Here is a 72,089-nt window from a genome sequence, read left to right on the forward strand (position 1 = left end):
AAAGGAGCCAGTAGCCATGGGAAGATACAAATGACAACATGGCTGTACTAAGGAGGGAGTAACAAGCCTCGTAATGAATCAGAAGACAGCATTTTTAAAAGGACAAACAGACAAGCCAATGAAAAATAAGGGCAGGGGTGTGGGCAAAGCTTCTCTCAGTACTCAAGTACCACAGCTCTTCGCAGAGCAGCTCTTGCGCTGGCTCACGCTCGACCTAAAAATGACTTGTAAGGGATGTGCATTCTGGACAGGTCTGCTATCCCTCGAAGGCCCCATTTCTGCAGACACCATCATTGGATTCTGAGGCATTCGCAGGGTGTCGCAAATGACCCTCATGCCTTATTAATAATATTGAGGCAGGAGATTTTGCGACCTCCCTCAAATGTACATTTTTAGATTTCACTATTAGAGACATAAGCCTAGTGGCACAATGAAGCCCCTGTCACGAACCACTTGGAGTAAGATCTGGGTGTGAGGCAGAAGATCCCCTGCTCCCCCTCCTCGCAGTCACCCTGTCAACCTGACCCAAACAGACTCCCATTATACCAACCATTCTTCCCCTACCTTTCCACACATCAGCCGGAAAAACAAGATGGATGGCAGGAGCAACACCTTCCCTTCAAAAGAAAGGTGGAACGCAGCGTCAAAGAAGGGGGCGGAGCCCTCACGCCAGACAACCAATCACCACAAGAACACGGAGGCTAGTGGCAGACAAAAGGATCAGACGAAGGAGGAAGGGGGCGGCACCCGGAAGACGCAGAGAGGAGCAGCGTGGATTCCGACAACGGAGGATCAAGACTGACCACAGCTGAGAGGAGTGCCAAAGGAGCCGAAGGAGAGACAAGTCGACTTCCAGAAGACAACACCCCCCCAGAGATTTAGAGCAAAGAGTGGTGGTCACCCCGGGATGCCTGTCCTCCTGCCGCAACTCAGGAGAGTTGCGGCTTGCAAGGTACATATCGGTGCAGGGGGGGATCTACGGGCACAGGAGGGAAGGAGAGAGGTATATAAGGGAGGGGCTTTGATGGAAAATGGACTGGCCGCACGGGTACTAAGTCAAGTACACAGAACCTGAGGATATAGGTTCTTGGGGAGGTTACCCCACAACGGTTCAGGTTTTTTTCTTTCTTTTTTTCTGACACATTTGTTCTTTCTTTTCCGTTTGAGTGTGAAACAGGGATAAGAAGGAAGTAAAGGGGAAGGGGGATAAACGCCTCGTATAACAACGAACACCAAGAACCTGGAAGTTATCCTGTAGCAAGGGCATAATGTAAAATAATTGTTGGGGCTCTGTTTTGGCCTCTTCTCTGGTTTTCCCAGAACAGCATTCCTCCTCTCTATGTGGCGATAGAAGAATAATACTCTGCATCTAGTGGTGTGGTGATGGTGCCTATCCTTCTTCAGTGAACCTCTCCACATATGACTTACCACCCTGTTATTGTTTTCTTCTTGGAGCTATCAGGGATGACCAACCGCAGAGGGCACACCTGAAAGAAAGCAGAGATCGGGAAGAAGACGGCCATCAGAAGAAGAACCCAACAATATTAAGAGAACAACCAAAGACTTTATATTCAGGATACCCAGCTATTTGTTTTTTGTGTATTGTCCACCAAAAATAAACACCGATACAAACAAACATATCAGGCCTCCTAGATTTGTGTTCCCCCCAACCCTCTCACACTGGGTTTTCATATCAGGCCCACAATTCCATTTTGGAGAAATTAATTTTTTGTCTATTTCATACTAAGGTATTGTGTAGAGAGAACTATTCCAAGCTTGGTTCTTTCCCTTACCCTTCTTTCTTTTTCGAGGTAGATGGTTTGTAGCCCCAGCTGAATCTACTCATAACTTATATATTTAGATTTGCTGAAGTGTTATCTTGTTTTTGTGCCTTTATTTAGTAGTTTGTGCACCCTATGGATTTGTCTGCTGGGCGTTTGCTTGTTTCATGTTTGAGTCTGCTCTTGTTGCTCTAAGTTCACAGGGGCTGGCAGTTTATGTAAGCTCCAATCTCATAGTCCCCAAACATGAAAAATGCATTAAACCATCAGAGGTTTTCTACATGTCCAAATATGTCTCAAGGTGGGCCCAGGTGCTTTGGTGCATTGCGGTTATACCGTTAAAGGGGTGCATGTGGTATCCCATGTTTGAGGACCAGACTGAATGGTTTCTCTGGAATATTGTTGATATCAGCGGTCTTAGTGTGTATGTGTGTGCATGCATATAATGGGCTGTGGGTCATGTAACTTTCTTGTCCATCGTGTGTTAGGGCGCACATGTGTTGTACATGGGTATTAGATGCGCCAACACCTATATTCACTATAAAAACATTTGAACGCAGCTCAAAACAATGCATATGATTGTAAATAAAACATCAGCAGTTTGACAGCAGCAACATCCTCAGGTCTGGCAATTATCCCAGAGAGACAATGTCTACCTCCCTCACCAAATTCAGGAGTGGTCTCAAGACCTAGCTGTTTGAGTGGCCCCCCAACGCAGCATCTGGATACTTCTCGAGGTGATTAGTATGCTCCACAAATACTGATTGATTGATTGGTCCTAGCTGAAGCGAAAAGTGTAAGGTAATTGAACCATCGCGATTGGGCCAATTATTTAGTAATTTACCCAGCAAAAAAAAGTCACCATTGAGCGGCAATGCTGGGAGATTCACTGGCAAGATACTTTTTGAACGCAGTAAGAGGCATGTGCGAGTACAGCTTCATGGTGATAATTGAATAAGCATTGTGTATGTACAGTCTTGAAAAAAACGCAAAGTGATGGTTGGAATGATTGGCTTTATCTAAGCCACTGGTAAGTACTCATGGCCTCATTCCAGTCAATCTTTGTTTGCTCGGTATGTCACTCCAAACAGACCTCAGCCATATGCTACTCAGATTTGGTCCTTCTGCAACATGCACAGTTCAGCCAAAACTGAAAGGCCGAGTCCTCTCTAAACACCAGAACCCACAGACAGGGTTCTGCCTTACTGGACCTTATCAAAGAGTTGCAGCATGAGTCTAATGGCACAGGAAGCACAGGATCCACATATGGAGAGACAATCCATATTTAGGACGTCTCACTTAAAAACACAAACAAATCAGGCCAGAATGCTTAAATTATTAAAAGCTTGGACTGGTATGTGACCTAAGTAATTAAAAGTGGCTGAAAATTAATTGAACCATATTTGTGAATTGCCGTCAGTGCCTTTATTTAATCTATTTTAGTGAAGGAGAGCCCATGATCCTGTGGAACAGGTCTATGCACCTCAAATCCCTCAAAATATTGAGGTGAAAGAGTGGATCTTGGTAAAAGGGATTGGTGCCCTTTAGGTTCTGGGTTGCACTGACTAACTATGCTGTTACTCAAACCCCTCTTAATATCAGTGCTTTCCTTGAAACGTCACATTTAAGCACTGCACATGCACCATCTACAATAGGTATCAATATCCAGGCAATGGACATCCTCAGATTGGAGGCCTTGAGGAGGCATATCTTCTAATCACAATATGGAGTCCTAAAGGAGAGATTCAGGCATCCCAAAATGGCAGCATTGTGCAGAGTGGGGTATATTCCAGAAGGGTCTGGACAGAGAGAGATGGTATATCCTTTCTATGGGGGTGCCACTAGGTCGAGGTGGCATCAGCCAGAAATGTTGCAAACATTACAGGTGGAACATTCTGTAGCGGCAGTAGTAAAGCAAGAATGGGTGGACAGGGAAATGCGACTCTCCATTTCCATGACATAATTTGCTTGAAACAATACTTACTGATGGCCACGGAATTATGGGACAGAGTAGGACCAAATAATGAGGCAGGGTTGACCAAATTATGCGGCAAGAATAGGCCATAATGCAACACTTTTATGATAGCATTACTTAATTATTTTGTCATTTGTACACAATAGTACCACTTAAACAGTCAAATGCAGCAAAAACCCAAATAAAAGATGACCCGTCAACCTAAGTGCACAGCAGCAACAAATGTTCCAGCGTTCCTAATACACTTTGATCCATTTGAGTTCAAAATATTTTTTATTGATTGAAATCTGCAAATTATGCAGCAGACAGTGAAATATGTGTCAAATGCGGCAAAGCCGTAATTATGTAGAAAATGTTGCAGAATTGCAGTGTTATAGTCGTACTCCAGTTCGCATTGGGATGTGCACGGTACACTTTGTGACTTGCCTCAAAGAGCTGTGTAGCTTTCTCTTTCTACTGTAAGGAAGCTATACTGCTGATGATCTTCAACAAAAATGGTCAACACAATAGAAGTGGATCAATGCTATTCTTACCCATCTGTTTGTAGACTGAGGCGAGCAATGGGTTAAATGATCCTCAACATCATTTTTAGCTTCAAACATATGTTGAATAAAAGACCATCTGCCATATATTTTAAGAAGATGGTAAGTCACTGAGGAGTTGTGTGATCATATCAAGAAATGAAGCTGAAGGCCATATTCCTTTAGGAGGTCATGGAACTCTGAGGTGACTTTCACTATCCTTTTAAAGAACTCCAGAGTGTAGTTTGTACCTTAATATATAGGGTGACACTATTTCCCTTCTCCCAAAAAGCTTACATTTTTAGTTTATTTGAATGAAAAAGTATATAGTTAAACTCAATGTGAAACAGATAATTTGTCACAACAATTTAAAAGCTTTTTATGTCAAGGTACTTTATCAGAACTTGTGATAACTTTCTTTCAAAAGTAGATCTTTCATGCCTTTCCAATAATGGAAGGGCTTTTCTTGAGGGAGAAATTAGCAGGGAAGAAATTGCGCAAGCAATGTCAAAATTGCCATACCATAAAGCTCCTGGAAAAGATGTTTTTCCGGCTGAATTCTATCGTTGGGCTGGACATAATATAATTGATTCCCTATATGCTGCTTTTCAAGAAGCAGAGTGAGATGACTCCTTAAATCCTCTTTCTAACAAGGCAATAATTGCAGTACTCCCTAAACCTGGAAAGGACCCTTTGCTTTGCACCAGTTACCATCCCATTTCACTCCTGAATTGCGATATTACAACATGTGCTAGCATTTTGGCTTCTCGTCTTAAAAAGGTATTACCTTCCTTATTTCACGCAACTCAAGTAGGATTCATTCCAGGGCGTTCCTCTAGGAATCACTTACGTACATTGGCACATACCCTATGTTACGCTAAAAATCTCCCACAAGACGCATTGGTTTTATCACTAGATGCTGAAAAGGCATTTGACCGCATAGAATGGGTCTATCTTTTTAAAGTGCTCGAGCGTTTCAGACTTGGAAACCAGTTTATTCAGAAAGTACGACTATTATATGATAATCCTTCGGCACAAGTTAATTGTGGAGGCTTCATATCAGAATCCTTTCCGATCCGAAGAGGAACATGTCAGGGATGTCGTCTATCCCCATTTCTTTTTCTTATAGCAACGGAGCCTTTAGCAGCCATGATTCGTCAATCAGAAGCAGTTACAGGCATATCCCTCCCTATAAGCGAATCAAAATTTTATCTATACGCAGATGACATACTACTCACCTTAACAGACCTCCCTAATTCATTGCCATCTTTGCTTCAAATTATAGACACTGTTTCTTCATTCTCAGGTTATAAAATAAATTGGGATAAAAGTGAAGCCTTACCTATTTCTGATGGAACCACTAAAGCGGCTATACACAACTTCCCCTTTCATTGGCAACCCTCAGGTCTTAAATATTTGGGGATTTTCAGTGAATAAGGGTATGGAAGGTATGATTACAGATAACCAAAACCCACTGATTATTCAATTGCAACGTGACTTTGATAAGTGAAAAATGTTTAATCTTTCCATGTGGGGTAGAGTTCAAGCTGTTAAAATGGTTATACTTCCTCGTTTTCTATATACCTTAGTTATGCTCCCTCTTCATATTCCCTTGTCTACTTTGAGACTTATAGACTCCAAAATGAAAACTTTTGTTTGGGGCTCAATGAAACCTCGTTTGGCCATGACGAAATTAAAGGCTCACCATTCTTCTGGAGGTATGAGTCTTCCATCCATTGAACATTATAACCTAGCATTGCAGATTTCTCAATTATCATATATGTTACCGGGAGTCTCTGATGTTCCACAATGGGTCCATTTAGAACACCATCTTTTATCTTCAAGTTCTGATATTCCTGCACTTTATGGCACTAAAATTGCACATCAAAAACCCACAAACACAATCCTATCAGCCTTGTCCAAATCGTGGAAAGAGCACATTGTTTATTAGTTTTAAACTCCCATATTAATGAAAAGGCACCCATATGGAATAATTCCGGTGTTCGTATTAGTAAGAAGGTATTATCATGGCCATTATGGGAAGCAGCAGGTATTCTAACATTAGATCATTTTTTTTATAATGGTGACTTTAAACCATTCACACAAATACAAGAGGAATTCGGTCTTCCATCGCATCAAGCCCTACAATATAACCAGCGTAAGCAATGTTTGGAAAAACAATTAGGTTCACACTCTCCGGTGCTGTTAAACTCAAAGAGAGTATCATACCTAAATACTTGGGGTAAACATAAAGGAGTGATATCTGGTTTATACAGAGTTTTTACATCACATCTTTTTTCTCAACCTCTAACACAGACACTACAATTTAAATAGCAGTCATGACTTTCAATTTCTTACACTTCTGATGCAGGGGAGACAATAATGGAGAATCTAGATAAAGGAACCCGTGAGGCTCGACTGAAATGTTGCCTATTTAAGAATCTTCATGATTGGCATTGGTCTCCTGCAAGGTTAAAAAAAGCTGGTTTTATTTTCCATGCGAATTGCTGGAGATGTGATAACACTAACTGTGACTCAGCACACATTATATGTGACTGTCCGTTGATCCAATCCTTCTGGGCATATGTGGGAAAAATCTTATCTTCTACTATGCCCTTACACCTTCCATTCACTCCTGCTGTTATTATTCTTCATGACCTTCAGTTATCTCCAAAACTCACCAAACCCCGATGTCGTCTTTTTCACACAGCAATTGCCACAGCAAAAATATGTATTTTACGCCATTGGAAATCTCCATCTCCTCCGTCGCAAGAAGAATGGTTGACAACTATGTTCCAAACAGCATCACATGAGAGATTAATCTATAATCTATAATCTTCAAAATCAAACTGACATATTTCTTCGTGTTTGGTCACCTTTCCTGAACCCGATCCTGAACCTGAATAGTGGCATGGATATTGATGATAACATTTCAGGAGTGGATATTAATACCCCTCGATCTGATATTTGATAAAATAACCCCCTTTTATTTATTGATCTATTTTTATTTATTTATTTTTCTTTCTTTCTTTCTATTTCCCCTCCCTACATTCACCCGTGGTTTTCATGCTTTTCTATTATTGTATTAACTTGTAGTTGTATTGGTATTTTATTATTCTATTATCTTATTATTCTATCTTTTCTAATTTTCTTCTATTCTTTTCTTCGTAATATATTTTATTGACATCACGTTTCTCATTTATTTTCACATAACTTCTATTGATGCGCTTTGTTCTTATATCAACTATTTTTCTATATTCCATTCAATACTCCTATCTTATTTCACAATTTTAGATTTTACAGATGAATTACTCCTCAAGGACTGAGATTTGTCATGTTACTATTTCATATATTTGTAGTCATATAATGTTTAATTTTTATACTCAATTGATATATCTATTGAGTTAACATATGATTCATTCTTTAAGATTTTTATATTTATTATATATGTTGCTTGCATTATTTAAATATTTAACGTCTTTCACACCATATTTATTCCACTGTATACCTTACTATTTATCCTTATAGTTGTAAGTGTAAATTATTGGTGCATAATAATTATCAAATATGCATTTTTCTTTTTTATATATTCCGTATATTTATTCATATCATTCAAATTGTAAGTTATTATTAACTTTATTGTACTTATGATGTAATTTTCTCAAATTGTCAATAAAAATTATAACACAAAAAAAAAAGAACTTGTGAGAACAAGCGACGGGAATTCCAACGGGTTTTTATACAAAGATGGCAGACTTTCCTGTAATATAAGTAAACAAAACCTACAAGGTGTTAAAGGTGACAATGAAGAATATAAAGGTGGAAGTTCGTGTTTGTACCCTAGAGATAATAAAACCTTTTACAGTTTAAGTCAAACTCCAGTAGATCCACAGAACCATGAAAGTAAAATGGTTTAAAATTTGAAATCTTTACAAGAATAAAAACACCTGATAATAATATGTGATTTACGAAATGTTGAGAATGTGATAGCTAGGGAAACTGATGGACGAAGAGAAATGTTTCTGCTAAATAGAATACACTTTTTATTATCAAAAAGTGTACAATAACCAAACTGTGAAAATGAACTGTAACTACATTCATATCTGGGCAAGGCTAGGCGCTGCATAGCGCGGACCGCCAGTATTGCGGTCAAGCGGGTCCCAGGGGTTCGGAGGTTGTGGGGGGGGGTCACGCCCTCTGATGATGCGGTGCCTCACCTCCCCTGAGCAATCAATGGGGGTGCCCCATGGGGGCGCGAACCGGAAGCACTTTAGTGATTCCGGTTCAGCGCGTTCTGGAGCTGTTGGGGCAGGCCAGTTTAGACCGGTCTGCCTTGTCCCCCTTTAAAGGGGAAGAGGGGAGCAGGAACAGTCCCTGGTTCTCTCGCTCCCCCCCAGTCAGCAAACGGTAAATAGTGAAAATTAACTGCTGTAAGCAACACATACAATAGTTATTACATTTAGAAATAGATAAATGATACAAAAACCTTCAAAACAAAGGTATGTTATGCTATTTTATCTATTTCAGAATATTTGCAAAAGTGTCATTAATAGCTTTAGAGCACACCGATTGTGGCCAGAGCAGGTTCCATTTTCAGACAAGCCAACTCACTCAGTGCCATTGTATGTCATATGATGTAAGCTCCCTTCGCATGGTCACTGATATCACATAGTGGAAGGAAAGCAAGCCTGTGTTTGGAGGCTCTAAGCAGCCATTGTCCATTAAGGATTTTGACCCCTTGACATCTGCAGCAGCCTCAGCAAGCCACAATGGATGGCCTTTAGAAGAAAATGTTCATATGCAGAAGGAAAAGGGGCCTCCTAGAGGCAACAACACAGGCTGTTGATGTTGTAGAGTGATGCATTTTTTAACAAAGAGACCGCTTCAAAGGGGATATGGTCTAGGGGTTCAGCTGATGGAAGTGGCTTGGTGGAGGGGAGTGTGATAGAGTCAGAAGATAGGAGTGGGGAGGTGTGGGGCAGGAAGAAGAATATGAAGTGCAAAAGAGGAAGAAGATATACATGGAGGACTGTGCTGCTGCCGGGAGGAGTAGAAGGCAGTAAGAGGACGAATGCAGGTTTCGCGGGCATGAGGTGCATGAACTGGTGCAAAGAGTGATATGATAGAGAGAAATGAGAAGGCAGGGTTAAAGGCAGTTGGCAAGAGAGAGTGTAAGAGAAGGAGACCATTGTGTGTAAGGTAGGGTGGAGAATGGGCATTTAAACCTTTAATATGAGGTAAGTGTTTTAATAGACAGGGTGCCAGGCAGTAACGGGTGAAGGAAAGAAGAGTAGATAGAAGCAGAGGAGGGAGACAAGTGTAAAGACATGGGTGTGTGGAAGGGGATGTAGAGCCTGAAAAAGGAGAAAGTGTTTCTGGATGGACGGGGAGCAGGAAGTCGGAATAGATGTAAGAGCAGGGAGGGGGTGTAGGAGCGGAGTAACAGGCATGGACTGGATAAACAGACAGTGGAAGAGAGTAGTAGAGGATTACCCCTGAGCCTGACCCTCTTCAATGTTTGCATGATTCCTCTGGCCACCATTATCTGCTCTCATGACATCAACGTTCTATCCTACATCGACAACCTGCAACCTATCCTCTCCCAATGGTCAAAGCATTTAGCACCTGGAACAAGTTCATGGCAAGATTGAACAAAATCGCAGAACTTGATGAAGTCCACTGTCAGAGGCTGAACATCAAAGCGACTGAAGATCTTAGGGAAGAGCTCCTCACTGTGGAACTCCACCTTGAGGCTGACAGAGCTAAGATTGGGCACCCAGCCCACCAGCCATGCCAAGAATCTGAGGATCATCATCAACTACAAACTCGACATGACCACCCAAGTCAACGCCATCACTGCCTCATGCTTCCATCCCAGAAAATGCTAAGGAAGATATTCAAATAGCTCCCAACCAACACCTGGAAAACCATCACCCATGCTCTTTTCACAAGCAAGCTGGTCTATAGGAACATCCTCTATGTCAGGATCAACAAAAAACTCACATTGAGGCTGCAGACTATTCAGAACTTGGCAGCCAGAATCACTCTCAACCTCCCATGCCACCTACATATCCTATCTGACCTTAAGGAGCCGCACTCGTTACCCATATACAAATGCCTCACATACACTTTCAAAGCACCACATACCTCTGGCTAAGAATACCTCAACAATCCCACCTGCTTTCACAAACCATCCAGACACCTCTGCTCAGCTGCACATATCCCATGCATTTGAAAAAACAGATCTGTCAGTAGAATCTTCTCGTAGATAGCTCCTAAAGCATGAAACAACACATCTCAGCCTCTCCCTCACTTCTTTAATTCTACAAAAAGCTAAAGACCTGAATTTTGAGAAAGTTCCTTAGACCCTAGGCTTGTCTAGATTCACACTGCTAGTCTCCAGCATACCCTCCAGGGTAAAAGTGTGCTTTACAAATTTACATAACAATTATAGAAGGGGAGATGTGAAGGGGAGCGAAAGGCATGCAAGAAGGGGAGGAGTGACAGTAAAAAGAGAAAACTGTGTAGATGTTGAGGAAAGTGGATAGGTGAAATTGAGAAGCATGAGAGATGAGTGAGTTGTAAAGGTGGGTGCAAAGGGGAATATGGTAGAGGGGGCTCACAGGTGCGAAAAAAAGGGCGAATGTTCTACGCCATCGAAAACTACCTTAAATTATATCTCAGGACACCCTCCCTTATGATCAAATCTGGTTTGTGATTTACAAATACTCATATACACATAGAGGGGTCAAAAGGCAGTAAGGAGAAGAGAATGAAGTTGTAGGGATAGGTGGAACAGCCTATGAATGAATGAATGACAGGAGCAGTGAACTGGTCCATAACACTGACGTTGCAGGAAGGAGTGGACAGAGCAGCAAATGAAGGGCTGGCAGTAGAAGTCAACTTTTGTGGAAAAAGGAGCATAAGGTGGTTCATGATAAAGAGTCTGACGAAGAATATGTTGGAAAAGATATTCAGTCACAAATTTGGCGGACATTCCATCCATCATATTACAAGTTCATTATAGCCTACGGCACTTGTATCACAGAGGACGGGATATCTGTTATGTTTTGATGGAGTAGCCGATCCTCCAAACTCTAAATAAGGCCCAAAGCCATGATCCAACATGACAGTTAAAGCAAAAAAGAGCTAGGGATACACACGGAGAGGAGAAACTGAGCTATTTAACCACGGAAGAACGTGCCCAGGGAATAAAGTTTATTAGAAATCAAAGCAGTAAATGGCCGGAGGGCCTGTTACTGGACCCTGTGAAAGCTGTTGGTCAAAACTACAAAATAAAAGCAGACACAACCTATGGTCTGGAAGCCAACACGCCTATTGGAACACTGAGATAGGTTTAGACAGACTTGCGCTTCTGACAGCCAGCTAGCACTATCCACCTTTTAGGGGCCCAGGCGCGTCACTTCCTAAGCGCTTTGCACAACAAACAGGATTGGTAAAATGGTTTTGTGGGATGGTACTGAGAAAATGTGTGCCAGAAACGTCTAACTCCCCATGTATATCATAGCCCCACCTTTCTCCCAGAATGCATCACTGTGTTTGATAACTTTCAGAAAACAATGAGATCACACTTTAAATGACTAGATAGCTCCATGTCACCATGACATCGCTTTTTCAGTAGTAAGATTTCCTTGAAAACACTTTATCAGGTTCCCCCTTAAATATAGCCAGAAATATAAATATTAAATATATTCATATTTGAACAAGAGTCTAACTTCTTGTATATATTTACTGTGCAGTGTTATCTAATCCTTAATTATAGTTCTTCATCATCCCATTCATTATTATTACTATTTTATGTATGATGTCATTTGAAGAGATGATGCAGTGATAGTTTATTCACATTTTCCCTTTCCTATTTTTTCTGCCTCTTTTCTACCTATCATTTTCTTCTTGACGTTCTATTCTTTAGCTTCTGATCTATCCATATAATATATATTGATATTTAACAACTTGTGTTGATTTTGTTGTAATTATATCATAACATTATTTTATATGGCTAAATTGTATATGTTGTTCATGCCCTTTTCATCGCAATCCATCCATTGTATGCTGATTAATTTTATTGAATATCGTAAAAGATCAAATGTTTAATATTAATCAGTAGCTCTTTCAATAGCACATACAAATTAATTGACTTTATTTCCTATTGTGCATGTCCTAAACAAGTAATCTACCATAATGAATTGGTGCTTTGGTCAAAGTGGTTTACTAATAGTGAAACAGACTACAAATCCCAGAATACACGTTTAATGGAAAATTCAGGACTAGAACTATGCGGGCCTGGTGACATAGGGTCACTTGCTCAGCAAAAACACGTTGTCATCGCTCAGCACATTTTCACCAGGAGCAGGAAGTTTTGATAAGTTCTATGCCTAAGTCAGGGGACTGGTGCTAGCCCAAGATTGAATTCCTACAATGTTAAAAACAAGCATTTGTAATGCAATCGATCTCGCCTTTAGGACCTTATTTGTATTTAGCTATGCAGCACATTAGCCTGGGCGTTGAAGCATCTACCTTTCTTTAACATGGAGGGAAAGTAAGCACCAAACTGCATGACACCCCAGGTATGGGAACACATGGAGAAAAATATTGCCTTTCAGCGGAAAAGGTATAGTTCAAAGCTCTGTTTCTAATGTAAAATCAGGGCCCTTGGTGGTCATATCACTGAAAATATAATATTTGAAGAGAAAAATGATTGTCTACGGGTGCTCGTGGAAGACAATTTCTATGAACTGGAATCTAGAGAATGCTAAAGTATTTCTGGTATTTTATTGACTTCTGCTGGTCGTCTTTTATCAAGGCAGTTAAATAGAGGCAGTTGCCAGAAAAATAAAATAAAAAAGTCCCTCAGCAAAAAGCAATTCTGTTATTTTACTGACCTCTACTGGTCCTTTTTTATTACGACAGTTAAATAGAGACAGTTGAACAGAAAAAAGTCCCTAAGCGGAAGCAGACAAGTCGTAGGGCTGATCTCCAGATATGTACATATACATATAAGTATATACTAATATAATAAGTATATACTAAAGTCTTGAATGCTTGACCTAAAAACACGAGTTGCCAACTGTATTTTGGCCCAAGATCAGTTTTGATCTCAGCCCAACAAAATTTCTGTTTTTTTATTTCATCAGCACTTAAAATGATAAACAGGTTCATAGATTTTGCACCCCACAAACGGAATCACAGTTTTTTTTAATTAATTTGAGCAAAAATATAATTTAACGGTGGACTAAATGCCCTGGCAGTGAAGTTTAAGGCGCAGGGCTAACAGATGTGGCTGAGGACATCTTTTTCCAGACCAGACTGTCTTGACGGTCAAGGGTCAGGGGTCATGTGTGATCTCCCTTGCTCTTTTCGTTCTGCATTGCTTTGAAAACGTTCAAGCTATGACCACCCAAACACATTGGCATTTGTTGGAACATGGACATTTTTAGGACATCATACCAACTGAAATCAATTACTGTTTTCTGAGGAGGACATGTGAAACCTTTTTCTGGATCTAATTCCAAACGCAAACTGAAAGTGGAAGTCCGAGGAGAACTTTTTATAATAACAGGGTAGTGGTGTAGCAACTGACAGGTGTGCCAGTCTCCTCAAAAAAGTCGTTTTCAACACAAAGTAGTCTGTGTCCATAACACTTTCTAAGATATATGCAGCATCTCTGGGCATGTCCTCAATGGAAAAGTTCCTAGCCACCCTGCGGTGAATGAGGCTGAGCCAATGTAATTCTAACGGGGAGTTGTTCAAGAGAAGCAGACACTCAGGGCATGGTGTGAGCAAGATCCAGGAGTCAGAGGATGGAGTTCTAGAGAAAGACTGTGATGTATCCCTAACCCATCCCCTCATATATTCCCCCAGGGACACAGACTCTAATTGCACGCCCCTAGACCATGCTGCCTGCATCGTCTGCGTCCGACGCAGATGGCGGTGCTGGGAAGTCTGTTTGTGGAGGGGGTGATGGAGGTGGTGGCAGGGCATCTGGATCCACAAAGGGAGCTGGTAGAGTCTCATGAACAGTAGCTATTTGGCCGGTGGCCTGAAGCTGTACAGTAGCTTCCTGGTTGCAAGCGGTGGATGTGGGCTCCTGCACGGACGTTGGAATAGCAATGCTGGCTTGTGGTTGACTGGTACCTCCGTTGATTTGCCCATTGGTACTCGGGGACAAGAGTGGTGCTTCCTCCTCCTTGGCTGGCTTCTCAGACTGGACATTAACACTTTCCATGGCAACCGAGCACTGTCGAGACTTTCTCCTGTTAAAGAAAGTAGTTAGTGTCAAGCCTTTACCAGACTGGTCTGACTCATCCACCAACAGGTCCACCGGTATGGCATTATCCTCTGGCATATGGACTGGTCCAGCCCAGGCATCCTCGCCTGCTTTTTTTTTCTTCTTGTTTGTGGTCTGGAAACTGGTGGACCCAGTGCTTCTTCTTCTATGTACATTCCACACTAAGCAGACAGCAAGGAGCAGCAAGGCTAGAGCCACAACTGCAATGACAATATACCAGTGGTTGGTCATACCGCCTGAAGAAGGTGTATGTATTGGCGTGGAATGTGAAGTAGTACCGCTCGCTCCTGTTCTGTTACTTGTGGTTAGATGAGGCTGTGTAGTCATTATGGTGGTGCTATGTGTTTCAGCCTCTGAAACCTGGGTTGAACCAAGCGAGCCCGTATTGGTTGTAAATGACATTGTCTTAAATGTTAATGGGAGCTTATGGGTACTGAGAGAGAGCGAGGCAGTGGTTGCCATATCCCCAGGGGCACCTTCATCAGGGAGATTACTGCCACTGGTCTTCGCCTGGGTTGGTGAGGTCAGAAGGACTGAAGAGGAGCTTGAGTATGTAGCGGCATCTGTTGTCTTATCAACCACACTGGTGAGGCTACTGTCATTGGTTATCAATTTCAAAATGAGGCTTGTCGCTGGTGGGAGACTGGTTGCCAAGACGTCATTGTTTGCAAAAGTTAAAGGTTCATGCTTTGGAAGCGGGGAGGTTAAGAGTGGTGTAGACATTTCTTGTACGGTGCTCAGAGAGCTCTGAACTGGTGTACCCTCCTCAATTTTCTCGATGGTAGTTAAGGAATCAGCCACAATCTGAGGTTTTGCCGGTGGCTTGGATGCCATTTCCAGAGTCACTGGCCCAGAGTTAGGAATTTCATGATCAGTGACCATAGTGGAGAGGAATATTGTACTTCTCAACCTGATTTCAGCTCCTCCATCAAAAGAATCTAGGATAGTGGGTGAAGTGGTTAGCTCCTCTGCTTCTGTATTTTCTTCTATTGGAGACATTGATGCAGCTTCATTACTATCCTCCCCAAGCGACGACCATGGGGCCAAGGTGGCCAGCAAAAGCTGCAGCATGAACATTGTTCCAGAATGCCTCTTACTGCTTATCAGAACCATCCTTTCAGCTGTTGATTTCAACACTTGTGTCTGTCACTGATCTAAGCGCCTAAGAGAGTGAGGCTGGCAAGCGATGGCAGCTTCAGAGCAAGTCAATCACTAGTGGTTCCAGGCATGGCTTTGACGGTTGTCATAGGAAGTTAAGCCCCAGTACCTAGGGAACCTGTTCTCCACAATACCGAGCAAGGTACAAGTATGTGTGCACAAGATGTGGACTGAAAGCACCAACAGTTAGTGAGTGATCTTCAGAAAGAGAGGGCAGAGAACATTGTTGTATGAACAGGATGTGAGCCAGAAATACCAAGAGGTAGATGTCTCCAGATTACAAGACACGTGAGCCAAAAAAGGCCTACAGGAAGTGATCTTGAGACTTCACAGGAAGCAAAGGCTGCATTTCCACAGAAAGTGATTGCCAACAATAACCAGGTTGTGAACGTTCTTCTGCTGTTTCGCCCAAACTTTGTAGCTCTTGGTGGTGCATCGAATACTTCAAATGGCCTGAAACAGAAAAGAAATAATAAGTATGGGATAACAGCCTCTGGTATCAAACACCAATATTTAAAGTGTTATGGAAGAGGGGTAACCAAAGTGGGAAATGCAATTCTAATAAAAGACATCATGGAAGAGACATAATCTAAGATAATGAAACAACACATCTTCAATAATGCACATTCCCTACCAATTTTTCATTGTGCCCACTGTGCTTTACTTCCATTATCGTCTCTATTTTGATATCTTTGTGGCATGAGACACCCAGTGACCAGTCTGAATATGGCATTGGCTGGGGGGCTGAAGGCAACAGACAGAGCTAGTGCAGGAGCGATCCCTAGTGGCCAGTCACAGAATGACATTAGCTGAGGTCTTGGAGAGAGCAGGTAGACAGACGTTCAGGGAGCAATCGCACCCAATGATAATTCAAAGCTTTACAATGACTCTATGAAACTAGTGGCAGGAGACATACCCTGGTTGGAGCAGTGGTCAGTGCCAGGATAGCGCTGCCTGAGGGAGAACAGCGTCACTGCGGTAGTAGTACGCAAGAACGGGCTACCAGCAACAATAACACCCATTGGACTTCAAGTATATAGCATTGTCTGGTGTCCTAGGTGGAGCATATAGTCAATTTAAGCTTATATGAAACTCTGAAGGACTGTATTGCGGAAATGTTGTGCAGTGCCAGATTTGGTAAGAGACCAAAAAAAGTGACACACTTTGTGCTGCACAGAGACATACCTCTGCAAATGTTAACAAGTACCCTTTAAGTTGCTGGTTGTCGTGTTTTAAACTGGTGGTGGTGAAGTGCAACCTTTGCACAGACAGTATTAATTTCTGTTATAATGCCAAAATAGAGAATGTGTAACTTTTTGCCAGACACATTGCCTTTCTTGCCGCATAGTGTTTTTAAGCCAGTCACATACTTCAGTCCTGAACTGATTCATAAATCCAACAACCCTGGGTAGGAGCCGGAAGATATACAGCCAGATTCATCAAGCAAAATGCGCTCGCAAAAGGGCCAGATTCTGAGAATCTGGCCCTTTGCGAGTGCAATTTTTGCATTTGGGATTCATCATCCCAAATGCAAAAATCGCTAATAAGGAATTCGCAAATTTGCGAGGATTAGCATTTAAGGAATCTCTATTAAAGATTCCTTAAATGCTATTCATGAAACATTTAAAAATTGCGAATTCGCAATTTAGGAGCGCTATTTACCACAAAGTCAAACCTCGTGGTAAATAGCGAAAACTTAGAAAAATGCATTTAAATGAATTTTTCTAAGTTGCATGTTACACACACACATGTCCTTTGGACATGTGTGTGCACAACATCAGTGTAAATTCACATTTCAGGGGTGCTACAGGGTGTCCTTTGGACACCCCTGGCACCCTTGAAATCGCAACCTTATTTGCGATTAGCAATTTGCTAATCGCAAATAAGGAGGCTGTACGAATCGCAATTTATTTTGCGATTTCTACATGAATCCCGATTTGCAAATCCTTAATAGCGATACCTTAATAATCGCTATTAAGGACTCGCAAATCGGGACTTTGATGAATCTAGCTGTAAGTGTACAGAGTAGAAAGGAAAGTCTGATGGAAAAGAGGCATTGAGGTCACTACTGCGGAAATGAAACCCGCAGGAGAGAAGAAGGTGCCATGGTCAAGGCAACCATCAAACATCCTCTGGAGAGATGGAAATGTCAAAGTTGGGCTTGGTTACAGAGGAGTGCCTCTGGTCTTGCCAATGAGACCAAACATGTACGGACTCATGTTGCTTCCTCACTTCAGAAAAGGAACTTCTCATCTCAAGTAAGGAAGGAAGTGTGGTCCAAGCACAGGAAGTAGAGCATTTGGGGTTGGCAGAGGCCTCAGCAGCGGTTATTCTTCCACCCTGAATACAGGATGCATCTGTGAGCTACCAAATAATCAGTTTTTACATTGAATTGCACCTATATCGACTCCGCCATATAAACTACCAACATATCGTCAGGGGCAGTTGATGCGGTGTTAAGATTAGTAGAAATGTAAATTTAGATATGTCTATATCTGCTACCTTGGCAATACATTTGTTGCCAATATTTCTAATAGATATATTTGCAAGTCAATATTATTGACCTCAACACTGTGACATCTAGCCCAGTGGCAATCTTGAGGCACTTCAAGAGGCACAATCTACCTCTCGCTGGTCCCTATTGCTCAGAGCTGCTAGAATTACATGGCATGGGAGAAATTATGCTGAAGGGTTGACTGAATTGTGCAGCAAGAAAACAAAAATCATGCAGTGTAGTGTGGCGCATTTTGTGACAGGATTCATTATTTTGTCAACGGTATACATGTTAATAGTGTATGGGCAAAGGCTTTACCTCATTAGTTACAATTTAACACCAAAATACAACACCAAGCAACTGAAAGGTGAACAGGAAACTTTGGAAAAGTGTTGCTGAGTTTTTGCCAACATTCAATCCTTTGAAGAAAAAAAATATTTATGTTGTTGAAAACTGCAGCTTATGCAGCAGATGATGGATTATGTGGTAAATGCAGCAAATCCATAAATATGCAGAAAACGCAACCGTAAAAGAATGGTATAGTTCCAGTGGCCCAGCTAATACTGTATGACCAGCACTGGAATCATGACACTGCACTGGAGACCCACCAGCCCCGTTGTTCCCCTGTTTCAGCAGCGTGAGGCACCCTCTCGGCGAACCACTTGTTCGGTTTTACCATTTACCAGGTTCACTTTTTTAGATTTGAACCTATTGGTGATTAAATGCCATTCAGATAAAAACTATTGTCCTATAGGTATGTGGTTGCTATCTAGCCATCTGCATATCTGTTGCGAACATGCTGCCTCTCTGCACATAAGTCTTCCTTAAACTGTAGACATAATCACAAACACCATCACAACACTATAGTAACTTTATAACTATAGGGGAACACTTTTGCAAATGCAGCAAGTCTACAAATCCACAAATGCACAACTTTATAGTTGTACTCTCTTACAACTGTATAACAACAATACTACAACTCCACACCTACACCACAAAACTTCAGTTGTACATCTAAAACTGCACAAGTCTATGAGTAAATGCTTGACAAATGCACAGGCCTACTTTCTGCACACTCACTGCACTATTATAATTCTGATATTGTACACCTGCAGCACTACAATTCTACAAAGGAACCTCTTAAACAGTATCCTTGTACTCAATTGAATATTCATTTGTTAAATACTACATGTTCATTCTTTTTGATCAAGCCAGTTTACTTTTTTTTCTAAGTTTTTATTGTATAGTCTGAGCTGTTTTGCTTTTTTATGTGTATGATCATAAATTGATCCAATAAATTACTAATACCTCTGAAACAGTATAACTGCATGATTCTCCAAATAAGCATCCATACAGCACTGCAGATCTACAACTCTACAACTGCAAATCTACAATATGTATACTCGTATATATTATTGCATCCAGTATTCTCATAGCGTGAACCTAATCAAAAGGCAGCGGCCCATAGACGAATCAGGCAGTGCCAGAGGGGCTTGTCTGACGGGTCAGTGTATGCAAACCATTTTTTGGGCTGTTTGTGGTCCTGTTTTTTGGTCTGATGTGTGCGTTTTTAGGTCGAGGTAATATCCGGTCTGCCGAAGGAAGAACCGGAAGTACCGAGATTTAATGTTTCTTAGTGTGGACTATTTGTCCCGCCTCTGTTTTTGCCTCTCTCCCATTGGCTGGCTTCCTAAACGGAGGCCAGCCATTGGAGGAGAGAGCTGTCCCTCCGAACAGGCTCCGTCCTTTTCGGATTTGGAGGTGTGTTCGGTGTTCTTCTTTCCTTTTTTAGGCCACGCCCATTCTGAGAACACCCAACACGCCCCTGAATTCGAAAAATTTCGGAAGCTTGAGGCCGCCATTTTGTTTTCACCCGCAGTGAAGGTGAGCCGTTCCTCGCTGTCCTCTTGCCTTCTTCCCCCTGATTGCACTCGTGTTTTTCTTGTTTCACTTGTCCTGTCAATACTTCTTTTCCCTCTTCTGTCCCTGTTCCTTTTACTTTGCCGATCTGTACATTTAAATGATATGATGATGCTTTTAATAAGATTTCATGATGAGGAAGGTTTCTTCATAATTTTGCAGGACTCTAGGATATCACTAATGTGGTCAACTATTACTTACTACCTTCTATTTAGGGGTTTTAACTCTGGGACTAATGGCGATTTGCATGCATTGCCATACATTTTATTTTATATGAAGATGAACTGAAGTACTCCTTTTGGAGTGGAATTTAATGTTATTTGGCTTACTGGAATAATACATTATTGTGGCCATGCTGGCCATTGGACCCGCCACTTGGATCGCTATTGGAACGATAGCCAGCACAGATGGCAAGGCGTTTCAAAATATTTCTGACTATAACAGATTACTTAGAGGAATCCCCATGACTATGGGTCTCCGGTATCGTCATTAGTATTCGTGTAGGTTTGTTTAATTGATTTCATCTGGACGATGAGTTGTTGGTTTAAATTAATTATATAATGAAGGAACGGATTTCGAGTTCTTACTTTGATTTACGGTAATAAATACGTTATGGTGATCTATCTGTATGGTATCACCGTATGGATTGCGATCTGAACTAACTCCACTTTAAGATGGCTGCTCGTTTGAGCCTACTGTTGACTGGAACAGAATAGCAGCAACGCTCGCGTGGTCACATGATTCGTGACACGCTCAGCTACCCCTTCTTTCCTTTAAACATGGCGGGACCCATCACCTGTCGCTCTCGCCGGACTTTGGTGAATGTTGCGGCTGCGCCATATCACAGGTACGATACCAATGCCGTGTAGGCTGCGAGGGTTCTTTGTCTTTCTGGGGGCTTCACACAACCGGAGAGCGGGCGTAACAACTCTGGTTTCCTCTACCTATAGGTGCCGCGCTATTCATTCATCCTTATCGTGGAAGACACACCTGGTGGATTTCAGGTATGATGGTGACGCCGAATACTTGCCGGCTGCAGCTCGCTTCCCCCCTCTTGAAGGCAGAGCCACAGCCCGACGCCTGCACCCTTTCATGCACCCTATGCAGCCTGTTTCATTCTGCTTTGGGGGATAAGTGGTCTTTTGCTTATAGCCAGGCGAGTGTGCATCTTCCTGGGGTATAAGGCTGCCTGCTAATTGATTAAGTATTGGAAATAGTCAACGGCAGGGCCGTTTGTGTCTCTGTCTGTGTGTGTGTGCGTGTGGCTGTGTGTGTGTGTAGCTGGCTGTGTGTGTAGCTGGCTGTGTGTGTGTAGCTGGCTGTGTGTGGCTAGCTGGCTGTGTGTGGCTGGCTGGCTATGTGTGGCTGGCTGGCTGTGTGTGGCTGGCTGACTGTGTGTGGCTGGCTGGCTGTGTGGCTGGCTGGCTGTGTGTGTGGCTGGCGGTGTGTGTGGCTGGCTGGCTGTGTGTGTGGCTGGCTGGCTGTGTGTGTGGCTGGCTGGCTGTGTGTGTGGCTGGCTGTGTATGTGGATGGCTGGCTGGCTGTGTGTGTGGCTGGCTGTGTGTGTGGATGGCTGGCTGGCTGTGTGTGTGGCCGGCTGGCTGTGTGTGTGTGGCTGGCTGGCTGTGTGTGTCTGTCTGGCTGTGTGTGTGTGTGGCTGGCTGACTGTGTGTGTGTGGCTGGCTGGCTGAGTGTGTGTGTGTGGCTGGCTGGCTGTGTGGCTGGCTGGCTGTGTGTGTGGCTGGCTGTGTGTGTGGCTGGCTGGCTGTGTGTGTGGCTGGCTGTGTGTGTGGCTGGCTGTGTGTGTGGCTGGCTGTGTGTGGGGCTAACTGTGTGTGTGTCTGGCTGGCTGTGTGTGGGGCTCGCTGTGTGTGTGGCTTTCTGTGTGTGTGGCTCTGTGTCCGCGAATACTCTCTACTACTCCCTAATGCTCACCTATTGCCATTGTAAATCACAATACCATTTATTTATGTTTTTAAAAAAAAAGAACAAAAATGTCATGAGCAATGCCAATAGCACTACCTTTAATAATGCTGAGACCATTGCATTGTAAATGCTTGTTAATGTTGACTTCCCTGATGTCACCACAAACATTGCCTGCAACACTCAGAAATGCATGTAGTCTTCATACCTTGCAAAACCCAAATCCACTGTGTTGGTACAAATTCAAAATTGCCCCAATTTGCAAATGTGGGGCACTTTTTTAGCTATCTGATTCGCTAATGGGGATCACTTTTCTTTTGGTGCCCAGGCCTATTTTCTATCTCGCTCCGACCCTAAATATAGCATAATATGTGACAGAAAGAACTGGGATGGAAGAACAACAGGGGGAGGCAAAAGATGAAATATAGCCATCTGTCATTGAAAGGGAAGAAGAAAATTGTGAATTTCTAAAGAAAAGTAAAAATGAACATTTATTAAGTACAATGTATTTGCTCCTACTAAGCCTTTGTTTCTCCTTAGTATCTCTGAAAGATTTCCTGCCACATCCTATGAGAATATGTCATCTGTCAGACCCCATTCGTCTACAGAAAGCCTCTTTAGAGTCCACAGGGGAGAGTTGAATCACTCCAGGGCTACTCCTTCCTATCAGCCAAGTCAGGGATCTGTTCCTTCAGGCCTCCCAAGGTCCTCTTAGGGGATCTGGATGTGAATCGGGTTACATTAACATCTAGCCATTTTAACGATTCAAAGCTGTGGTAAATCGCCTTATCAGATGTTATTTTCCAATATTGTTGTGCACTGTACTTGATGTTCCGATACAACTATGGGTGAACTGTTTTACATGATATGCAACAGCAATCCTGTACGAAATGTGCCATTAAGTAATTCATCTAACAATCCCTATTGTTTAAATCGTGTAACTGTACTTGTGGTGTATTGAAGAAAAATTAGAAATGTAAAAAAAGATTACTTTTTCATCTGTGAGGATTACATTTCTTTGATCTTCTTTCACCTTCTTAGGGGTCCTATTTTTAATTGGTGGCATGTTGCTATAAAAGTACACAATTTTCCTGTTATTCACACTTTACTTGGGTGAAACGCTAGGGATATTGAATGCAAGCATTTAGGATTTAAATTTTTGTCTGAATATGTGGCACACAATTGTTACTGACGGATGGGGGGGATCTGGTCATGTATATTGACACTTTCGTCCAGTTTCATGCAAACTGTGAGATTAGAAAATGGGGCCGTTTATGGCCCAGGCAGGACTTGGCATGCATCCAACAGCATATAGGGAGATTGACCATTTGCTACGTTACCTAAACCCACATGCTCCATTTTTTTGTGCCTGTTTTGTCTATCTCAGATTCTCTGGATCCTAGTTCACCAATGATCAATACCCTTTTCTTCCTTGTTAGGTCTGGCACTGGCCAAAGCCAGTTTTTTTTTTGTAAACTTAAATATATAATATACTCACTTATAGGGGGTTTTACCGCTTTCTTTATCAATTGGTTCACTGTGCCATTCACATTTTTCTTCCGCCCTATACAGAATACAACATGGGACAATTGATCAGCCCACTTCAGCCATTGGCTCCCTTCAATGTGATCGTTGAAATTCTGCTATTGCATCACTTGCACATGCATATTAAAAAAGTTGCCCGATTAGTGCCCAGGACTACTGGCCCAGTGTGTAGTTTGAAAGAATGATTTTTGCATTAGTTTTACAAAAACCATTACAAAACAAAAAAGCATTGGCAACATCAAAATGTTAGCTTTCAATGTAAGAACTTTTGACTTTGCCAATTCTTGTCTTCCTTGATGCAGTAGCCTACTATAGGGGACTGCTTGTTCCAAAAGTTAAATTTGCTTTCAATATATCCCTTAGAAGGGCCTTTTAGGAGCTATCCTTGTGGGCAAAGGTTTCTGGAATTTGTTGGGGAGGGGACCCTTCTTAAGACTTTCTCACATACTTTTGTGAGGGAATATAACAGTGCCCTTGTGGTGAGATGTGGTTGTTGGCATACCTGTAGCTGCCTTTAGCGGCTGTGAGAGGAGCTTTGATTGTTTAAAATGGAGCTACCCCACATATATGTTAAACAGCATCTTCTACTTCCCCATTTTATATACTTTGTAATATGCCAGAAACTATAGAACACTAAGTTTAAATGAAACGTCCAAGACTGAAAGAGTGAATTTCCCTCAAAGTAGGGATGATCCCATATTCACACCTAAACCAGAACCTTTCATATCAAATTTGACTCCCCATTGGACTAGATGATTTTCCAACTTTCAATTCTTGTAATTCTTGTAAATTGACATCACTTGCAGGAGCAGTAAGAGGACACAGGGATCTGTCAAATCATCCCTGCTTCCCATTCTCCACTCAATATGGGCAGAAATCAGGCAATATTAGCCAACCACAGCTATGTGCCTTCCAGAAAATATGGAGAAAAAACAAAAGACTATGAATGAATGAATGAGATCATTTATAAAGCACGCAGCTACTCAGAGTGTCCCAGCGCTTATGATCCCCATCTGTCCTGACTAACGCTCCTAGCTGCAGACAAAACTGGGTTGAAGCAGTATCATTAAACTTCAGTGTCAGTTGAGGAATAACCAGGTTTTAAGCAGCTTCTTGAAAACAGTGAGGTCTGTCACAGTTCTGAGGGATAGCGGAAGATGATTCCAGGATTGGGCTCCCAGAAACCTAAAAGAACTAACTCCAGACCTGGCACAGTGTATTCTTGGGACGGAGGCACGGCCCGCTGAGGTTGACCTCAAGGTTCTTGATGGCATGTATTTGGAAACTCTACTTCTGAGATGTCACGCACCACTCACATGCAGGGCCTTGAAGAATAGCACCAGTGTCTTAAACTTGATCCTCTTTTTTACTGGTAGCCAGTGTAGCGCCTTGAGATGCGGGAATCTATGAGTCCTGGGCTTAAGCCTAAGTATTTATTTTTATTTATTACATTTTTAAAGCGCACTTTCACCTAAAAGAAGGCATCATGGCGCTGACAGACTCATAACGACGGAGGCAGCCAATGGCGAGCTAGTGTTTCGGGAAGAGCAGTGTTTTCAGTCTCCTCCTAAACAGGAGGAGATTGGAAGAATGTCTTAGCTCAGCCGGGAGGATATTCCACAATTTTGCCGCTGCTACGCCGAACGATCTTCCTCCTGCCATTCTAAACTGCATTTTGGGTCTTCTCCAAGCGATTGAGAAGGCAATCGGGTAGGACCAGGTACAGGACATTAGCATAATCAAGTCTAGAAGTGACCAGCGCCTGGACCAGTGTTTTCCTATAGTCCACTGGTAGAAGGGGAAGACATTTCCTCAGCATGCACAGGAGGCCGAAGCAGGTGCCTACAACTGACTGGACTTGTGATATCATCAAGAGAGTGCCCCTTATCATATTGCACAGATTTTTACAGTATTTTGCACAGAGAGGGGAGGTTCCATATCCGCCAGCCACCAGCGTCTCCACTCTTTTAATGGTGGGGATCCAAAGAATATTGTTTCAGATTTCTCTGGATTACATTTCAGTTGATTCCTCCTTAGCCACGTAAACACCTTGGTGAGGCAAGTTCTAATTTTCTCACCCTCTAAGTCCACTCCCTGTTCACAGGTGAAGAGAAGCTGTGTATCGTCGGCATATGAAATTATTTTTGCCTCACACTCTTCCGCCAGAGGGGGCAAAGGGGACATATATAGGTTGTAAAGAGTGGGGCTCTGAGGAATCCCCACTTTCAGACTAGGTATGCGGGCCGTAAAGGGAGGAGTCCAAACCTCCTGGCTTCTGTTGTCAAGGAAGGAGGTAAGCCGTTCTAACAAAGAGCCGTTGATTCCAAGTTCTTGTAGCCTCTCCAGGAGCCTGTCAAAGACCGCCGATGGATCTAGTAGAATTATAACAGCTTTGCCCCCCTTGATCGAGCTTCTCCATGACTTGTTCCGAGACCTCCAGCAGAGCGCTTCAGTACTATAGTTCGCTCTGAAGCCGGACTGACTGATGTGAAGAAGGTTATCTGAAATAACTGAATTCACAAAATTCTCCAGGTTACACCAGTGTGTGGCCAAGAGAAGACACAGATGATGAAGCATGTCACCTTTGGTGAGCGATGGGAATCCGTCCTTTTTAAAGGATTTTCCTCAATAAAAGGGTTCTTCCCTGAGCTATATCCTCTTTCTGTTTTTCAACACCACTGCGTTGTAGCTTGTGCATTACACTGGAGTCACTTTCGATTCAGTAGACCCACGGATTGATTTATGTTATTGTGTGTTGCCTTAAAGTAGCACAGAACTTTTAATATGCGTGCTGCAAATAATAGTTCCGTATTTTATGTGGATAGGTTAGTGGAATAGTAAAGCCATTCGTTATCAGCGCTTTAAAACAAAGGAGATGTATTTGAGAGAGGGGTTATGGAGAGATTAGGAGCACTTTGACCCTGGTGGGAGTGAGAGGATCCAAGGAGGAGGCCATATAGAGGGGGGGGGGGGCAAAAAAGAGTGTTGCACAGGGCGCCACCAGCTCTAAAGCCGGCTTTGACTACACCACTATAGAACGACAACTACACCACTTCAGCGCAGTTGTGACAACACCACTTCAACAAGCACAACTACAACTACAATACTACAATAAGAGTGATAGCACTGCAGACTGCAAATGCCACTGCAACCCTACTGCTGCAAATAAAACATCACCAGTGCAGCGATAACCAAGGACAATCCAAACCTGCAGCACATATTTCCTGTGGAAGTTACAGTCTTCTTATTTTCCTGTACATTCTGGACTATCTCAGTAACACTGCCTAACACCACAGATACGCACTGCAACTTGAGTAACACTGCATCACACTGGATCAACATGTACCATTACTTCTATAAGATTGCTTCACTACTTTGCTGTCACTGTATCACACTTCACAGTAGCAGAATATCAATACTCCAGTTACACTCCACAAGTAGCTACTGCTTTTACTTCATTAGCACTGCATCACACTGCACAACGCTTAGTACTAATTTAGTAACACTGCTTTTTACTTCACAGGCAAATAGCTCCACTACCTTAGCAACACTACAACACTCTGCTCATTTATATACTATCTTTACATAAGCAACTGCAACATACCACACAAATACTTACTAATTCTTCAATACCTTCGATAGATAATACTACTATTTTAGTGGCATTGCATCTCACCACAGATAAGTACTACTTCTTCAATTGCACTGTCTCACACTGCAAAGGCAGATGTTTCTTCTAATAATACGTGATTAACAATCACTACAAAGGATACTTATTTCTACTACTACGCTAACACTACCTCATGCTACACAGATACATAGCTTCACTACTATAGTAACTATGCATCACACAGCACTGATGCAATCAATAGTCCAGTGAAACTGCATCACACTACACAGATATTGTTACTTCTCCGGTGTCACTGCATCACACTGCAAAGATAGCTATTATGACCTCAGTAACATTGCTTCAGCTGTGTGGCACTGCATCTCACTGCACAGCTACTACTGCCACTTCCTTGGTAACACTGTATAACACAGCACAGAAAGATCTTATTAGTTCAGTCGCGCTACTTCAGTGCTCAGATAGACAGCCGCGACCTGCACAGGTAAGCGCGGTGGGGCGGTGGGCTGGGGCGGGGCAGGGTGTGGCGAGGGGGGAAGCCAACATACGACGGAATAGTGTATTATTTATTTATTTAACTATACCTATTCCGTCATATGTCGACTTCCACCCCACTCCCGCCCACGCCACCGCACTTATCTGTGCTGGCCGCCGCTGCACATAGACACCACTACCAGGGCAGTAATACCGCGTTAAAGCATGCACTGACATGGAGACGGTGAGCAGGGGCGGCCTTAGGCATGTGCAAGCTGTGCAACTGCACAGGGCCACCAAACCCCAGGGGCCACCTCGCCAATATATATCCAGTCAGTCAAATAGGTCTTTATTTCGATATATATCATAAAAGACAATATACAACAAGCATAAAATACATTTCATAAAAAGGTTAAGACAATAAATACAATACACGTTAAAACCTGGGTAAAACAGCATTAAATTAGACAGAAAAAGACCATGACTACGACATACGACAATACACAATTACAAAACAGATGACGTAAAAGCTATGACTCAGTGACTAAGGTTACGGGAATGTATAGACCAGGCCCAGCTAATGAACTTTGCTACACCGATGACAATAAAGGCAGTAGTGTCCGTTTTCAAAATCCTACTGGGAGCAATAGCAGATCTAGTGCCCAACGAACAACATACTGGTCTTAACCAGACTCTTCTGGGTAGTGAATACTTTGGACAGCAGAATAGTAGATGTTCAATATTTTCTACTTCCGTTACACAAAAAAGACATTTGTCACTACTTTCTGGGTTCCAAGAGTGTGTTAGCCCACGCACAGGTAGCGAGACCACTCTCAGTTGATGATACAGTTTCCGGTCGTTTGACTTGGTTATTATGTCCCAGTAATCTTCATATCTCGGGACATCCTTAATAACTAGAAAAACCGAAGTAATCGTAGAACCCCCCACTAAAGATGGTCTCTTCTCTATGATCCTGCGCCAGTACATTTCTTTAAGGATTTTTTTGGATGGGAAGGTGGCACTAGCTGGGTCTACCCAAAGGCCCTCCAATCCCAGATCCTTCAGTAGCGCTCTAAGAAATGAGAATCATGAAACCCTATAAGCCCCCTCTATGCCCTTTACCTCAAGAATAGCCTCGGCATACATGGATAGTTCAGGTGTAGTCCACAGGCGCCGCCAAAACGCCAGTGATCTATACCGAACTACATCCTCTATAGGATTAATTCCCAGGTCATACTGTAGGGGGAGGCAAGGCGTGGATTGAGGGAGGCCAGTGACCATTCTGAGAAACTTGTTCTGAGCTACCTTCAATCTTGATAGATCACTGTAACCCCACAGTTCTGCACCATATAGAATAGAAGGAATTATTTTTGAACCATAGATTTTGGCCAGGGGTGCCAGGGGTTTAGTTAGAGAATTGGAGTGCTCCTTCAATATAGCACCCCAAGCTGGGCATGTTTAAGGGACAAGAGGTCCAACTGAGGTTTCCAACTTAGGTTCTCACTCAACGTAACGCCCAAGTATGTAAAGACTTCTGTTTGGTCCAAAATAACCCCACTCATTGTTACCTTTGCCTTAACTGCTCTAGAGCCCCGTAGAACCATACATTTCGTCTTTCCAACATTCACCTCCAACTCATGCTCGCTGCAGAAAAGCTCAAAACGAGACAGTGCTGACTGTAAGCCCTGCCTCGTATATATCCTTAATATAATAATCCTCTGAGGATGGATACATATTTGCGTGGCGGCCCCTGGCAGGGATTTGGCAGCCTCCGGCTCTGTTCCACTTCCAAACACCCTGACCCCCTCCTCTTCATTGGCCTTAGTGCTCCTCCCCGCCTGGACCCCCTCTTCCGGGGCCCCCTACCTACGCTCCCTGCCGAGGGCCGCCATGAGCCTAGAGCCGCCCCTGCGGTGAGTGCATATTCCGTGGTCTGCTGCTCCATCACGGTTCAGTGCACAGTCTGCTCACAGACTCTGCCGAATCAGCTGTGAATATGACGATGCAAAACCCAGGCTGCCACACTGCAGACCAAGTCGACGAGGAAGCGCGGGTTCTGCTCTGAAAAGCAGAGTCCTGATTTAGTAACTGAAAATCCTCCCATTTCTGAAGAAAATTCTAAATGCTAATGCTTAGTTTGTAAAAGAATGAGTGCCAGGACCCAGTTATTTGCTGAGAAGCCTGCAGCAGGCGCTATTGAATTTCGAGGGTACTGCGTACTTTTGATTCCACCTCACGCCTCTTTGTTCCATCACCAGACACTTTATTTAACTCATTATTTCACTCTTACAGGTTCTTTCTCATCCCTGCTTTTTTTCTTTGTCACTGTTTTTCATCTTTCTCCTTTGTTCCACCTTCTGGGGCTTATTTGCAAGCCCCTTGCACCGCCTGTGCATCACTTTTCCCACATAAAAAGTGACGCACCTGCCGCGCAAGGGGCTTGTAAACAAGCCCCTTTGAGTTTTTCTCTCTGTTGCTATTGGTCAAACTCTGATGAGGAAAAATAGGAGGCCATCACCATAAATGAGTGCAGAGAGCACCACCTGCTACCACCGTCTGATATGGCGCACTCCCCGGCGGAACTTCCCCCATTTTAGGAATAGTATGGTGGCAGAGTCTACTTTGAATTTAGCATTTCCCCAGAAATTGAATTATTTTCACTTACCCCGAAAGTCTGAGGGCCTCATTTACAATATTTTAACGCACAGCAGTGCAGCAAGCTTTCCTGCTGCGCGGCCGCGTGTCAAAAGAAAAGGGCAGGAATGCGCTGTATGTACAAGATACAGTGCATTCCTGTCCTTTTCCTATGCGCTGGTGCAAAATGGGCAGCCATGCACCAACGCAGGCAACTTTGTGCCATGGTGCAAGAGTGTTATGAGGTATGGGAAACACAATATACCCTTGCAGGCTTGGGCAGTGAACAGTACAATGTAAAGATAGTCTACAAGGGATTTTATTTTATGGTCCAATCCAAGTTTTTAGAACTTCAAATCTGTGAGTGAGTCATAAGATCAAACTCAAACGTGTCCCCGGGACAACAACATCAAATGTGAATAAAAGATGAGAAGCACACAGAAAATCCTATTTATATAAAGATAGTTTATATATTTTATATATCAGGACTTGATTCAAGGGGATACAAAAAAGGGAAATACCACAAGCAAAAAATGTCATGAAGAGATGTATAAATCAAATAAACAAACAGTTCATAACATACATCAGCTCCTAGAAATAATAAAAGAGCAACTTAAAACAACAATAAGTAAATGTTACTCTTCAGAAATTAAATCTCTTTGGAGATGATGTGAAAGTCGACGTTTCGGTCTTTGCAGCAACAGTCTATAAGACCATCATCAGGACAATTGATTTTGCAGGAGGAACCCCTTTTATTAAAATAGAGGTTGATGCGGAAAAACACAATAAATGTAGCCTTAGTAACCGGACGGCATTCAAAACCGCGTAGCTGTCGATCTGTCAGAGATGGTAATGTTGGAGTGCTCTTGAAATACGTAGTTATTCGTAATTATTTCCCAACACGCAGTCCATCAAGTACGTGATCCAGTAAACTGTAATGTCCGGAGGTGCATGGTGCAAAGTGTCTGCATTGTAGGGGTGATTGTTTTTTGTGCAGGAAGGTATACCTCCCTGCACAAAAACAATCACAAGTGGTGTTTTCCTCTTTCTATGTAAGCGACAGAATGTAGCACACCTAGAAAAAGGAAAAAGAGGAGAAATAAAGGTGTTTCTCCTTGTTGCACTTCTCTCTGGAGGCGGAGAAATCTCACGCATTCCCAGATTTACAAAACCTTGTAAATGTGGGATTGCATCAGGTTACATGGGTGTGTGGGAACACCAACAGCAACACCCACTGAACTCCCCTTTCACGCAGATGAATGCATGAAAGGGAGCCATATTCATAAGGCCGTGAAAAGCAGGGTGGCAATACATGACCTTGTAAATATGGGCAGGCACACTGCGCTGCCAAGGTGTCAAAAAGGTTACGCACCGGCGGCTCAATGAGTTTGTAAATAAGCTTCAGAATGAGGTCATTGGTGTTAACTGGAGACTGATTTGCAGGTCTGAAGCATTTTTAAGTACCGTAGGGGATATCCTCGCTTTGCCATCACTATACGGCACTAAGCGAAAACGGACACTCCAAATAGGCAAGCATGGCATCACCCGGAGTTTATTTACGCGCCCCTTGTGACGCTGGTACGTCACTTTTTATGTGAAAATAAGTGATACACCGGTGGCGCAAGGGGCTTGTAAAACAGCCCCCAAGGGCAATAAGTTAAGTGGGACTCCAAATTCAAGGAAATACATTACATAAACAATGGCAATAATCCTTGATTCTTGGTTGTGCTGCTCTTGTTGATTCAACTGTCCTGATATAGCGCTTTGGCACCTTTGGGTTTTAGTGCGCTCTATACATTTTATCCTATCCTTTCAATGACAAAAATAGTATGGGGCAGATTGCTTGGTTCTTCTCGGACGCCAGTTGCAACTAGTCTAGGACCACCCCTGCTCCAAAAAGAAGAACATTTTGGAAGGAATTTAAATCTCACCAGTCACCTTTGACGTCACCAGTTGCCCTGCTACTGAAGAACCATAGAGCACCTAAACAATTGGCTGTGAGTCCCTCTGAAGTGCAGCCTGGTTGGACTCCCTCTGTCTCCACACTAAGCAATATTATTTTTTTTATTTTGGAGGTACCTCCTTGCAAGTTGTAGGTTAGGAGTGAAACAAATCATAATTTCTTGGAGCTGTTAAATTTACTCAAAACATCAAGGAGCTACTAATAGAAAATGATAAGTTAAGAGATGAAAAATCAGAGGAGTTATTTTATGCAGATTTGCAGAGTACACAATCATACGGTGGTGGAAACACCCTTTTAGAACGCATGCATTAAAATGCAGTGCCTTTCCCACAAAACATTTTCTACTTATCGCCTTTGCAACACACTGCCTTTAACACACATGCCTTTACCACGCATATACATTTACCACATTGTTTTTACAATGCAAGGTAAGTGTACTTAAAGTAAGGGTGTTTTTTAGGGTTTGGTGGAGGGTAGGAGAGTAGAGTGGTATGTTTTTTTTCAGGGTTTAGGAGTGGGTAGAAGTATAGGGGGTGAGTGTGTGTGTGTGTAGGGTTTAGGGGTGGGTAGAAGTATAGGGTGGTAAAGGCATTTTAGGGGTGACAAGGGGTACAGGGCCCCAAGGGTATTTTTAGATTTAGGGTTGGTAGCGGTATATAGAATGGTAGGGGTATTTTTAAGGTTATGGGATGGAAAGAGGTATGGGACGGTAAGAGAATTTTTAGGTTTTAGGGGCGAGCAGTGGTATAGGGTGGTAAGGGATTTTTAGGGTATTGTGGTGTGTAAGGTTATAGGATGATAAGGCTATTTTTAGGGTTGAGGGGTGGGTATGGGTATATGGTAGTACAGGCTTTTTTAGGATGTAGGGGTGGGTAGGGATATAGAGTGGAAAATGATTTTTACGTTTTTGGGGTGGGTAAGGGTATAGGATGATAAGGCTATTTTTAGGGTTGAGGAGTGGATAGGGGTATAGCGTGGTAATGGTATTCTTTAGTGCTTGAGATGGATAGGGGTAAAGGGTGGTAAGAGTTTTGTTTGGGGTTTAGGCATCGGTAGGGGTAAAGGTTTAGAAAGGTATGGGGGTGTTTAGGGTGGTAAGGGTATAGGGTTGTAAGGGATTTTAAGGGTTTAGGGGTGGGTGGGGGTATAGGGTGGTCAGGGTGGTTTTATGGTTTAAGGGTGGGTAAGGGAATATGGAGGTAAGGGTGTGCTTTTGGTTTTAGGGGTGGGTAGGGGTGTATGATGGTATGGGTGTTTTTAGGGTTCAGGGTGGGTAAGGGTGTAGGGTGGTAAGGGAATTTTTAGTTTATTTTGTTATGGTTTAGGGGTGGGTAGAGGTATAGGGTGGTAAAGTCATTGCATTGTAAAGGCATTGCGTGGTAAAGGCAGGCATGGTAAAGGCATGTGTTATTCTGCCATACATCCCCCTGGGAGGGTTTCCTGGCACTGAGCAGGTATGAATCTAGCCACAGCTAGGGCCTAGTAGAACTACATGGAAAGCCAGGACTTCAGCTTCAGAGGAGTATGAGATCACATGATTTTTCTAATCTAATTGGAGAAAAATTAAACAAAATAATTGGAAGTGTAGTTTGCCAGTGCCTAAAGCTACAGCATGTAGGGTGTGTGGTTGGATGGATGTTGCCTCTGTGTACAATATGGAGGTGTTTCGATGTTGCCTCTGTGTACAATGTGGGAAATGTTTCCATGTTATGCGTGAGGACCACCAAGGTGCAGTTATTGTGTTATTGGATGCAGAGCTTGGCAGTGTGGTAGATGAAGAGGTGCTAGACGCAGACCCACTGTTTATGGCCTTCAGTGTGCTGGAAGCATTTGAGCTGCTTTTCAAGGCCCTTTCATGCATTTCTTATGATCATAGTATACATTGCTGGTTACTGCACTGGGTCCAACCTGATATTTTGTTTAAAGTTTTTGGTCTTGAGCAGGCATGGTTGGTGAGACAAATGGTGGGGACATTTCCTGGGATGGGATTTGTTACTATCATCCCATATCTGAATGGTATCGTGAGATGTAAAGAAGTGGTTATACTGTATAGCTGGTTGGGACCTACAGTAGTAGACTGGATTAGAGTCCTCTACTTGCTCAGCAGTAAGTGACAGGTCTCTTCAGTCATTCCATGCCTGTTCAGTTGGTATCAGCTGGTTTATTAGTTGATATATTACTGGGTGATGGATAAGACATGTTATATGATGATTAACTTGTAATTGTCTGCAGGCCGGTGAGTGTTATGGTATTAGCATTAGTGTGCGTCAGAAAGGGTACGCATTAATTGGCATTACCATATAATACAAAGACTAATCAGAGGTCAGCCTTTCTTAGCTTACCTGGATAGAGAGAGAAGTGTGCAGGTTGGGTCGTTCCATATCTGTGGGCTGTAAATTGTCGGTGCAGAATGTCACAGTTACTTTCGTTCTACATTGGCTACCTCATCGCCATCAGCAATGGCATGGCTAATGAGACTTGAATGACCATTTCAATAATGCATTTCAGGACACATTACATCATGATAGATATCCTTAATGACATTGAAAACTGCTTGTTTGATGGAATGGGTCACAGTTTACCAGTGTGTCCTACAAGCCTTAAATTGAGTCATTTAATCTTCTGATAGCAGTTATGGTACTGCAAATGATGTCACAAGCAAAGGCAACAAGGCAGAGCACAGGTAACGTGCCCACATCTCTGTGTTTCCTTGTTTCAGAAGTGGCATGGTGGGCAAGAAAACGACGGACTGAGTAGTAGTCCTGCGTAGTTAAAAGTGACCGAGATTTATTCAACCATCTACCCATCACTTTTTTGCGTTCCTCAGAAGGACTTTTAACAGGTTCCTGGGTCGGCAGCACCATCAGACAAGGTGCTCTCACAATCTACATGGGCATACCAAGATGTAGGCCCCCACATTCAGGTATATCACTAAATGAGATCCACTATATCAGCAGCCTAGTCATCAAACTTTCAGGAAGATCTTAAAGACTCGGCTGTTTCCTCAGGCATAGTTCGCCATTTACACAACATTTCCTCACTTACATTAGAGCCAAGACGCTGTTGTGCATTTGTGCGCTTTACAAATATGAATCCTATCCTATCCTATGGGCTACTGTAAAATAATGATGTTAGGTTAGAAAATTAGGATTAGGGTATTTTTAGGTATCGGTTTGTGATAAAATTGGATTTAGGTTTAGACTGAAGATTAAAGCTAGATTTAGGTCAGGTTGATGTTTACTGTAAACCCTAGGGCTAGGAAGGATAAGATCTAGGATAAGGATTGCTTTTAGGATTACGCCATGGTTTAGAGTTAGGCTTCGGTTAGGTTGAGACCTACAGTATGGCTCATCTTTATGGTTTTATGTAGTTATGTTAGTGCTTAATTTGAACCAGTGGTTGCTGGTCAGATCCCCAGCACAACTTTTTGGGACTGGCACTTTGTTTTCCTCATTGGACATTCACCAAGAGCAGCAAATGGAAAAACAAACAAAACGGAAAGACAGTGGAAGAGAACAAAAAAACACCATCAAAAAGAGAGAAATCATGACCATGCAAGAGTGAGATTAAGGATCAGGGTGTGTCTGACAGTGGACAGAAGAGACCTGGGGCAGATTCAAGAATACATAGCCTTGGCCACAGTCTTCTGAGACAAGGTTTGTGCACACCTTATCTTTTTCAAATTAAACACTGGGATTAGATTAGGTGCAGTGGTAGGCTAAGGGTTACTGTAAAGATAGGGATTAGCAATGGATTTACGGTTAGATTTAAGATTAGACTAAGAGGTCGGGTTAGGGTTAGGCATAAGGTTAGAGGTGGGATTAGGCACAGTCCTACGGTGAGCGGAGGTGTTATGGCAGGGGTCTCCAAACCGGTCCTGGAGGGCTAGATCCATGCCAGATTTTGTGCATATCCCAATTGAGATACATGTAGTTATTTTAAAAATCTGGCATGGATCCGGCCCTCGAGGACCGGTTTGGAGACCCCTGTGTTATGGTATGATGGGTAGACATAGAGCTAATATTTGGGCATGTGTTATGGTTGAGGTAAATGTTGGTTAAGTAGTAGTTTTAGGGTCAGGGTCTAGTTTCGGTTGGTTTAGATCTACAAACCAAGTAGCAATGTTGATATCCTGTACGTCAAATACACCCTTAGCCAAAGTACTTTTAGGCGATTAAGCGGTTTCTAAATAGTGGTAACTCATATAATAGTGTTCTGCATAGCGACATTCAACCTCCCCCAACCTTTGCTTCAAAGCTAGGTCAACAGTTACCAGTCCCTATCAAATCAATAGGCTGAGTGGTACATCAGTTAACGCGCTTAAACCAGAGTACAGTTCTCTTAGTGAGTCAATATGCTTGGAGGTCCAAGTCACTTTCAGAATCACCAACCATGCTGCTGGCAGGTTTGTCATCTGAAGATGACGCCTGCCCTACTTAAACACATTTAAACACGCATGAAATGAGGATCAGAGGAAATGCGTGAGGACAGTGCAGGATTCTGGTCACACTGCACAGTAATAGCTACACATCTGTGTAATGTAGGAGGTGCTAGAACAATGTCGATTCTGTCACTCAGGATCTTTGTTTAAGGAAAATGAGTGAAAAGGATGACCTTTTATGGGAACCTACTGTTGTGGTGCAATATTTTTTAATTTTGTCAGAGTTTCACAATTTAAACAGACATTTCGCCAGCATTGTTCACTTTCAGCAACAAAGGTCCACTTAGAACGAAACACAAAAAATGACAGTGATAATGTACTTCAGTTTAAAACTTTTAGAAGGAAAAGTATCAGATTATCTTTTCTGCGAAATGCAAAACAACTCACACTTTAATTTGAGAATCAATGGGGCGTCTCTTATCTTTTGAGCCAAAGTATCTCTCAATAAGCGAGCTTAAAATCCCTAATGCTGTGACAGCCTCAGACTAAATTGAATGACTGACTGCTTATTTGCTCCCAACTGTTCACACTGTGAGTGCTCGTGAGCTCCTCACACTGAATATGTCAAACTACTCACACTGTGTGCCTCTGAGCTTCTCACACCGAGTATCCCAGACTAATCACATGTTATGTCCGTGAGCTCCTCACACTGAGTATCACAAGCTCCTCACACTAACTAACCCAAACTCCTCACACTGCGTGCCTGTGAACTCCTCACACTGATTAACCCAATCTTCTCACACTGTCTGTATGCCAGTGAACTCCTCAGACTGAGTATCCCACGATCATCACACTGTGTGCCTGTGAGCTCCTCACACTGAGCATCACAAGCTCCTCAGATTATCGGCGTGCCTGTGAGCTCCTCACAGCGAGTATCACAAACTCCTCACATTATCGGAGTGCCTGTGAGCTCCTCACACGGAGTATCACAAGCTCCCCACATTATCGGTGTGCCTGTAAGCTCTTCACACTGAGTATCACAAGCTCCCCACATTATCGGTGTGCCTGTAAGCTCCTCACACTGAGTATCACAAGCTCCTCAGATTATCGGCGTGCCTGTGAGCTCCTCAAACTGAGTATCACAAACTCCTCACATTATCGGTGTGCCTGTGAGCTCCTCACATGGAGTATCACAAGCTCCCCACATACCGGTGTGCCTGTGAGCTCCTCACTCTGAGTATCACAAGCTCCTTAGATTATCGGTGTGCCTGTGAGCTCCTCACACTGAGTATCACAAGCTCCTTAGATTATCGGTGTGCCTGTGAGCTTCTCACACTGAGTATCAAAAGCTCCTCAGATTATTGGTGTTCCTGTGAGCTCCTCACACTGAGTATCACAAGCTCCTCAGATTATCGGTGTGCCTGTGAGCTCCTCACACTGAGTATCACAAACTCCTCAGATTATCGGTGTGCCTGTGAGCTCCTCACACTGAGTATCACAAGCTCCTCACAATATTGGTGTGCAGTGAGATCCTCACACTGAGTATCACAATCTCCTCACATTATCTGTGTGCCTCTGAGCTCCTCACACTGAGTATCACAAGCTCCTCACATTATCTGTGTGCCTGTGAGCTCCTCACACTGAGTATCACAAGCTCCTCACATTATCTGTGTGCCTGTGAGCTTCTCACACTGAGTATCACAAGCTCCTGAGATTATCGGTGTGCCTGTGAGCTCCTCACACTGAGTATCGCAAGCTCCTCACATTATGGGTGTGCCTGTGAGCTCCTCACACTTAGCATCACAAGCTCCTCGGATTATCGGTGTGCCTGTGAGCTCCTCACACTGAGTATCGCAAGCTCCTCAGATTATTGGTGTGCCTGTGAGCTCCTCACACTGAGTACAACACGCTCCTCACATTATCTGTGTGCCTGTGAGCTCCTCACACTGAGTATCACAAGCTCCTCACATTATCTGTGTGCCTGTAAGCTCCTCACACTGAGTATCACAAGCTCCTCACATTATGGGTGTGCCTGTGAGCTCCTCGCACTTTGTATCACACGCTCCTCAGATTATCGGTGTGCCTGTGAGCTCCTCACACTAAGTATCGCAAGCTCCTCAGATTATTGGTGTGCCTGGGAGCTCCTCACACTGAGTATCGCAAGCTACTCAGATTATCGGTGTGCCTGTGAGCTCCTCACGCTGAGTATTACAAGCTCCTCACCTTATTGGTGTGCCTGTGAGCTCCTCACACTGAGTATCACAAGCTCCTCACATTATCTGTGTGCCTGTGAGCTCCTCACACTGAGTATCACAAGCTCCTTAGATTATCAGTGTGCCTGTGAGCTCCTCACACTGAGTATCACAAGCTCCTCAGATTATCCGTGTGGATCACTGAAATAATATCGACTGACAAAATATCGACTTGCCAAAATATCGTGGACAAAATATCGACAGTCAAAATATCGAGTTTGTATCTACAAACAGGTAAGTACAAAAATATCGAGTACAAAATATCGTTAACAAAAATATAGATGTAAAAAATATCGACTTTATTAAAAACACTGTTAAATTAAATTAATATTAAATTTAAATTACTAAAATATACTTAAAACGACTTAAATTAAATAATAATAATAAAATAATAAATGAAAATAATAAAAATATTTTTTTAAAATCTTATTTGTTGACCCTGAACCCTAAAAATACCCCTTTACCCAAAAACCCAAAACTGACCCTAAACCCTAAAAATACCCCTTTACCCAAAAACCCAAAACTGACCCTGAACCCTAAAAATACCCCTTTACCCATGACCTGAAAACTGACCCTGAACCCTAAAAATACCCCTTTACCCATGAACTGAAAACTGACCCTGAACCCTAAAAATACCCCTTTACCCATGAACTAAAAACTGACCCTGAACCCTAAAAATACCCCTTTACCCATGAACTGAAAACTGACCCTGAACCCTAAAAATGCCCCTTTACCCATGAACTGAAAACTGACCCTGAACCCTAAAAATACCCCTTTACCCATGACCTGAAAACTGACCCTGAACCCTAAAAATACCCCTTTACCCATGACCTGAAAACTGACCCTGAACCCTAAAAATACCCCTTTACCCATGAACTGAAAACTGACCCTAAAAATGCTCCTTTACCCAAAATGTATCAATATTATTTAATTACCAATTAATTATTAATTAACAATAACAATAAAGTAAATATATTAGAACATTAGGTGTAATTATTTTAATAATTAATATTATTTTTTCAAAATTAATTACTTAAAAATAACACAAAATTATATATATAAAAAATGTACTCTAATTAATATAATTAACTAATTACAATTAATTAATTAACAATTATTTACTAATACAAAATATATTCAAAATTATATTAATTAATTAACTAATTAATATTAATTAATTATCAATTAATTATTAATTAAAAATATTAACAAACATATATTAATTAATTAATTATTATTAAATTACTTCCCACCCTATTCCCCTATAAACCCACAACCCGCTACAGAATTACATTACGCAATTATTATCAAAACAAAATTCATGTAATAAAATATTTTATAACATTAATACACACTATTCACACATATTATTACATAAAAATACACTATAAAATATTATATATTATTAAAAAATCGATATTTTTGCTATCTATATTTTATACAGTCGATATTACTTCACTTACCTGAAAAACGATATTTTTGTAGTCGATATTATGTCCAGTCGATATTTTGTCCAGTCTATATTTAAAACTCGATATTATGTCCAGTCGATATTTTGGAGTCGATATTTTGTCTCTATACCTATCCGTGTGCCTGTGAGCTCCTCACACTGAGAATCACAAGCTCCTCAGATTATCGGTGTGCGTGTGAGCTCCTCACACTGAGTATCACAAGCTCCTCAGATTATTGGTGTGCCTGGGAGCTCCTCACACTGAGTATCACAAGCTCCTTACATTATAGGTGTGCCAGTGAGCTCCTCACACTTAGTATCACAAGCTCCTCAGATTATCGGTGTGCCTGTGAGCTCCTCACACTGAGTATCACAAGCTCCTCAGATTATTGGTGTGCCTGGGAGCTCCTCACACTGAGTATTGCAAGCTCCTCAGATAATCGGTGTGCCTGTGAGCTCCTCACACTGAGTTTCACAAGCTCCTCACATTATCTGTGTGCCTGTGAGCTCCTCACACTGAGTATCATAAGCTCCTCACATTATCTGTGTGCCTGTGAGCTCCTCACACTGAGTATCGCAAGCTCCTCACATTATGGGTGTGCCTGTGAGCTCCTCACACTTAGCATCACAAGCTCCTCGGATTATCGGTGTGCCTGTGAGCTCCTCACACTGAGTATCGCAAGCTCCTCAGATTATTGGTGTGCCTGTGAGCTCCTCACACTGAGTACAACAAGCTCCTCACATTATCTGTGTGCCTGTGAGCTCCTCACACTGAGTATCACAAGCTCCTCACATTATCTGTGTGCCTGTGAGCTCCTCACACTGAGTATCACAAGCTCCTCACATTATGGGTGTGCCTGTGAGCTCCTCGCACTTTGTATCACAAGCTCCTCAGATTATCGGTGTGCCTGTGAGCTCCTCACACTGAGTATCGCAAGCTCCTCAGATTATTGGTGTGCCTGGGAGCTCCTCACACTGAGTATCGCAAGCTCCTCAGATTATCGGTGTGCCTGTGAGCTCCTCACACTGAGTATTACAAGCTCCTCGCCTTATTGGTGTGCCTGTGAGCTCCTCACACTGAGTATCACAAGCTCCTCAGATTATCAGTGTGCCTGTGAGCTCCTCACACTGAGTATCGCAAACTCCTCAGATTATTGGTGTGCCTGTGAGCTCCTCACACTGAGTATCGCAAGCTCCTCAGATTATCAGTGTGCCTGGGAGCTCCTCACACTGAGTATCACAAGCTCCTTAGATTATCAGTGTGCCTGTGAGCTCCTCACACTGAGTATCACAAGCTCCTCAGATTATCGGTGTGCCTGTGAGCTCCTCACACTGAGTATCACAAGCTCCTCAGATTATCGGTGTGCCTGTGAGCTCCTCACACTGAGTATCACAAGCTCCTCAGATTATTGGTGTGCCTGGGAGCTCCTCACACTGAGTATCACTCTCCTTACATTATAGGTGTGCCAGTGAGCTCCTCACACTTAGTATCACAAGCTCCTCAGATTATCGGTGTGTCTGTGAGCTCCTCACACTGAGTATCGCAAGCTCCTCAGATTATTGGTGTGCCTGGGAGCTCCTCACACTGAGTATTGCAAGCTCCTCAGATAATCGGTGTGCCTGTGAGCTCCTCACACTGAGTATCACAAGCTCCTCAGATTATTAGTGTGCCTGTGAGCTCCTCACACTGAGTATCACAAACTCCTCAGATTATCGGTGTGCCTGTGAGCTCCTCACACTGAGTATCAGAAGCTCCTCACATTATTGGTGTGCAGTGAGCTCTTCACACTGAGTATCACAATCTCCTCACATTATCTGTGTGCCTGTGAGCTCCTCGCACTGAGTATCACAAGCTCCTCGCATTATCTGTGTGCCTGTGAGCTCCTCACACTGAGTATCATAAGCTCCTCACATTATCTGTGTGCCTGTGAGCTCCTCACACTGAGTATCACAAGCTCCTGAGATTATCGGTGTGCCTGTGAGCTCCTCACACTGAGTATCGCAAGCTCCTCACATTATGGGTGTGCCTGTGAGCTCCTCACACTTAGTATCACAAGCTCCTCGGATTATCGGTGTGCCTGTGAGCTCCTCACACTGAGTATCGCAAGCTCCTCAGATTATTGGTGTGCCTGTGAGCTCCTCACACTGAGTATAACAAGCTCCTCACATTATCTGTGTGCCTGTGAGCTCCTCACACTGAGTATCGCAAGCTCCTCACATTATGGGTGTGCCTGTGAGCTGCTCACACTTTGTATCACAAGCTCCTCAGATTATCGATGTGCCTGTGAGCTCCTCACACTGAGTATCGCAAGCTCCTCAGATTATTGGTGTGCCTGGGAGCTCCTCATACTGAGTATCGCAAGCTCTTCAGATTATCGGTGTGCCTGTGAGCTCCTCACACTGAGTATTACAAGCTCCTCACATTATCTGTGTGCCTGTGACCTCACACTGAGTATCACAAGCTCCTCACACTAACTAACCCAAACTCCTCACACTGCGTGCCTGTGAACTCCTCAGATTATTGGTGTGCCTTTGAGCTCCTCACACTGAGTATCACAAGCTCCTCACACTAACTAACCCAAACTCCTCACACTGCGTGCCTGTGAACTCCTCAGATTATTGGTGTGCCTGTGAGCTCCTCACATTGAGTTTAACAAGCTCCTCAGATTATCGGCGTGCCTATGAGCTCCTCACACTGAGTATCACAAGCTCCTCAGATTATCGGTGTGCCTCTGAGCTCCTCACACTGAGTATCCCTAATGCTGTGACAGCCTCAGACTAAATTGAATGACTGACTGCTTATTTGCTCCCAACTGTTCACACTGTGTGTGCTCGTGAGCTCCTCACACTGAATATGTCAAACTACTCACACTGTTGCCTCTGAGCTTCTCACACCGAGTATCCCAGACTAATCACATGTTGTGTCCGTGAGCTCCTCACACTGAGTATCACAAGCTCCTCACACTAACTAACCCAAACTCCTCACACTGCGTGCCTGTGAACTCCTCACACTGATTAACCCAATCTTCTCACACTGTCTGTATGCCAGTGAACTCCTCAGACTGAGTATCCCACGATCATCACACTGTGTGCCTGTGAGCTCCTCACACTGAGTATCACAAGCTCCTCAGATTATCGGCGTGCCTGTGAGCTCCTCAAACTGAGTATCACAAACTCCTCACATTATCGGTGTGCCTGTGAGCTCCTCACATGGAGTATCACAAGCTCCCCACATTACCGGTGTGCCTGTGAGCTCCTCACTCTGAGTATCACAAGCTCCTTAGATTATCGGTGTGCCTGTGAGCTCCTCACACTGAGTATCACAAGCTCCTGAGATTATCGGTGTGCCTGTGAGCTTCTCACACTGAGTATCAAAAGCTCCTCAGATTATTGGCGTGCCTGTGAGCTCCTCACACTGAGTATCACAAGCTCCTCAGATTATCGGTGTGCCTGTGAGCTCCTCACACTGAGTATCACAAACTCCTCAAATTATCGGTGTGCCTGTGAGCTCCTCACACTGAGTATCACAAGCTCCTCACATTATTGGTGTGCAGTGAGATCCTCACACTGAGTATCACAATCTCCTCACATTATCTGTGTGCCTGTGAGCTCCTCACACTGAGTATCACAAGCTCCTCACATTATCTGTGTGCCTGTGAGCTCCTCACACTGAGTATCACAAGCTCCTCACATTATCTGTGTGCCTGTGAGCTTCTCACACTGAGTATCACAAGCTCCTGAGATTATCGGTGTGCCTGTGAGCTCCTCACACTGAGTATCGCAAGCTCCTCACATTATGGGTTTGCCTGTGAGCTCCTCACACTTAGTATCACAAGCTCCTCGGATTATCGGTGTGCCTGTGAGCTCCTCACACTGAGTATCGCAAGCTCCTCAGATTATTGGTGTGCCTGTGAGCTCCTCACACTGAGTACAACAAGCTCCTCACATTATCTGTGTGCCTGTGAGCTCCTCACACTGAGTATCACAAGCTCCTCACATTATCTGTGTGCCTGTGAGCTCCTCACACTGAGTATCACAAGCTCCTCAGATTATCGGTGTGCCTGTGAGCTCCTCACGCTGAGTATTACAAGCTCCTCACCTTATTGGTGTGCATGTGAGCTCCTCACACTGAGTATCACAAGCTCCTCAGATTATCAGTGTGCCTGTGAGCTCCTCACACTGAGTATCGCAAACTCCTCAGATTATTGGTGTGCCTGTGAGCTCCTCACACTGAGTATTGCAAACTCCTCAGATTATTGGTGTGCCTGTTAGCTCCTCACACTGAGTATCACAAGCTCCTCAGATTATCGGTGTGCCTGGGAGCTCCTCACACTGAGTATCACAAGCTCCTCACATTATCTGTGTGCCTGTGAGCTCCTCACACTGAGTATCACAAGCTCCTTTGATTATCAGTGTGCCTGTGAGCTCCTCACACTGAGTATTACAAGCTCCTCACAGTATCTGTGTGCCTGTGAGCTCCTGACACTGAGTATCACAAACTCCTCAGATTATCGGTGTACCTGTGAGCTCCTCACACTGAGTATCACAAGCTCCTCAGATTATTGGTGTGCCTGTGAGCTCCTCACATTGAGTATCCCTAATGCTGTGACAGCCTCAGACTAAATTGAATGACTGACTGCTTATTTGCTCCCAACTGTTCACACTGTGTGTGCTCGTGAGCTCCTCACACTGAATATGTCAAACTACTCACACTGTTGCCTTTGAGCTTCTCACACCGAGTATCCCAGACTAATCACATGTTGTGTCCGTGAGCTCCTCACACTGAGTATCACAAGCTCCTCACACTAACTAACCCAAACTCCTCACACTGCGTGCCTGTGAACTCCTCACACTGATTAACCCAATCTTCTCACACTGTCTGTATGCCAGTGAACTCCTCAGACTGAGTATCCCACGATCATCACACTGTGTGCCTGTGAGCTCCTCACACTGAGTATCACAAGCTCCTCAGATTATCGGCGTGCCTGTGAGCTCCTCAAACTGAGTATCACAAACTCCTCACATTATCGGTGTGCCTGTGAGCTCCTCACATGGAGTATCACAAGCTCCCCACATTACCGGTGTGCCTGTGAGCTCCTCACTCTGAGTATCACAAGCTCCTTAGATTATCGGTGTGCCTGTGAGCTCCTCACACTGAGTATCACAAGCTCCTGAGATTATCGGTGTGCCTGTGAGCTTCTCACACTGAGTATCACAAGCTCCTCAGATTATTGGCGTGCCTGTGAGCTCCTCACACTGAGTATCACAAGCTCCTCAGATTATCGGTGTGCCTGTGAGCTCCTCACACTGAGTATCACAAACTCCTCAGATTATCGGTGTGCCTGTGAGCTCCTCACACTGAGTATCACAAGCTCCTCACATTATTGGTGTGCAGTGAGATCCTCACACTGAGTATCACAATCTCCTCACATTATCTGTGTGCCTGTGAGCTCCTCACACTGAGTATCACAAGCTCCTCACATTATCTGTGTGCCTGTGAGCTCCTCACACTGAGTATCACAAGCTCCTCACATTATCTGTGTGCCTGTGAGCTTCTCACACTGAGTATCACAAGCTCCTGAGATTATCGGTGTGCCTGTGAGCTCCTCACACTGAGTATCGCAAGCTCCTCACATTATGGGTGTGCCTGTGAGCTCCTCACACTTAGTATCACAAGCTCCTCGGATTATCGGTGTGCCTGTGAGCTCCTCACACTGAGTATCGCAAGCTCCTCAGATTATTGGTGTGCCTGTGAGCTCCTCACACTGAGTACAACAAGCTCCTCACATTATCTGTGTGCCTGTGAGCTCCTCACACTGAGTATCACAAGCTCCTCACATTATCTGTGTGCCTGTGAGCTCCTCACACTGAGTATCACAAGCTCCTCACATTATGGGTGTGCCTGTGAGCTCCTCGCACTTTGTATCACAAGCTCCTCAGATTATCGGTGTGCCTGTGAGCTCCTCACACTGAGTATCGCAAGCTCCTCAGATTATTGGTGTGCCTGGGAGCTCCTCACACTGAGTATCGCAAGCTCCTCAGATTATCGGTGTGCCTGTGAGCTCCTCACGCTGAGTATTACAAGCTCCTCACCTTATTGGTGTGCCTGTGAGCTCCTCACACTGAGTATCACAAGCTCCTCAGATTATCAGTGTGCCTGTGAGCTCCTCACACTGAGTATCGCAAACTCCTCAGATTATTGGTGTGCCTGTGAGCTCCTCACACTGAGTATCACAAACTCCTCAGATTATTGGTGTGCCTGTTAGCTCCTCACACTGAGTATCACAAGCTCCTCAGATTATCGGTGTGCCTGGGAGCTCCTCACACTGAGTATCACAAATTCCTCACATTATCTGTGTGCCTGTGAGCTCCTCACACTGAGTATCACAAGCTCCTTTGATTATCAGTGTGCCTGTGAGCTCCTCACACTGAGTATCACAAGCTCCTCAGATTATCGGTGTGCCTCTGAGCTCCTCACACTGAGTATCCCTAATGCTGTGACAGCCTCAGACTAAATTGAATGACTGACTGCTTATTTGCTCCCAACTGTTCACACTGTGTGTGCTCGTGAGCTCCTCACACTGAATATGTCAAACTACTCACACTGTTGCCTCTGAGCTTCTCACACCGAGTATCCCAGACTAATCACATGTTGTGTCCGTGAGCTCCTCACACTGAGTATCACAAGCTCCTCACACTAACTAACCCAAACTCCTCACACTGCGTGCCTGTGAACTCCTCACACTGATTAACCCAATCTTCTCACACTGTCTGTATGCCAGTGAACTCCTCAGACTGAGTATCCCACGATCATCACACTGTGTGCCTGTGAGCTCCTCACACTGAGTATCACAAGCTCCTCAGATTATCGGCGTGCCTGTGAGCTCCTCAAACTGAGTATCACAAACTCCTCACATTATCGGTGTGCCTGTGAGCTCCTCACATGGAGTATCACAAGCTCCCCACATTACCGGTGTGCCTGTGAGCTCCTCACTCTGAGTATCACAAGCTCCTTAGATTATCGGTGTGCCTGTGAGCTCCTCACACTGAGTATCACAAGCTCCTGAGATTATCGGTGTGCCTGTGAGCTTCTCACACTGAGTATCAAAAGCTGCTCAGATTATTGGCGTGCCTGTGAGCTCCTCACACTGAGTATCACAAGCTCCTCAGATTATCGGTGTGCCTGTGAGCTCCTCACACTGAGTATCACAAACTCCTCAAATTATCGGTGTGCCTGTGAGCTCCTCACACTGAGTATCACAAGCTCCTCACATTATTGGTGTGCAGTGAGATCCTCACACTGAGTATCACAATCTCCTCACATTATCTGTGTGCCTGTGAGCTCCTCACACTGAGTATCACAAGCTCCTCACATTATCTGTGTGCCTGTGAGCTCCTCACACTGAGTATCACAAGCTCCTCACATTATCTGTGTGCCTGTGAGCTTCTCACACTGAGTATCACAAGCTCCTGAGATTATCGGTGTGCCTGTGAGCTCCTCACACTGAGTATCGCAAGCTCCTCACATTATGGGTTTGCCTGTGAGCTCCTCACACTTAGTATCACAAGCTCCTCGGATTATCGGTGTGCCTGTGAGCTCCTCACACTGAGTATCGCAAGCTCCTCAGATTATTGGTGTGCCTGTGAGCTCCTCACACTGAGTACAACAAGCTCCTCACATTATCTGTGTGCCTGTGAGCTCCTCACACTGAGTATCACAAGCTCCTCACATTATCTGTGTGCCTGTGAGCTCCTCACACTGAGTATCACAAGCTCCTCAGATTATCGGTGTGCCTGTGAGCTCCTCACGCTGAGTATTACAAGCTCCTCACCTTATTGGTGTGCATGTGAGCTCCTCACACTGAGTATCACAAGCTCCTCAGATTATCAGTGTGCCTGTGAGCTCCTCACACTGAGTATCGCAAACTCCTCAGATTATTGGTGTGCCTGTGAGCTCCTCACACTGAGTATTGCAAACTCCTCAGATTATTGGTGTGCCTGTTAGCTCCTCACACTGAGTATCACAAGCTCCTCAGATTATCGGTGTGCCTGGGAGCTCCTCACACTGAGTATCACAAGCTCCTCACATTATCTGTGTGCCTGTGAGCTCCTCACACTGAGTATCACAAGCTCCTTTGATTATCAGTGTGCCTGTGAGCTCCTCACACTGAGTATTACAAGCTCCTCACAGTATCTGTGTGCCTGTGAGCTCCTGACACTGAGTATCACAAACTCCTCAGATTATCGGTGTACCTGTGAGCTCCTCACACTGAGTATCACAAGCTCCTCAGATTATTGGTGTGCCTGTGAGCTCCTCACATTGAGTATCCCTAATGCTGTGACAGCCTCAGACTAAATTGAATGACTGACTGCTTATTTGCTCCCAACTGTTCACACTGTGTGTGCTCGTGAGCTCCTCACACTGAATATGTCAAACTACTCACACTGTTGCCTTTGAGCTTCTCACACCGAGTATCCCAGACTAATCACATGTTGTGTCCGTGAGCTCCTCACACTGAGTATCACAAGCTCCTCACACTAACTAACCCAAACTCCTCACACTGCGTGCCTGTGAACTCCTCACACTGATTAACCCAATCTTCTCACACTGTCTGTATGCCAGTGAACTCCTCAGACTGAGTATCCCACAATCATCACACTGTGTGCCTGTGAGCTCCTCACACTGAGTATCACAAGCTCCTCAGATTATCGGCGTGCCTGTGAGCTCCTCAAACTGAGTATCACAAACTCCTCACATTATCGGTGTGCCTGTGAGCTCCTCACATGGAGTATCACAAGCTCCCCACATTACCGGTGTGCCTGTGAGCTCCTCACTCTGAGTATCACACGCTCCTTAGATTATCGGTGTGCCTGTGAGCTCCTCACACTGAGTATCACAAGCTCCTGAGATTATCGGTGTGCCTGTGAGCTTCTCACACTGAGTATCACAAGCTCCTCAGATTATTGGCGTGCCTGTGAGCTCCTCACACTGAGTATCACAAGCTCCTCAGATTATCGGTGTGCCTGTGAGCTCCTCACACTGAGTATCACAAACTCCTCAGATTATCGGTGTGCCTGTGAGCTCCTCACACTGAGTATCACAAGCTCCTCACATTATTGGTGTGCAGTGAGATCCTCACACTGAGTATCACAATCTCCTCACATTATCTGTGTGCCTGTGAGCTCCTCACACTGAGTATCACAAGCTCCTCACATTATCTGTGTGCCTGTGAGCTCCTCACACTGAGTATCACAAGCTCCTCACATTATCTGTGTGCCTGTGAGCTTCTCACACTGAGTATCACAAGCTCCTGAGATTATCGGTGTGCCTGTGAGCTCCTCACACTGAGTATCGCAAGCTCCTCACATTATGGGTGTGCCTGTGAGCTCCTCACACTTAGTATCACAAGCTCCTCGGATTATCGGTGTGCCTGTGAGCTCCTCACACTGAGTATCGCAAGCTCCTCAGATTATTGGTGTGCCTGTGAGCTCCTCACACTGAGTACAACAAGCTCCTCACATTATCTGTGTGCCTGTGAGCTCCTCACACTGAGTATCACAAGCTCCTCACATTATCTGTGTGCCTGTGAGCTCCTCACACTGAGTATCACAAGCTCCTCACATTATGGGTGTGCCTGTGAGCTCCTCGCACTTTGTATCACAAGCTCCTCAGATTATCGGTGTGCCTGTGAGCTCCTCACACTGAGTATCGCAAGCTCCTCAGATTATTGGTGTGCCTGGGAGCTCCTCACACTGAGTATCGCAAGCTCCTCAGATTATCGGTGTGCCTGTGAGCTCCTCACGCTGAGTATTACAAGCTCCTCACCTTATTGGTGTGCCTGTGAGCTCCTCACACTGAGTATCACAAGCTCCTCAGATTATCAGTGTGCCTGTGAGCTCCTCACACTGAGTATCGCAAACTCCTCAGATTATTGGTGTGCCTGTGAGCTCCTCACACTGAGTATCACAAACTCCTCAGATTATTGGTGTGCCTGTTAGCTCCTCACACTGAGTATCACAAGCTCCTCAGATTATCGGTGTGCCTGGGAGCTCCTCACACTGAGTATCACAAATTCCTCACATTATCTGTGTGCCTGTGAGCTCCTCACACTGAGTATCACAAGCTCCTTTGATTATCAGTGTGCCTGTGAGCTCCTCACACTGAGTATTACAAGCTCCTCACATTATCTGTGTGCCTGTGAGCTCCTGACACTGAGTATCACAAACTCCTCAGATTATCGGTGTGCCTGTGAGCTCCTCACACTGAGTATCACAAGCTCCTCAGATTATTGGTGTGCCTGTGAGCTCCTTACATTGAGTTTAACAAGCTCCTCAGATTATCGGCGTGCCTATGAGATCCTCACACTGAGTATCACAAGCTCCTCAGATTATCGGTGTGCCTCTGAGCTCCTCACACTGAGTATCACAAATTCCTCAGATTATCGGTGTGCCTGTGAGCTCCTCACACTGAGTATCACAAGCTCCTCACATTATTGGTGTGCAGTGAGATCCTCACACTGAGTATCACAATCTCCTCACATTATCTGTGTGCCTGTGAGCTCCTCACACTGAGTATCACAAGCTCCTCACATTATCTGTGTGCCTGTGAGCTCCTCACACTGAGTATCACAAGCTCCTCACATTATCTGTGTGCCTGTGAGCTTCTCACACTGAGTATCACAAGCTCCTGAGATTATCGGTGTGCCTGTGAGCTCCTCACACTGAGTATCGCAAGCTCCTCACATTATGGGTGTGCCTGTGAGCTCCTCACACTTAGTATCACAAGCTCCTCGGATTATCGGTGTGCCTGTGAGCTCCTCACACTGAGTATCGCAAGCTCCTCAGATTATTGGTGTGCCTGTGAGCTCCTCACACTGAGTACAACAAGCTCCTCACATTATCTGTGTGCCTGTGAGCTCCTCACACTGAGTATCACAAGCTCCTCACATTATCTGTGTGCCTGTGAGCTCCTCACACTGAGTATCACAAGCTCCTCACATTATGGGTGTGCCTGTGAGCTCCTCGCACTTTGTATCACAAGCTCCTCAGATTATCGGTGTGCCTGTGAGCTCCTCACACTGAGTATCGCAAGCTCCTCAGATTATTGGTGTGCCTGGGAGCTCCTCACACTGAGTATCGCAAGCTCCTCAGATTATCGGTGTGCCTGTGAGCTCCTCACGCTGAGTATTACAAGCTCCTCACCTTATTGGTGTGCCTGTGAGCTCCTCACACTGAGTATCACAAGCTCCTCAGATTATCAGTGTGCCTGTGAGCTCCTCACACTGAGTATCGCAAACTCCTCAGATTATTGGTGTGCCTGTGAGCTCCTCACACTGAGTATCACAAACTCCTCAGATTATTGGTGTGCCTGTTAGCTCCTCACACTGAGTATCACAAGCTCCTCAGATTATCGGTGTGCCTGGGAGCTCCTCACACTGAGTATCACAAGCTCCTCACATTATCTGTGTGCCTATGAGCTCCTCACACTGAGTATCACAAGCTCCTTTGATTATCAGTGTGCCTGTGAGCTCCTCACACTGAGTATTACAAGCTCCTCACATTATCTGTGTGCCTGTGAGCTCCTGACACTGAGTATCACAAACTCCTCAGATTATCGGTGTGCCTGTGAGCTCCTCACACTGAGTATCACAAGCTCCTCAGATTATTGGTGTGCCTGTGAGCTCCTCACATTGAGTTTAACAAGCTCCTCAGATTATCGGCGTGCCTATGAGCTCCTCACACTGAGTATCACAAGCTCCTCAGATTATCGGTGTGCCTCTGAGCTCCTCACACTGAGTATCACAAACTCCTCAGATTATCGGTGTGCCTGTGAGCTCCTCACACTGAGTATCACAAGCTCCTCACATTATTGGTGTGCAGTGAGATCCTCACACTGAGTATCACAATCTCCTCACATTATCTGTGTGCCTGTGAGCTCCTCACACTGAGTATCACAAGCTCCTCACATTATCTGTGTGCCTGTGAGCTCCTCACACTGAGTATCACAAGCTCCTCACATTATCTGTGTGCCTGTGAGCTTCTCACACTGAGTATCACAAGCTCCTGAGATTATCGGTGTGCCTGTGAGCTCCTCACACTGAGTATCGCAAGCTCCTCACATTATGGGTGTGCCTGTGAGCTCCTCACACTGAGTACAACAAGCTCCTCACATTATCTGTGTGCCTGTGAGCTTCTCACACTGAGTATCACAAGCTCCTGAGATTATCGGTGTGCCTGTGAGCTCCTCACACTGAGTATCGCAAGCTCCTCAGATTATTGGTGTGCCTGTGAGCTCCTCACACTGAGTACAACAAGCTCCTCACATTATCTGTGTGCCTGTGAGCTCCTCACACTGAGTATCACAAGCTCCTCACATTATCTGTGTGCCTGTGAGCTCCTCACACTGAGTATCACAAGCTCCTCACATTATGGGTGTGCCTGTGAGCTCCTCGCACTTTGTATCACAAGCTCCTCAGATTATCGGTGTGCCTGTGAGCTCCTCACACTGAGTATCGCAAGCTCCTCAGATTATTGGTGTGCCAGGGAGCTCCTCACACTGAGTATCGCAAGCTCCTCAGATTATCGGTGTGCCTGTGAGCTCCTCACGCTGAGTATTACAAGCTCCTCACCTTATTGGTGTGCCTGTGAGCTCCTCACACTGAGTATCACAAGCTCCTCAGATTATCAGTGTGCCTGTGAGCTCCTCACACTGAGTATCGCAAACTCCTCAGATTATTGGTGTGCCTGTGAGCTCCTCACACTGAGTATCACAAACTCCTCAGATTATTGGTGTGCCTGTTAGCTCCTCACACTGAGTATCACAAGCTCCTCAGATTATCGGTGTGCCTGGGAGCTCCTCACACTGAGTATCACAAGCTCCTCACATTATCTGTGTGCCTGTGAGCTCCTCACACTGAGTATCACAAGCTCCTTTGATTATCAGTGTGCCTGTGAGCTCCTCACATGAGTATTACAAGCTCCTCACATTATCTGTGTGCCTGTGAGCTCCTGACACTGAGTATCACAAACTCCTCAGATTATCGGTGTGCCTGTGAGCTCCTCACACTGAGTATCACAAGCTCCTCAGATTATTGGTGTGCCTGTGAGCTCCTCACATTGAGTTTAACAAGCTCCTCAGATTATCGGCGTGCCTATGAGCTCCTCACACTGAGTATCACAAGCTCCTCAGATTATCGGTGTGCCTCTGAGCTCCTCACACTGAGTATCACAAGCTCCTCACATTATAGGTGTGCCAGTGAGCTTCTCACACTGAGTATCCCAGACTCATCACACTCTCTGCTCATGATTTCCTCACTCTGGATATGCCCAGCTCATCACACTGAGTATCCCAAGGTCCTCGTGCTGTCTCCGTGCCATGAACTCCTCACATTGAGAATCCCAAGCTCTTCACAGTGTGCTCGCGAGCTCCTCACACTGTGGGTGCCCCCAAATCTCATCCGTCCTGCCATGCTCCCCTCATTCCCAGACCACGCGTGCATCCCCACTGACCACTCTACAATGAGTCCATGTGCCTCAAGCTTCTCACACTCATGGCAACCTTTGCTCTCTGGGTATTTCGGGCGCCCGCGTTCCTCACACTGCTTGTCCACGTGTGCAAAGCTTTGGACACTCTCAGCACATGCCCCTAATGCCCTGACATTGTCTGTCCATGCACGTGTCTCGGGATCTGCACTCTGTTTACTCATGTCCATGATACCAGTGCTTAATTCGTGAAAGAAAAAATAAGAAATAAATGACGGTGCCCAAAGTTTTTCTCAGAAGCCAGCGACTGGCTCTATCGAAGATCAGGATGCCGAGTACCCGGACTGCGTAGTCTTGATTTCACCCCATGCCTCTTTCACCCACCAGCGGATACTCCCTGCCCCTGTATCTCACTCTTTCAGGCTCTTTTTCATCACTGCTTCTATCTTTGTCACTCTTTTTCCATCTTTCTCTTCCGTCCTATTCCCCCTGTTGTGTTTTTCTCTATTTTTTCGTGGGTCAAAACTTGAGAGAAAAAATAAGGGCAAGTTCCAAAAAAGTAGCGCCAGTGGGCCCCACCTGCAACCACTGGATCACAGAAAACCGTGCCTAATACCCTCACACTCTCTGCCCATGTGTCCCGGGCTCTACACACTATCTACTCCTGTCCCCGATACCCTCACACTGTCTGCCCATGTGTCCCAGGCTCTACACACTATCTACTCCTGTCCCCGATACCCTTACCCTGTCTGCCCATGTATATCTACTCCTGTCCCCCATACCCTCACACTGTCTGCCCATGTACCCCAGGCTCTGCACACTATCTACTCCTGTCCCCAATACCCTCACACTCTCTGCCCATGTGTCCCAGGCTCTGGACACTGTATACTCCTGTCCCCAATACCCTCACACTGTCTCCCTATGTGCCACAGGCTCTGCACACTATTTACTCCTGTCCCCAATACCCTCACACTCTCTGCCCATGTGTCCCAGGTTCTGCACACTATCTACTCCTGTCCCCGATACCCTCACCCTGTCTGCCCATGTGTATCTACTCCTGTCCCCGATACACTGACCCTGTCTGCCCATGTGTCCCAGGCTCTGCACACTATCTACTCCTGTCCCTTATACCCTCACACTCTCTGCCCATGTGCATCTACTCCTGTCCCCGTTACCCTCACCCTGTCTTGCCCATGTGTCCCAGGCTCTGCGCACTGTCTACTCATGTCCCCAATACCCTCACACTCTCTGCCCATGTGCCCCAGGCTCTGCACACTATGTACTCCTGTCCCCAATACCCTCACACTCTCTGCCCATTTGTCCCAGGCTCTGCACACTATCTACTCCTGTCCCCGATATCCTCACCCTGTCTGCCCATGTGTATCTACTCCTGTCCCGATGCACTGACCCGGTCTGCCCATGTGTCCCAGGCTCTGCACACTATCTACTCCTGTCCCCGATACCTTCACCCTGTCTGCCCATGTGTATCTACTCCTGTCCCCGATATACTGACCCTGTCTGCCCATGTGTCCCAGGCTCTGCACACTATCTACTCCTGTCCCCAATACCCTCACACTCTCTGCCCATGTGCATCTACTCCTGTCCCCAATACCCTCACCCTGTCGTGCCCATGTGTTCCAGGCTCTGCACACTGTCTACTCCTGTCCCCAATACCCTCACACTCTCTGCCCATGTGTCCCAGGTTCTGCACACTATGTACTCCTGTCCCCAATACCCTCACCCTGTCGTGCCCATGTGTTCCAGGCTCTGCACACTGTCTACTCCTGTCCCCAATACCCTCACACTCTCTGCCCATTTGTCCCAGGCTTTGCACACTATCTACTCCTGTCTCCGATATCCTCACCCTGTCTGCCCATGTGTATCTACTCCTGTCCCCGATACACTGACCCGGTCTGCCCATGTGTCCCAGGTTCTGCACACTATCTACTCCTGTCCCCAATACCCTCACCCTGTCTGCCCATGTGTCCCAGGCTCTGCACACTATCTACTCCTGTCCCCGATACCCTCACCCTGTCTGCCCATGTGTCCCAGGCTCTGTACACTATCTACTCCTGTCCCCGATACCCTCACCCTGTCTGTCCATGTGTCCCAGGCTCTGCACACTATCTACTCCTGTCCCCGATACCCTCACCCTGTCTGCCCATGTGTCCCAGGCTCTGCACACTATCTACTCCTGTCCCCGATACCCTCACCTTGTCTGCCCATGTGTCCCAGGCTCTGCATACTATTTACTCATGTCCCCGATACCCTCAAACTGTCTGCCCATGTGCCCCAAGTTCTGCACACTATCTACTCCTGTCCCCGATACCCTCACCCTGTCTGCCCATGTGTCCTGGCCTCTACACACTATCTACTCCTGTCCCGATACCCTCACACTTTCTGCCCATGTGTCCCATGGTCTGCACACTATCTACTCCTGTCATGATACCCTCACGCTGTCTGCCCAGGTGTTCCAGGATCTACACACTACATACTCCTCTCCTGATACCCTCACACTGTCTGCCCATCAGTATCTACTCATGTCCCCATACACAAACCCTGTCTGCTCACTTGTCCTGGGCTCTACACACTATCTACTCCTGTCCCGATACCCTCACACTGTCTGTCCATGTGTCCCAGGCTCTGCAGACTATTTACTCCTGTCCCGATACCCTCACACTGTCTGTCCATGTGTCCCAGGCTCTGCACCCTACCTACTCCTGTTCTGATACCCTCATACTGTATGCCCATGTGTCCCGGGCTCTGCACACTATCTACTCCTGTTCTGATACCCTCACACTGTCTGGCCATGTGTCCCGGGCTCTGCACACTATCTACTCCTGTCCCGATACCCTCACACTGTCTGGCCTTGTGTCCTGGGATCTGCACACTATCTACTCCCGTCCCTAGTACCCTCACACTGTCTGCTCATGTGCCCCAGGCTCTGCACACCATTTACTCCTGTCCCCAATACCTTCACACAGTCTGCCCATGTGTCCCAGGCTCTGCACACTATCTACTCCTGTTCCCAGTACCCTCACACGTTCTGCCCATGTGTCCCTGGCTCTGCACACTATATACTCCTGTTCCCAATACCCTCACACGGTCTGCCCATGTGCTCCAGGCTCTGCACACTATTTACTCCTGTCCCCAATACCCTCACACAGTCTGCCATCTGTCCCGATTTCTCGCATTCACTTTCCCTTGACCCCTACTCACACCCCTTTCTCTTTCTTCAGCACTCTATTTTCCCTATATTTCACTGAACTTCTTTTTTTCTGTTCCTCAGCCTCTTCCACTCGCCTTCTCTATAAGGTTTTCTGTCACTCCCTTACCTTCTCGCAATTCTTTTATTCTTTAAGTCTCTTCCACCCCATCACTCACTTTCGTTCCCTCTATTCTCGTCTCAGTCTTTATTTCCTTCAACCCTGTCTCCCTTTGTCCACCTCCACCTGATCAGATTCCAGCCCCGCTCTTGGCACTCACCTCAGGTGTGAGTGCGCTCACCGTGGCCGTTGAGGGGCCGTTGGCACCCTTTCCTGCCCGTGTTGGTAGACCCTCGACTAAGAGATGCTCGGTATAGAAGTCACCCCTGGTCTCGATTGTGGTTTCCTCAAATGTGCAATTCTACATTACACCAAGCTGCAGTGAGAGCGTGCGCAGCTTACTTCCTGTCGGTTACTTAAGGGGAAAGCAAGACGAAGCACTTATAGGAAGTGACTAGCCAAGCCCAGATGTCGAGTGATAAACGTCAGGCCAGAAGCGTGGTTTGTAACGGCTTTCCTACGGTAAAGGATAAACAGAGTTTTTAAGAGAACGTCTCAGCAGAACATCTAATCTATCACAGAATTGTCCAATCGATCTCAAAACTTTCAGATCTATAATATTTCCAATTGATTACAAAACCTTTCAATATATCACAGAGCCTTAACATCGGTGCAGGCATTTCTGATCTTCCAATATGCTATTTAATTCTGTAATCAACCTGCAACCCACACTGTATTTCCAAGCACCCTAAACTGTTTTAGAACCACCAAATATATGGCGGACCATTCAGACTATCTAAAAATCTGTAGAAAATGTGCATCACTTTAAACTGATTATGAACATTTTTAATCTATCAGTATAAAATGCTATCTATCTCAGTGCTTTTACATCAGTTTTTAGAATTGTCCAGTTTATTGTCAAAAGATCTAATCTATTGCAGACTCGTACATCACATAACCTTATAATGCATTGCAGAACTTTATGTTCAACTGAATATCTTTCCATTCTTTTGTACCATCTTTAATTTACCTCAGAAGCTTCTCACCTATTAACAAGCGACATCCCAGTCTAGTGCAGAGCCCTGTAATAGATTTTTGAACTCCATAAGACCATGCAAATGAGTTACAGTCATCTTGTGATTCCGCCAGTGCACTTTTTGGACTGGGATGCAGTGGGACACTTGCATTTTGTGCAGTGGCAGCAGGCTCGGTTTTGGGTGGCGGTGCGAAGGTGGGGGGTGAAAGAAAAAGAAAAGTACCTCCTCACCGTGTCTCTCCTCTGTTATTTCTCTCCTCATCCGGTCGGAATTGGAAGTTCCCAGGCTCCCATAAACCAATCACAATGCTGCAATGCAGCTCTTTGATTGTTCTGAGTGCCGTGGTGCGGTGCTCAGATGGGTAACTGGAACTGGGAATACAGGCTGGGTGGAGAATATGCATAGTGCGCATGACTGTTTGGCTGGCCCAAGATGGCTGTCCAAACTGTCTTGCGCATTTAGAGAGTGCCCGCCACTCCTCTCCCTGCTCTATGAGCAGAGCAGCAGCAGGACATTTTTTTATACTAACCTAGAGTTCTTATCATTTTATTTTTCCCACGGCTTTAGCGGAGGAGCCGCCACTGATTTTGTGGTCAGGGATTTTGCCTGCTGCGTTCCCATTTCTCTTGCAGCTCAGTTTTTTCGCCTGAGCGGTGTTTCTCCCAGACATCAAGGTTCTATATTTTCCTACTACAGTACCATTTGTTTACACTGCACTTGGGGTTTTTAGTTCAGCTGGTCACTTGGTCCTTTGGTCATGAAGACAGCAAACTTGTTACAGGTGCTGGATGTCTTGTAGGAGATGGAGAGTATGAGTTGGGTATCATCTGTGTACCAAAGGACGTTAATGTCTTGGGTGCGGCTGATGCTAGCAAGACGGCTCATACAGGTGTTCAGGAAGAGCAGGCTTAGAGATGATCCTTACCCTACCCCACAGTTGAGTTTGAGGGATCCAGAGAGTAGGGGGCAAAGTTCACTGACTAAGTTTGTTCTAGTCAGGAAGAGGACAATTCAGTGGAGAGAAGGTCCTTTGATTCCAATCTCGTCCAGGCGTCGAATGAGGATGGGGTGGGATTCCCTGTCAAATGCAACAGAGAGGCCCAGAAGGGTGAGAATAGCCATTTCTCCTCTATCCAGGATCATGCTAATATAGTATGTGGCGGCCATGAAGGCTGTTTCCATGTTTCCTATGGTTAAGTCTGAAACCGGTTGGTGGTTATTGAAAAGGATGGTGAGGCATTTGTTGATCAGGTTCTCTAGTACTTTAGATGTGTAAGGTAGTAGGGAGATGGGTCTGTAGTTGGCAAGCTTAAGGGGTCAGCACAGGGCTTCTTGAGCGGGGAGGCACTGTGTCAGGTTTACAGGTGTCTGGGCAGGTGGCTGATGAGAGGGATGTGTTCATGATTGGTGTGAGTGCTGTGCTGATGGGTTGAAGTCCTTTGATGAATGTATGGTGGGATATTTGCCAGGGTCTGCCAGAGCAGCTATGTTTTGAGGGTTAGAGAAACAAGGCCAACTTAGATGCAGGGGTAAGAGCAAGGGAGACCCCAGGAAACTTGGTTAAGCAGGGGAACTCATGCTCAACCAGATAAGGGTCTATGGCCAAGCCCTCCAGATTTCTGCCTATTTATCGAGAGATTAGTAGGCTGCTGGGATTTTACCTCAAAGTGCTGTTCTCCAGACTGGCATTTGAGCACAGAAGTGTCTTAAACTGTCCTTCCTAAAGTTAGTACATTCTTGAAATGGCACCGCAAACTGTAATGGAGTTTGGATGGAGTGGGGCATTATTTAGATGCATTTTAATTTCCATTCCAACACAGAGTGAGCAAATGCAGTTAGACCACAAGGTTACTTTAAGAAATGAAAAGGAGATTGGTGGTGTTGCTGGCTCCAAAGAAGGGTGAAAGGTCAGTGATTCAGCTTCTCTTCATCCATATTGAACTAAACACCATTAAACACTAATGGCCCGATTTAGAGTTTTGTGGGCGGGTTACTCCATCACAAACATTACGGATATACTATTTGTCTGATTGCAAGTACATTTATCCTATTACAGGACGCACAAATGAGGACCTGAAAGGCACAGGTGAGTATATGTTGGAGTTGAATGGTGTTTCATTGTGGAGAGGCGGGAAGGAGTCTAACCAGGCCTTGAACTTTACACTATGCAGCAGTTGGCACTGGGTTTGGCACAAGTTTAGGAAAGATACAGTCAGGGCCACTGGAATTATGTGATTCTGCGGCCGCAGCGATTTTCACATAGTTATGGATTTGCTGTATTTGCTACATAATCCATCATCGGCTGCATAATCTGCAGATTTTAACCAGAAAAAAATGTATCTCAAACAGATCAAAAAGTTACAAAAAAAGATGGCAACTCGGGATCCTCTGCTCTTAAATGCCATGCGCAAAGGTTGAATAGTCATCTTTCAGTAGCTTATTGCTGTATTTAGGTGTTAAATTGGTATTACAAAGGTGATTTCTTTTTCCAGACAGTGTTACCAAGTATAAAATGACAAAATAATGAAGAAATACTATCACAAAATGTGCCGCAATATGCTGCATAATTTGGCTTTTTCTGCTGCATAATTTAGTTAACCCTGCCGCAGAATTTGGTCCTCGTCTGCCGCACAATTTTAGTGCACCTGGATATAGTACATCAGGAAATGCCCTAATTAAAGAGAGTCAGGACCGCCTGGCCACATCAGCTTCCTGAAACAATTTACAATTTTGGTGTTGTTAACTGGGGTGAATATTTGGTAAGCAGCAATATTGTTCTCTTGGCTGATGGCTGCTGTGTGGTATTAGTACCGAAAAGGGGCTCTGCCCCAATGTACTATGACTGATTATGGTGCTGATCTTACTCTCTCAGAAGTTGAACATCACATTCTCTGTGCATTTCTTGCAAGGGAAGAAAGGATTTGATCGCTGATGCTCTGTCTCATTTCAAATCGTAGACATTCAGCGAGCTTGGTCTAGAAAACAGAGAAAACAAGCATTTACAATGCAACGGTCTTGCCTTTGCAAAAGTTAGAGCTATTGGCATTGTAAATGACACATTTTTTATTTATGTGTTGGTTTTGAAAACAGATAAATAAATGGCATTGTCATTTACAATGCCAATAACATAATCTCTCGCAAATGTGAGACCTATTACATTTGCACCCACACACACACACAGAGCCTCACACACACACGTTGTGGTGCCACATGCAACTAACAACGATAGACAAAGCCAATAGTCCTGACTTCTTGTATCATGTATCTAGATGCAATGACAAACAGCAAAATACAAGTCGGGCGTCCACTATGCTAAGCCACGCTCTTAATTACGCTGGCCACGCCCCTTTGAGAGACCCTCCAGTTTTTTCATCCCACTCAAAGCCCTGCATTCACCCATTCATTCACTGCCACAGAAGTGGACACATTCGCCTAATATGGGAAATACTACTTGAAGCACCTGATTTAGCCTAATTAGTCTGCAATGAGCAGCGGAAAACGCGGAGCGTTTTGGAAAGTCATACCTAGACAACAAAATGTGACGTCATACCGATAGAACACTGCGCTGCAGGGAGTAAACAACAATAAATCATATTATATACATGACAGTGTTTGCATTGTGTGGCAAAGCAGATACAGGATATTGTCTAGGTACAATTCAGTTAGTGTATAGCACTTATTACTAAAGTAGGCAGACCTTAGCCTTTGTGAGAATCATAGCAAAATGAAAATAAAAACCAGATCAAGTCAAGGATGCAAACGGCACCATTCTATTGTTTATTTACTCAGATGATTTGCATCAACATGTAACTTGTGAGCATGTTTCTCTAACTCTCCAATAAGTCCATTACATTACTTTGCACAAATGAGTTTGAATTGCTCACACAGTTACGATTTGCATACGTTCAAAAGAGTTCTCTGATCTTGTTTACTGCTTGCAACAGGATATACAAAGATCGGTAGTGGTGTTTCCAAATAATTGGAAAAAACCGCACATACACTGATATTAGTGAGATAAGAAACAGTACTGGACAGTCAATAGGATCTTTCTAAATATCAAAGACGGAGTGCTACATGGACCAATATCCCCCACTACCAGTAAGGAACATAACTCGTCGAGCCAAAGGATTGACAAATATACTTATAGGCAAAAATGGTCAGGAGAGCACAATCCTACAATGTGAATATGTACAAGACTAATACAGTATAAAGTCTAGGCAACAGCAAATCCAAGTAAAGTCAGCAACTTCTCATATGGTACAGGACAAATGGATGAATAAAGTTCATATTTTGTGTCATCTTTTCCTTTATTGATTCTTAAAAGTGATTTTCCAATTGATAAAACGACAGCCGACACGTGTTTCGTCTGTACTATGAATTAGTACGAGGACTTTTTCAAGGCTAATAAAGTAGACTAATGCGGCACATGTGTTGTCAATTCATGTAGAAGATACAGTAAACTTGAGGCTCCAAAAAAACAATCACAGTCCAAGTTGCCCGATTGGGTGGATCGCAAAATGTACAACTGGATGAGTATCAAATGGGGTTTCTCACCATGGGTTCTAATATGTAAACACTATGGAGTTATCCAAATGGGACCCACATAAATGATAACCACAATAAATGGCAAGGTGAGACCAATCAAACTGGACTCAGTAGTTAGTTAAGTATTTTCCACATTCGGGCAAGAAGATGGTAAATAGAGCAAAGTAAACTACCGCACGCGTCCTGGTCAAATCATCTCACTGAAAGTAACGGTAGCCCAATCATGGGTCACAATATATCCACGCACTCTGTACGTACAGAGTGCCAGTATCAAGTGGTGCCAGACCTTTCGTGCGCCTCATGTAATATCGAGGTGATCTTATAGTACGTTGGTGTTACAATACACCTTAAAGATATATTGCGACCCATGATTGGGCTACCGTTACTTTCATTGAGATGATTTGACCAGGACGCGTGCTGTAGTTTACTTTGCTCTATTTATTATCTTTTTGCCCGAATGTGGAAAATACTTAACTAACTACTGAGTCCAGTTTGATTGGTCTCACCTTGCCATTTATTGTGGTTATCATTTATGTGGGTCCCATTTGGATAACTCCATAGTGTTTACATATTAGAACCCATGGTGAGAAACCCCATTTGATACTCATCCAGCTGTACATTTTGCGATCCACCCAATCGGGCAACTTGGACTGTGATTGTTTTTTTGGTGCCTCAAGTTTACTGTATCTTCTACATGAATTGACAACACATATGTCGCATTAGTCTACTTCATTAGCCTTGAAAAAGTCCTCGTACTAATTCATAGTACGGACGAAACACGTGTCAGCTGTCGTTTTATCAATTGGAAAATCACTTTTAAGAATCAATAAAGGAAAAGATGACACAAAATATGAACTTTATTCATCCATTTGTCCTGTACCATATGAGAAGTTGCTGACTTTACTTGGATTTGCTGTTGCCTAGACTTTATACTGTATTAGTCTTGTACATATTCACATTGTAGGATTGTGCTCTCCTGACCATTTTTGCCTGCTTGCAAAAGGACCAGCCATGCGAAAGAGACTCATCCATTAGCCTCCCTGATCAGACGAAAAGAGTTATTTAAAGGCAGTATATTCAGGAATGCACAGATGAGACCAGGTGATGAAGGCAGACATGTCTTAACAGGATAACAGAGCAACACGGACTCGAGTATGGGATTCACTTTCTGACTCATGGGGGGGGCTAAACTGCAGCGGGGGTGAGATGATGGGAATGCACAGTGCAGCACACCGTCGGTGCAGGGAGGTGGTGGGTGGGGGGAGGGGTCAAGACAGTGCTGGACATGGAGAGTGGGTAGCTGGCTCGTAGTACTGCCACATTGACAGGCTGCCCCGGGACACCAAAGGTGGCTACCTGCGAGGGCGGCCATCCTTAGTGCCATAGGATGGCACGGACCCTCAGCGGTCTAGTGGTTGGCTGACTCGGTGGTCAGCCAGTGGTCAACCTGACATTCCCCACACGTGAAGTCATTTCCTGTCAGGGGGGAGGGCTATATAGCCCGTAGGGCGAGGGTCTGGCGTCCTCTTTTGTTCCTGGCAGCAGCGTGTAGACCCTCGCCCCCCCACATCGGGAGAATCTCGCAGCGCGGACCCGGACTGCCCGGCGTGTTCTGGACGCGTTGTCCTCTTTCGCTGGGGGTCGTGGTGCCGCTTTGTCCGTCGGGGTTATTAGGTGAGTCAGGGTTGAGGGTGCTTTTGTTCCTTGCGGTACAGTCTGGGGTGGCTTTGCCAGGGCTGTAGGGGCACGGCGAACCCGATGCGAAGGAGCGGGGTGGACAGAGAGGCGCGGGTCGTTTTGTGTGCTGTAATTGCTCCGGATGCCCGGTGTGGGGGCGATAACGGGACTGCGGTTTGCGGAGTAGATTTCTCCTTATTGTTCGTGTTCTCGCAGCATTAGTGTGTAGGGGTGCCGGTAAGACTTCGATTTAGCGGACGGAGCACTCTGTTATGGGGCGATGTATATTCCATTGTACGTGTAGAATAAGGGATCTCCACCGTTTCTTTTAAGTGGGACGACAGACAGTGAGACTACAGCAACATATTTACGGGATATGTGGGTGTTCGTTTTGTTGCTGTTTGCTCGTGGAGGTGCATTAATGGGGGGGGGGGGGGGGGCAGGAAGGCCCCAACGGGGTGGCGCAGTATCTGTTTTGCCTTCCTACACGCCAGAGTTCATTTTGTAGAGCACAGGGGTTTTTTAACACACTGTCACTCTGCCACGTTGGATTCTGCAACTCTTCGAGTTTACCGTATGTGATTATACATTATGTGATCTTACATTATGAAATTGTAATAATGTGTTACATTATACTGTGCCATCCTGCTCTGCGTTAAATTGTATTACGTTAAGCCCTGTTGTTGTATGATGTAATTTGCATCTGTATAGCGCCCAGTACGGCCTCGCCGTTTTGGGGTCGCATCGGTGCTAATGGCGCGGTGTGTTGGTCCTTTTTGGAAGATATTTAAAAGCATTGGCTGAGCATGTTGCCAGTGCAAAAGAAAACACAGGACTGTGCCCGTCTTCTCCTCCTTTGTTTTGGCTTGCTGGCAGGATAGCTCGGAGGGTTTCTTTCCAGGTTAGGGAGCTGCGCATCTGGGTGTCTTTACACCAGCGCGGGCGAGCAGGTATTGCTGGACATCTGGTGTTTCCCCGTGACTGGGCATGCCAAGCCAGCACCTAGGGTCCCCAGGTGCGTACACCCACTGGGAACATTACTTCGGTCTCGTGATTCAACCCATGGCCCAGATTAGGTACAGAGCCCATGTCTTCTTTCCGCACTTTATTTCTCTCGTTATTCGTGTCTTAGTTACCCGCCTGTCGTGAGTGTCTTACACTATTTTCTCCCGCACTCCGATAGTTTTACGGATGGAGCTCACGGGGAACTTTTCGCTACTTGGGTTTGTGCGGTGAAATCTGCGCTTGTAGGACACTTGGGGGGAGGAATTCACTATGTGCACGCTAGGTGCGTTTCCACAGATTTCTTTCCTTCACTGTGCTTGGGGCATGTTTATATATACTTTGTGGTCTCTTGTCTGAGTTTCGGCGTTTAGGGGCTGGGCACTGCAGTGGGTCCTCCCCCTCCGTGTATCTAGCTGGGCATGTTGGAGGCGGGGAATGCTTCTTTTATTTATCTGGGCGCTGGCATGTTGGAATTACGATGATGCAGATTTGCTATAAGCGTTCTCGGCTTGTAGGTCGATTGGGCATCGGGCGCCAGCGCTTGAGCCAGGCTGCGTAGCAAGTAGTTTCTTTCCCTTGCGTTCCTGGCGCTTATGTTCGGGGCCAGCTGTCCTGCACCTCAGTCGGGTGAGTCCAGGCCCTGGGGAAGTGCGCGACCTTGGTGTGGCCCAACGCTGAACCTTCATTTTATCTGCCTGTGACCGACTGTGGGATGGTGCTTGCGGTGGTTGTTGTTTTCTTGGTCGCACATGGGTAATGGCCTTTTTCTGGGGGCATCTTATTCATGTGGTCCGACCCATGCGGTGTATGGCGGCGGGGCGGCCATTTCAGGGGCTGTCTTTCCAGGAGAGCCCTGGCTTCATGCAGGTGTAGTGAGGTTACACCGTCTGCTGCTTTTGCTCTGTCAAGGCAACCTACAAGTCGAAAACTTTCGTTTTGGTCCTGTTTAAAGCCTTCTTCGTGTTCGCTTACCGACTGGGGGCCACACGTGCAAGGGCGGCCATTTTAGAGGCTCCATTGCCTGGCGCAAATTGATAATGGCGCCCAGTGCGGCCATTTTCAGGGGCACCTTGTTTTATGGTCCGACCCACGGCGGCGGGGGTGGCCATTTTAGGGGCTCGGAATATTATTGCAGCATATGTATGTTTGGCTCGGCTTTGGTAATTGGTGAGTACCAGGTTGGGGCTCTGTACTGCTGGCCAGATCGGTTTTCCTTCCTCTCCTCGTGGCATGGTGGCCAGAAGTGCTTTTCCCTCAGGTTCGTGCACATGTGTGCCACTGTCAGCTGGTTGCCTGATTCATTGCCCGCAGCTCGGCGGGGCAGGTTGCACTGGCTATGCCACCGCTTACAGGGCGACTCGAATGACATCCCTCCGGTCACGGTCTGTCTTTAAGCTGCACTCGCACGGCATTGCCAGCTAGCCTAGGGCCTCGTTCGGGGATGTTGCTTTTACTGCGGTAGCGCGAAGGAGGATTGTAGGGAACCTTTATCCCGGATTTTTCCTTTTGCCGTACTACAGTTCATCAACTGAGTATGCGCTCAGGGGTACGCCACATTAAGAATTCGTTAACATGTCTCACCATTAAAGTCTTTGGACGATAGACTCTGGTGTCCTTCTGTTTTGGACAAGCATGCAGAGCTAGCGCGCAAATGGATGCCGCTCGTGTATCCTATAAAATTGTATTATCCCAAAGTAGAGTCCCATATCACCGAGTATTATAGAGTTAATTGAGTACCTTGCGAGGTACTTGGATGCCATGGCGTTTATGTTTAGGCCACACTGGAAGTAGCAATAGTTGTCTATGATCACATAGAGGTATTTCTGTAATGCTTGACAGGCAGCCAACGTCAGGTACTTAAGTTTCCGCAGACTATGGTGGCACGTGTACTACTCCCGGATACATATACAATGTTTGGAGGGGGCTCTGAGTATGTCACAGGTGTTAAGTGAGGTGTGCATGTTACAATGGAATAACAAAACGCATATTGTACCGCTAGGTAATAGGTGGCAATCAGAGTGTGCCGAGTGGGAAGTGATGTGTGCGGGTCGAAATAGAGTGCCTAACTCAGCGAAGAGCGCATTCGGTATAGGGCAGACTCTAACCTGGAACACGCTGGATAGGCACTTCCATTGTTTAGGAACATAGAGGTTACTATCAGACTAGGTCTGAATTAATTTAATAGGGGGATATTAGAGAGTTCTCTATCTCGGGGGTGCACTCTGAAGTTTGCCTTTAGATAGCGTGGACCTTAACAGAAGGTGTTGTAGCGCCTATCATGAAGAACTAAGCAGAGTCTTGAGGGCACTAGAAGGGAACAGTTACTAGCAAACTCCAGGTTACTGGTATCAATATGACTTTGCAAACAATCACTAAGAAGTAGCATACGGGGCACTACAGGGGGCAAAGTGTCAGGTGGGCATGTTTCTTAAAGTGTAACTTCATAGTAGGGGTGATATACTGCAGTCTTGCAGACAGTCATTCAGATGAACCTATGCTACGCAGGCATTAGTGATACTTGTTAGTAACTGAGGCAATCCCATTGTAAGAGGTAGCAATCAGTGTATTCAAGAGGAAAATAACGGTTGTATATTTCAGAAGAGCCCAGCACAGGTAGCTAAAGGTACATTACAAGCGTAATGTGTCATGAATACAAGTTCAGAAGCTTTTTTCTGGTAGAGATTAATTTTGTTATGCTTAAAAGACAGTCAATCTCATGTTCAAAAGGTTCAGTAGACTTTGGTGGCACGTGTGCAAATACTGGAAGCTAAATACATGTTAAGAAGGAGCACTTGCATCATGTGCATGTTACATATAATACCATTCTCAGGTAAAAGGTTTGTCTGCACTATATGGCAGACTCGCAAGCTCATGAACACACGGGTAAAACACTTCCTTAGTCAAGGGGATTATCGCTAGCTTTAGGTTTGGTTCCCCTTTCTTTTTCAGAGGGCATGTTTGTATTTGGTTGAGGTCATTTTGGAGGCCTGGGGTGAGGTGTTCTGTGTAAAATGGTAAGGGGACGAGTAAGGGGTGAACAATTTTTTTTTTCTCACTCCTATGTGCATTTGTCATCTTGACTGCGCATTTTATTAGGGCAAGCTTGCTTGTCTTCCTCCTTCCTCATGCAAAGGGCAGCTTCTTGGCGCCATCTTTATGCTGGGACGGGTTACGTGTTTGCAATACGTTTTCGCAGCAGCTCACTATTAGTAATGGGATGATTGGGTGCCTCTTCCAACTGACAGTGGGAGGTTCAGTTTTGCAGGCATCTCCCGTGTTGGGGCAGTACATGTTCTTTGTACAGGACCTGGTGCGCAAGTAGGGGATCCGGAGCTGCGAGCGAGTTAGCAGGTCGCTTTCTTGTATTGCTGGTTACGGGGTTCTCAGGGATCTTCTCTCTCTCTTCCAGAAACGCACAGCTTCGTCTTCATGGTCAATCCCTTGCCTTGCTGGGTGGCCTGCTGGGCGCGGAGCACGATCTAAGGAACAATACACTGGGGTCCAGTGATTGGGTTTCTGGGTCATCACGTCCAGGATTTAGTGTAACTGTTTTCCAATTGCATGACAATGGGAACAAGTACACAGGCTCCACCCGTAGTATACAGTCAAGGCCTTAAAGTTTGGGAATAAAAGGGTGTGCTTGTTGCACTTAAGTATTGGGGTTTAGTGCCTCTGACATGGACGTAAGGTTATACTCAGGGATACATTGGCTTGTGATCTCATGCACAAGGACGGACAGACTAGGTTTAGGTATTCCCTGACAGGGCTTGCAGGAGGGCATCACTTTAATAGTGTAACTGGTGGAATTGTCTATGAAGCTATGCTGGGTTTTGAGCAAACATTTGGTACCCTGTTCACTGGATGTACAATAATACACCGGTACTCACTAAAGTATAACTATGTTATGCTTCCTGTCATAGCAAGTCACCTCCGTCAAAAGGAAAGGGGGGTGCCCTTGCTAATCTCCTCGCCGCTTGGTCACGGGGTACTCACTGGTCATACTGGTAAATGTCTAACCCAGCTAGGCGAGAAAGTTTAGGCTGGACTTCTTCATGGTGGAGACGGCCCGCCGATGCTACTTTCTACAACAAGATAACGGCTTTTGAGCCAGGGTGGGGGTTGCTGGTACAATGCACCATCCCTTAATGCTCGCTAAGTAGCACTGCTGGGCTTTCGGATATGTCCACTACAACAGGCACTGAGTAAGTCAAGACCATGGGCGGCCTTTGCCGTTGAAAATAGCGTGTTGTGATTTCTGGGGCCCAGTATAATTCGACTCTTGCTGGCATGTTTCTGGTCAGATAGGGTTATGTCTCGACTGGAGGACCTGCATTTCTCTTGGCAAGAGTTGCTGGTAGGGCCCAGAGGTGAGCAAGTAGCAACAATAGTCTATTGAACGGCAAGGGTTTACACGGGGTCGAGAGCCCTCGGTTAGGTGCTCTGGTGAGCGTTCGATCAGAGACAGTAGTTATATGGTGTTCAGGTGGAATCCGTGTAGCTCTGAAAAATGGTGGCCAGTTCATGAGGGACTATGCGAGAAAGCTTTATTTATTTTATTTATTTATTTATATGCTTGTAAAGCGCCTGAGTCAATTCCCGAAGGGATATCTCTGCGCTGTTGCTAGCAGTTTTAGGACAGCTTACTGCAGTGGTGAAATGCTAGGGGGGGATAGGTATTATGGCCTAGTAAAAAGGTACGTTTTCAATTTTTTCCTGAACAACACTAAATTGCTAATCTGTTTCAGTTCAGTGGGCAGGGAGTTCCAAAGTAAGGGTCCTTTGTAGGACAGGGCTCGACCTCCCTGCCTAGCTCTTCTTATTTTTGGAACTTGTAGCAGCAGATGGTTACTAGAGCGGAGTGCGCGTCTAGGGCAGTAAGGTACAAATTTCGCTCGTAAGTATTTGGGGCTGGTACCGTACAGGCATCTGTGTATGATGTTACAGATTTTGTGGCCTCTTAAGCGTGTGCACTAAGCGGCATCGACCATGTCAACAGATGGGCTGTTGGGAGTGTAGTGCTCCTTTTGTAAGAATTTAGGGAGGCTATGGCGTAGCAGCCTTTTCCAGGCAATGTGCAGCGCTTCACCTGAATAGATGGTTAGCACTACATTTTAGATGGGCCTGCATGAACCACACAGATAACTCATACTTCCTGGCCCACGCCAAGACATTCATTTAGTGGGACCACAGCATGGCCAGTTTGCGATTCTCCGTCTAATTGCCATTTTGTTGATGCATTGTCTATTTGCTCAGAATTTTGGGCCTGCATTAGCCACACATACCTCCCCCAGTCTGATCCCACGGCGACCTATATAATGTTGAGGCAATCTAAAACAGACAGACCAAGGAGGTGTAGGCAAGGTAATAGTGCTGAACAAGTTGGGAATCGCCAGGTATTGCCCCGTACGACTGGTGGGAGCGTATCTTGTGTGGCGCCCGCCGGGGGAAGGTTACCTGCTCATTCATGCAGATGAAACCCCCCTGACCAAGTACCAGCTGCGGCGCGTCATGGACGCTTGCTTAGAATTGGCTGGCTACAACAGACAGGGGAAAAGGTTTGTACCCATTCATTTAGGATAGGGCTGCGAGAACAGCTTTTCAGGCAGGGCTGCCAGGGGCGAATATAAAGCAGGTGGGGCGCTGGTAGTCCAGCTGTTACAAACGGTACATACGCTCATGAGCGGGTGACACTAGACTGGTTGGCGGGGTGTTTTACACATCTGCATCTTTTATTTGCTAGGTAAATCGGTCTGGGTGGCAGGAAATGGAGAATCCAAAGGGTAGCCCGGTGGGCCGATAGCGGAAAATGGAAGCATGGTTTTGGCAACAACAAAAATCAGGTGGATAGTGTCGCCCGACTTGCATTGGGGTAGCGTGCAGCGCGTATTTCAGCAACTATTGGACGGGGGTGAATCTCCACCAGACTTGCTAATTGTGCATTTGGGAGGCAAGGAATTGGTCTCCTTGGAGCGCAGGGCCCTGCTGCAGTTAATGAGGGGCGCGCTGAGCGATTTGAGCAATCTGTTGGGGCCGTGCGAGTAGGGTGGTCTGAGATCACGCCTAGTCTGCATTGGAAGGGCGCTAAATCAGGGGGGGTCGTCGAAACTTCCCGCAGATGAGTGAACAGTGCCATGCGCAAATTCACAGAGCAGAGGGGATTCGGCTTCATAAGGCACGGTTTCTTGCACACCAAATGTATGGGTTGTTTTGATGAGGATGGCGTCCATCTATCAGAAGTAGGGATAGCCATTTTCCTGCTGGACCTATCTGAAGTGATGGGGGCAGCGGGTTGTAAATAGAAGGAAGATAATGGTTGGGGGGACTCTCGGACGGCGGCTGCCGCACCCAGAGCCTTGGCGGAGTTACAGGGCGATCCAATACAGGAAGGTACAGAAAGGTACCCTCTACAGGAGCACCAGAAGGGTGCGTGAGCGATATATCCCCCAGGGAGATCCACGGTAAAAGGATCCTGGGGGACTGACGGCGCCCCGTTAGTCCTTCGGGCGGTTGTGTACCTGAGCAACCGGGGGTTGCCAACGCTCTGCCCCCCGAGGGGGGGGGGTTGAGTAAATGGGCGAACGAGAGGTTCGCCGGGGGTAGGGGTTAGACCTTCCCCCCCCCAAACTGATAACGCTCCTAAGGTTTAACACCGCGGGGGGTTATAGCTCGGTC

General features: G+C 45.1%; 1 protein-coding gene across 1 annotated transcript; it reads right to left on the reverse strand.

The window, feature by feature from the left end:
* Positions 1-13,409: 13,409 nt before the first annotated feature.
* Positions 13,410-57,536, reverse strand: SPN (sialophorin). Its single transcript, XM_086932069.1, has 2 exons — positions 57,374-57,536; positions 13,410-16,197 (listed from the first exon to the last, which is right to left on the reverse strand). The coding sequence occupies exon 2, from the start codon at positions 15,697-15,699 to the stop codon at positions 14,185-14,187; it is 1,515 nt and encodes a 504-aa protein (XP_086788195.1). The 5' UTR covers positions 15,700-16,197; positions 57,374-57,536; the 3' UTR covers positions 13,410-14,184.
* Positions 57,537-72,089: the final 14,553 nt, after the last annotated feature.

The sequence above is a fragment of the Lissotriton vulgaris genome, chromosome 7, assembly GCF_964263255.1.
Source record: "Lissotriton vulgaris chromosome 7, aLisVul1.2, whole genome shotgun sequence".
Lineage (NCBI taxonomy): Eukaryota > Metazoa > Chordata > Amphibia > Caudata > Salamandridae > Lissotriton > Lissotriton vulgaris.

Excerpts from the sequence above, each read along its gene's own strand:
- SPN (XM_086932069.1), bottom strand. The coding sequence starts at position 15,699 with ATGGTTCTGATAAGCAGTAAGAGGCATTCTGGAACAATGTTCATGCTG.